This window comes from Zea mays, chromosome 4, assembly GCF_902167145.1.
Source record: "Zea mays cultivar B73 chromosome 4, Zm-B73-REFERENCE-NAM-5.0, whole genome shotgun sequence".
Lineage (NCBI taxonomy): Eukaryota > Viridiplantae > Streptophyta > Magnoliopsida > Poales > Poaceae > Zea > Zea mays.
This window is the reverse complement of record NC_050099.1, coordinates 127,206,299-127,278,387: the sequence shown is the minus strand read 5'-3', so window position 1 is coordinate 127,278,387 and position 72,089 is coordinate 127,206,299. Positions and strand designations below refer to the sequence as shown.

The following is a 72,089-nucleotide window of genomic DNA, read 5'->3' as shown; positions in this document are numbered from 1 at the left end:
TGTTGATTATGTGACCCAAGAACAGGACTTCATTGATCCAAAACTCACACTTGCTCAACTTTGCATACAGCTGGTGCTCTCGCAATCTCTGCAACACCATCCTCAAATGTTCTGCGTGCTCTTCTTCGCTTTGAGAATAAACCAGAATGTCATCAATGAATACCACCACAAACTTATCGAGATAATCCATGAATACACTGTTCATCAAGTTCATGAAGAATGCTGGCGCATTGGTCAAACCAAAAGACATCACTGTGAACTCATACAAACCATACATGGAAATGAATGCCGTCTTCGGAATGTTCGAAGGTCGAATCCTGAGTTGATGATAACCTGACCTCAGATCAATCTTGGAGAACACACTGGCTCCTCTCAACTGGTCGAACAGATCTTCTATTCTGGGCAAAGGATACTTGTTCTTGATCGTGACCTCATTCAAAGCTCGATAATCGATACACATCCTCTTGGTGCCATCTTTCTTCTCCACAAATAGGACAGGGGCGGCCCAAGGCGAGGTGCTTGGCCGAATGTAACCTTTCTCTGACAGCTCATCAATCTGCTTCTTAAGCTCAACCAACTCTGGTCCAGATATTTTGTAAGCTCTCTTGAAGATAGGGGCGGTTGCAGGAAGAAGCTCTATAGCAAACTCAACTTTCCGCTCTGGTGGCATACCCGGTAAGTCCTTTGGAAACACATCTGGGAACTCGGACACAACCTTGATACTCTCGATTGGGTCTGCTTTACTGCTATCGACAGCTATCTGATAACAACTTCCTTTCTTTGGCTCAGGCGGGACTAACTCGGTCACCACTTCCTCTCCTAGTGGGGACATCAACTTGATGGTCCTTTTATCACAACTGATAACTGCCTGATACTTATCTAGCCAATTCATCCCTAGGATGACATCTATTCCCTGAGTACCCATTACTATAAGGTTGGCGGGAAACGCTATCCCCCTTATTTTCACACTTATATTCAAACAAATGCTATCGGCACGAATTCTACCACCGGCTGAGTCGATTTGAATGGGGGTTGACATGGTAGTAATTGGAAGATTATGTGCTTCTACCCATGATGCAGTAATGAAAGAATGTGTTGCTCCAGTATCAAATAACACTTCTGCAATATGGGAGTCGACTGGGAACATACCTACTATCATGCCGGGGGTCTCCTGAACTGCTTCAGCTTCCAAGTGGTTCAATCTTCCATGATTATAGCGCGGCTGAGAGCGGTTGCCTGCTCCAGGCTGAGACACATTCTGCTTTGCTGGGGCATTGGGGCCTGACTGCTGCTGGGCTGCCTTCTTCGGACATTGCATCACCCAATGACCTTGCTCTCCACAGTGGAAACATGCTCTGTTTCCAACCTGAGCTGGTGCTGCCTGACTGTTCTGCTGATTTGCTGGGGCAGGAAGACGAGGTGCCTGCTGATTCTGCCTCGGAAACTGACCTCCTGACTGATTGCTCTGACGGTTCTGGTACTGATTCTGAGGGTACTGCCTTTGAAACTGCTGATGCTGCTGACGCTGCTGAGGTGGACGCTGGTTCTGCCTGAACTGCTGAGGTTGATTGCCTGAAAAACGAGGGCGGCTGCTGCTTCCAGGCTGGGGTCCACTGATCTTGCGCTTACGATCTTCCATCTCCTTACGCTTCCTTTCTGTCATGATCGCTCTATCAATCAGGTGCTGGAATGTCGGGAAGGTGTGATTCATCAGTTGATACTGCAGGGGGTCGACCAAGCCTCTCAGAAAACGGTATTGTCGCTTGGCGTCAGTGTTGACATCCTCAGGAGCATAGCGAGACAATTGCAGAAACCTGTCTCGATACTCACTGACAGATGATGACCCTTGCTTAAGGGCCAGGAACTCCTCCTTCTTCACTGTCATCAGACCTGCAGGCACGTGGTACTGACGAAAGCTACCTCTGAATTCTTCCCAGGTGATGGTGTCGGGGTTGGCATGGGTGGCGAGGTAAGACTCCCACCATGATTGGGTTGCTCCTCTCAACAGACGGGGACCATACAGAACTTTCTCCCTGTCATCGCACTGAGCGGTATGCAACTCCCGCTCCACGGTGCGCAGCCAGTCTTCAGCATCCATAGGGTCAGAAGAATGAGCGAACGTTGGTGGATGACCTCTCATGAATTCAGCACGCTTGTCTCTGGGCATCTGAGGCATCTAAGGCTGAGGTGGGGCCTGCTGCTGCTGCTGCTGCTGAATGGCGGCCAAAGTCTGACCGATGGCCTGAATTGCCTGAGTCTGCATCAGAAACATCTGCTCGATGGACATCGGGGGCGGGGGCGGCAGGTGCTGCTGCTGAGGCACCTCCTCCTGTTGAGCGGCTCGCTCCTGCTGAGCACGCCTTCCTCCTCTGCGCCTGTTCTCTGACATCTGCAGAATGCAACCACACATCAGAACTGATCTGGCAAATCTTGCAGCATAAGGAAAGAGAATAGAATTCTTCAACAGCACTGAACAGATGAGCATCTTCACTGATCTCCAACACAGACCACACAGCTTCTCAGATCAAGAGGAGAGTGGAATAAAAGGTTTCCCAACTATATAACTAACTCCATTAACATAATAGATAAACCAAAATGCAGGGGATACCCACACTCTGGTGACAGCCATTACAAAGATCCAAATCAAACATAGTTCATCATGACAAACATAGATGCACAGGATATAGCAAACTACCCTGTCTAACTAAGACTAACTAAGACCGAGATTAACGCTAAGACTGAAGCTTCTATGCATATATTTCGTATTAATTACAAGATCCAACTCTAGCGATCTATGGTTCTAGATTTATCTTGGTCTTGCAGTCGGGATTGCCATAAGGCTGGTGTCCACGCTGAGGTGAGCGGTACGGGTGCTGAGTCCCGACGGGAGCGGGGGAACCACCATCCAGATGACGACGTTTCGCGCGCTCAGCCCGCAGCAGGGCGATCTCAGCACGAGCCCTACTCAGCTCATCTAATGCATGGTCCAGCTCCGTGTTTAGCACGGCGGCTAGGTTGACTGTGCTGCTCAACCTAGGATTGCCCTCACCGACAGGTGAGACAATCACGCCTCCTGTGCTGCCAGATGGACGGCGGGGGTAATACTTCAGGTCAAGACCGTCAGCTGCCCCACCGAAAACCGAGCAGTAGTGCGAAAGCGCACGCCGTGCAGCATCCTGCATGGCTGCCTCAGCTGAGTCCCGCTCAGAAATAGAATAGTGCTCTGAGCAGGCCTCTGTACCCTGGAGACTGTCCTCCGGGCAGCGCACCAAGCAAGTCGCCTCCCAGCGGTCCGGGTAGACCCCGCGACTATGCTGGTAGACCACACAGCGATACTCGACGGACCAAGTATGCCGGTCAAATGCCCGACGTAGCAGGGTGTCGAGCGCATCGTGGAAGTGACACCCGCGAGCAGCGTCGCGAGTGATGGGTCGAGCAACCCATCCTTCCGGCTCAGGGTTAGCAGAGAAGTCGGTGTCGTGGCTCGAGCTGTCGTCGCCATCTCCGTCGTCTGGGTCTCCTCCAGCAGCTACTCCAGAAGCTGGGGCGCCCAGTGGTGGTGCAGGGGGCGGCTCCAGAGGAAGCACAGGAGAGCAGCTCCTCACAGACTCTATCTCCTGGTGGAGCGAGAAAGAAGAGCCCTGCTGTTCCTGTCGTCGACGTTCCTGCTCCTCACGCAGGCGGTGGTGTAGTCTCTCCAAGTGGCTGGACTGTCCGGCCACGGGACGGCGAAGCGGACGCTCAGCAAGGCGGGAGGGTAAGAAGGGGATGACGGACTTTCGTGCAGTGTGTCTAAGTCGAGCCATCTACAAAAGACATCGCAAGCAAAAGGGTGAGAACAGAATTAATATGACCAGCAAATAATGAATCATAAGTAAATGAAGGATTAGAATAAAACATGATTTTCAGCAAGGTATAATATATAGTAGAACATAGGTTTGGTCGGTATGACCAACTTTTGAAGGGATATCAAAGTCAAGGCAGAGACAGAGGTCTATAGTCCTTAGAACGACCATTCTACTCTAGGTTAGCGGTCCTACATTCAGCACGGCTTTGATACCACTTATGTCACACCCGGTTTTAGGAGGCAAACCGAATGCGAACCATGTACGTGCCAGGATCAGTTATTCACGTACACAGCAGTTACATAATATGGACATCATCACACAGTGCTCAAATAGTATTAAGAAGGGAAATAGTCGATTACATCATACGTCTGAGACGTCCATATAGTTCTTACAATAAATCAAAGTGCGGAAAAGAAACGTAGATAACCGCGGCCTTCACAGGCAGCCGACTGGGGGTTGCCGCTAACCCACACCTAGAACTCGTCGTAATCTTGGAACTCCTGGAAGTCTCCTTCCACAGCTTCATCTTCGCCTGAGCAGTGGTTGCAATGCTGACAACCTGGGGATGGGGGGGGGTTTGGTGTGTAGAGCAAGGGTGAGTACACATCAACATACTCAGCAAGTATCCTGTTTGGCTGTAGTGGACTAGCTGTATGTGGGGATAAGTCAAGCAGTTGCTTTTAGTTGGTCAGATTATTACTTACTAGTAGAAAGCCAAGTTTTAGCATTAACCCAAGTTATTAACCCGATGTACCCTTTCCAAACGGAAAGAATACCACTTACCAGCACCATAGTCATAACCAGAATCATCGATCTCATAACCACCTGTACCAAAGTATCTCTGATCAAGTACCACTAATCATTGGAGCTCCCTTGGCCGCTCATAACCGTGAGCACGGCTGATATATCAGTTTTTCAAACACTCTGCAGAGGTTGTGCACTTTACCCACAAGCCGTGATTCCCATTCTGCCCGGAGAGAGCTACTCCCCATTGACCACTACCTAGGTGGCCTAGCAGGGCATCACTACGTAGCCTTTACAAAGATTCCCCGGGGCTGTAGCCACCCGTTAGGTTTCCTAAATGCACCGCACTCCTCCCCAAGGGGCGAACCCAAACTTGGCAGAGCGAGCCGCATACACCGAGCCCCATTGACGGCACGACGGCTAAGTGAACTACACCCCGGATCCTCTAATTATTCAGCTAAGGGCACCCCATTCTACCCTCATGGTTGCACTGTTTTCCCGGGCGGTCATCCATAGAACAGGTCCTTACGGAGAGGCACTCGAGAAATCGCTCGAGCCCCCTTGATGACCACAAGTACAACATCATAATAAGAGAAGGGAAAACAGCGTATCATAGATAATCTCATCATGTTCATTGATTAGAGTTAAGCAATAGCATAAAGCTAAACAGTAATAATCCGACCCAAATAGGTAAACAAGGACATGGATAACAAAAAGCTAGTCAATCCTTAGGTATAAATGTGTGATGCGGGAGGTGAATTAAAGAATGATTAGGACAGAGATAGGTCAAAGGACACTTGCCTCCACCAACCGACTGCTGCTCAGGGGCTTCTCCTGCGAATTCCTCGGGCTCTTCGACCGGATCGTTCTCTATGCGAGCGCAAACATACATACATCCATCCACATATTTAATACAAAAGAGCAGTACACCATACAAGGGAACAAATAAGGCGAATATGCATCAAGTATGACATTTGACATTGCATTTGTTATGGTTAGAAAGAAACGAGAAAAGGGTCTCGCAGGGGGGTTAAAGTTTATGCACTAATGATTAGTTAAATTATGCACTCTAGTTTCAATAGGTTCCTAACAAAAGAATTCTGTTATATGCACTAGTGGGAACCTAATCATTTTAAGTTGATTAACATTGCACGGGATAAACAATTAATCACATGAATCAATTAGCGTAACGGAATTCTAAATTAAGCTTCATATTTCAATAACATTAACAATGATTAGCCTACCTAAAATAAAATAACTATGATCACAGAAAGTAAATAAAATAAAATAAAAAAAATAAAAAAAAACAGGGGGGGCGGTTGAACCGGCCCTAGGGCGGTTGAACCGGCCCTAGGCAGGGCGGCCGAGCAGGGGCGCGGGCGCGGGCGGCTGAGCTGGGCGGCCGGGGCGGTTGAACCGGCCCGGGTGGGGCGGTTGAACCGGCCCTGCGCAGGGGGACGCGGCCAGGGGCCAGGGCGGCCGGGGGCGGCCAGGCGGGCGGCCGGGGCTGGCCAGGCGGGGGCTGGGGCGCGCGGCCAGGGGCGGCCGTGGCCGGCTGGGGCCAGGGCGGCGCGGCAGCGGCCGGCTGGGGGGCGCGGCCAAGGCGGCCAGGCCAGGGCGGCCAGGCGACCGGGCTGCCGAGGAGAGAGGAGGGGGAGGGGAGAGGGAGGGAGGAGGGAGAGAGGGAGGAGGGGGGGCTCACCGGCGAGGGGCGGCCGACGGCGAGGGCGGCGGCCGGCGCTAGGGCAGGGGGGTAGGGGCGGCGGCGGCTTAGGGTGGGGGAGAGAAAATGAGAGAAAATGAGAGGGAGGGAGAGAGAATTGGGGAAAAAGGGGAGGTGGGGGGCGGCTGGGCCTGCCAAGGCCCAAGAGGGGGCGCCAGGGGCGGCTGGGCTGGCCGGGGTCGGCCCACGGCGCGGGAGAGAGAGAAAAAGAGGAGAGAGAAAGAGAGAGAAAAAGAAAGAAAAGATCTTCTCCTCATTTTCGAAATCCGATCTTTCTACATGAATGCATTTGCACTTTCAAAGCAATCAAAAGAAATGCAAGGTTCGGCATGGTGCATCAAACAACATAAAGTATTTAGGGTTTTTCTTACACGGGAAATCCAAACCGAATCCCGCTAGAACTTTGGAAAAGGTCAAGGTTTAGCGAGGGAAAAAAGAAAAAGAAAAGGTAACGCCCGAATTTTGGCGAGTAAAGAAAAGAAAAAATTCAACTGCAAAATTCGGGGCGTTACAGATGGGTCGAGCAACCCATCCCTACGGCTCCTGCTCCTCTGAAAGGTCGGTGCTGTGGCTCGAGCTGTTGTCGTCATCTCTGTTGTCGGGGTCTCCTCCAGCAGCTACTCCAACGGTCGGGACGCCTAGTGGTGGTGCAGGGGGCGCCTCCAGTGGGGGCACAGGGGAGCAGCTCCTCACAGACTCTACCTCCTGCTAAAGCGAGGCAGAAGAGCCCTGCTGCTCCAACTCCTATCGCTGACGCTCCTGCTCCTCGTGCAGGCGGTGGTGCAGCCTCTCCAAATGGCTAGACTGACCAGCCACCGAACGGCGAAGCGGACGCTCCACGAGACGAGAAGGCAAGAAAGGAATGACTGACTTCCGTGCAGTGTGTCTAAGATGAGCCATCTACAAAAGACACTGTAAGCATAAGAGTGAGAACATAGCTAATATGACCAGCAAGTAAACCATAAAAATTAGGAATTAGAATAAAACAAAATTTTTTAGCAAGGTATAATATACATTATAACATAGATTTGGTCGATATGACCAACTTTTGAAGGGATACCAAAGTCAAGGTGGTAATAGGGGTCTATAATCCTTAGAACGATCATTCTACTCTAGGTTAGTGGTCCTACAGTCAGCACGGCTTTGATACCACCTATGTCACACCCGGTTTTAGAAGGCAAACCGAATGCGAACCATGTACGTGTCAGGATCATCAATTCACGTACACAACAGTTACATAAATGGACATCATCACACAGTGCTCAAATAATAGCATAAAAGAAGGTATAATAGTCGATTACATCATGATGTCCGAGACATCCACATAGTCTTTAACAATTATCAAAGTGCGGAAAAGAAACGTAGATACACACGGCCTTCACAGGTAGACAACTGGGGGTTTGCCGCTAACCCACGCCTAGAACTCATCGCACTCTTGGAACTCCTGAAAGTCCTCCTCCACGACTTCATCTTCTCCTGAGCAGTGGTTGCAACGCGGACAACCTGGGGGGTTTGGTGTGTAAAGCAAGGGTGAGTACACATCAACATACTCAGCAATATGTCTCGTTTGGCTGTACTGGACTAGCTTTATGTGGGGTTAAGTCAAGCAGTTGCTTTTAGTTGGTCAGGTTATTATTTACTAGTAGAGAGCTAGGTTTTAACATTAACCCAAGTTGTTAACCCAAAGTACCCTTTCCAAACAGAAAGAATACCACTTACCATTACCATAAGCATAATCATAACCATCATCCTCATCACCACTTGTAAACAAAACATCTCTGATCAAAGTATCTCTAATCAATGGAGCTCCCTTGGCCGCTCATAACTGCGAGCACGTCTGATATATCAGTTTCATAACACTCTGCAGAGGTTTTGTACTTTACCCACAAGCCGTGATTCTCTCTTGCCTCGGGCCGATCAAACCCTTAAACACTACCAAGGTGAACAGGCAGGGTTTCACTATGTAGCCTTTACAAAGATTCCCTGAGGCTGTAACCGCCCGTTAGGTTTCCTAAATGTATCGCACTCCTCCCCAAGGGGCAAACAACCCTTGGCAGAGCGAGCCGCATACACCGAGCCCCATTGACAGCACGACGGTGAAGCGAACTACACCTCAGTTCCTCTAATTATTCAGCTAAGGGTGTCCCATTCCACCATCATGGTTGCACTGTTTTCTCGAGCGGTCATCCAACGAACCAGTACTTACGAAGAGGCACTCGAGAAACAGCTCGAGTCCCCTTAAATGCCACAAGTATATCATCATAATCAAAAGGGAAAACAGCGTATCATAGATAATCTCATCATGTTCATTGATTAATATGAAGCACTAGCATATGGCTAAACCAAAATAACCCAACCACAATAGGTAACAAGGACAAGATAAACAAAAGCTAGTCAATCCTTAGGTATAAACTGTGTAAATACGGGGAGTGAATTATAAGAATGAGTAGGACATAGATGGGTCAAGGGACACTTGCCTTCACCAACCAGTTGCTGCTCAGGGTCTTCACCTGCAACTCCATCAGACTCCACCAACTGACCGTTATCTATACGAGTTCAAACATACATTCCACAAATTTAATACAAAAGAACAGTACACCATACAATAAAATATTATAAATAAATAGACGCTCGGCGCAGGGCTCACACCTACGACTAAGCGAGAAAGAGAGAGTAACGGTCGAGGCTACGGTTGAAGAGCGATCACGTTACGCGATTATAAATCAGAGTACTCGTCTAAACCAAATAGTATTAATTTGGCCATCGCGTTATGCATAGGATAAAGTCATGTTCCGTATTTAATCATCATAAGCAGATCAAAGTAAAATTAAAAGGATTGTCGCGCGGCGAAACGCGCGACACAGCACTTAAATTGAATTAAGAAATAAACGACTCGTCACGCGACTGAGCGCGCAACGAGACAATTGCATTAATTATAAAAATAACGTCAAGCGTCGTGCGACGAAACGCACAACAGCATACGTCATCTAAACTGAATTTAAAATGAAACGTCGCGTGACTGGACGCGCGACGCCACACATTAAATAATCTGAAATTAAGACGGATCGTCACGCGACGAGGCGCGCAACGCAACACATTAATAGAATATGAAATTAAACTAATTCGCCGCGTGATAGCATATTAATAGGATATGAAATTAAATAAATCGTCGTGCGACGAAGCGCGCGACGAAGCGCGTGACGCAGCACGCTAAATAACCAAAATTAACCCAACTCGTCGTGCGACGAAGCGCGCGACGCACCACACTAATAAATCTAAAATTAAACTCATTCGTCGCGCGACGAAGCACGCGCCGCAGCACGTTCATTAAACTAAATTTAAACTAATCAAATTAATTAAACGTTGTTTACTAGAGCTACCCGCGCGGCCGAGGGCGTGGCAGCCAGGGGTGTGGCAGGGGGGCGCGACCAGGGGGCGCACGGCCAGGGCACGGCGGCCATGGCGCGCGGCTAGGGGGCACGACGGCCAGGAGGGCATGGCCAGGGGGCACGGCGGTCGGGGACGTGGACAGGGGGCGTGGCCGGGGAGGCACGGCGGCTAGGGAGGGTGGCGCGAGGGCGCGCCAGGGAGGCGGCGCGGGCGCGGCCGGGGAGGCGCGCAAGGCGCGACCGAGGAGGGCGAGGGGGCGCGGCCAGGGGAGGCGCGCGAGGGTGCGGCCAGGGGAGGCGGCGCGGAGCACAACCGGGGGAGGGCGCAGGGCGCGGCCAGGGGATGCAGCGCGGGGCGGCCAGGGGAGGGCACACAGGTAGGGGAGAGGAGGAAGAAGAGGAAGGGGAGAGAGAGAGGGGGAGGGGAGCTCACCACACGGATCCAAATCCGGCGATCACCGTCTCCAAAACCTAGGGCACCACGGGGAAGAGAGAGAGAGGTGGAGGAGAGGAAGTTGTTGCGCGGGAAAAATTGAATGAGGAGAAAGGGAGAGAAGGGAGGGGCACGCACACATGGGGAGGGCAGGGGTGCCAGGGGTGCGCGGGCCAGGGTCGGGCCGAGCTAGGCCAGGCCGGGCCGGGCTGGGTCGCATCGCGGGTCAAAATCCCACGACACGCACAACCACAGATCGGAGACCAAACGCGAAACGAAATCCGCAACGAGACAAGACGAACGCGCGATTAAACACGACATCAGACAAAAGAAATATGCTTCGGCATGATGCAACACCCATGACAACTTAGGTTTTTGTTCACACACGATACGGACACCAGCCGCTATACTGCTTTGAAATTGGGAAGAAGGAGCGAAACGAAAGAGAAAATAGAGTAACGCCTGAATTTGGTGAGTATAAAGAAGAAAAAATTCTACTCCCAAATTCAGGGCGTTACAGGTGGTTGAGGGGTATTTATAGCCCTCAACCACCAAACAATCGTTGGGGTTGGGCTGCTGTCGATGGGCGCACCGGACTATCCGGTGGGCCAGCCACGTCACCCAACCGTTAGGGTTTGGGCGCAGTCGACCGTTGGAGCTTTGTCTTCTTGTGGCACCGGCTAGTCCGGTGCCGCACCGGACAGGTACTGTTCACTGTCCGGTGCGCCTCTGACGACTGCTCTGCTCTACCGCGCACTATTTGCGCGTTGTTCATCTGATTCTTCAGCTTTTGCAGTCGACCGTTGCGCGAACGAGTCGTTGCTCCGCTGGTGCACTAGACAGTCCGGTGAATTATAGCAGAGCACGCCCAGAGAAACCCGAGGGTGGCGAGTTTGGAGTTGTACGGTCCTAGTGCACCGGACACTATCCGGTGGCACACCGGACAGTCCGGTGCGCCAGACCAGAGCACCCTTGGTTCTTTTGCTCCTTTGATTTTGAACCCTAACTTTGTTCTTTTATTGGTTTGTGTTGAACCTTTGTGCACCTGTAGAATATATATAATCTAGAGCAAACTAGTTAGTCCAATATTTGTGTTGGGCATTCAACCACCAAAATTATTTATAGGAAAACGTTAAACCCTATTTCCCTTTCAATCTTCCCCTTTTTGGTGATTGATGCCAACACAAACCAAAGCAAATATATAAGTGCAGAATTGAACTAGTTTGCATAAGGTAAGTGCATAGGTTGCTTGGAATTAAACCAATTTATAAATTCACTAGATATGCATGGATTGCTTTCTTTCTTTTAACATTTTGGACCACGCTTGCACCACTTGTTTTGTTTTTGCAAATCCTTTTGGAAAATCTTTTTCAAATTCTTTTGCAAATAGTCAAAGGTATATGAATAAGATTGCACGAAGCATTTTCGAGATTTGAAATTTCTCCCCCTGTTACAAATGCTTTTCCTTTGACTAAACAAAACTCCCCCCTGAATAAAATTCTCTTCTTAGCTTTCAAGAGGGTTTTAATAAATACCAATTGGAACTTATACTTAGATACTAGTTTTTAAATTCCATCTTTAAATATACAAATTGAAAATATCATATTAATTGAAGAAATTTCTATCATAAGATACCAATTGAAAAGACAAACATAAATCATTATTTCGAAAACTTTTGAAGTTTGGTGGTGTTGGGGACTTGTTCTCAAATGCTATGAATCAAGAACAAGGCAACATAGAATGTTAAATGTTAATGCCCTTCGCCCGCTGAAGCATTATTTCCTCAAGGATTTAATGAGCTTCGAACGAAGGTTAAAAACGGTACAATTACGAAGGTTGAATCTTCGTAATTGGACTAACAGAGATTATATAAAACAATGCGAGATATAAATCATTAAAAACAAGTAAATTATAAGTAAAAGACATCATTTACATATTATATAAACATGATGTATTCAAATATTAGACACATTTATACCTCTGCCTTGGCAAAGAATAATTTCCGAGTGATGCGATTGCAATTACAGGAATGCGTGAACAGTAAAGGAATACTGTTCACTATTTATAGGCACAGGACGCAGCCTGTGAGGAATTACAATCATGCCCCTCATAAAAGTTTACAACATTGACTCAGACCTTTATGGACTAAAAGGTCATTCTATCTTTAAGTCGGTTCGACCCTTCATCTTCGGATATGTTGTAATACCGAAGCTTCATGAATGGTACCTTCGGCGTCACGTACGAGCAGCTTCAGCCGAAGCTGTCTCTTTCTGCAGGACCTTCGGCGACGAAGCATGGTCCCAACAGTAGCCCCTTCGCGGTGCTAGATCGTTTTTCGTAACGAGCTTGATCCGTGAAAAAAGTCTCTTAGGCTTCAGGAAGCCGAAGGTCCGAAAAACACCTTCCCTGAGCTCGTTGTCGAGAAACGATACAGTTTCCAAGCGCGTAGCGGTCCCACCCTGCAGGTTTACTATTTGGTCTCTGCGGCCCACCGCGCAGCGGGTGTGAGCAGCTGTTTGCCTGGTGTAAAAATCCTGATGATTCACCTTCTTACCTGCAGTACTATATAAACAGACGGGTAGGTGTGAAGTTACCACAGCATTCATTGCTATTGTACTGTTTTGCTGCCAAAATTTTTAACCATAGCCGAAGCTTGACTCTCGCAATCAGACGAAGCTCCAGTTTAGAGCCTACTTCGTCAGAAGAAAAGCTTCGGGAGAAGAAGTTATTTAGTTCCCAAGAAATCTTTCAAGAAATTCAGAATTAAATGGCCAGAGTGCGCTCTACCGCTAGAGTTGAGCGTGAGGGAGGCGAAGCCGAAGGAGCGGAGACTGTTCCTATCTCCGAAGCAATGCGACGATCCGGATTGGTGACCTCGGAAGGAATCCCCACTGCCGAGATAGAACAGACTGTTGCCGATACAGAACAAGTTGCTGCCGAAGCGGAGGAAGGAGATATTGAGGAAGCTGATTCCGATGATGATTACCATATCGCCGTACCGAGCAAGCCCAGCCATTTGGACTTCGGAAAGTCGACTGTCTCCAAGGCTGATTTCTCCAAAATGGTGAAGTCGGGTTATTTCAGTGAAAATGAGAAGAAGCTGCTTCGCTTCGGGGGGGAGGAAACTACCCCGAAGCCAGAAAAGGATGAAATAGTTATTTTCAAGAGTTTTCTGAAAGCTGGGTTGAGATTTCCTTTGAATAGAATGATTTCTGATGTGCTGCAAAGGTTTGGGATCTATTTTCATCAGCTGACTCCTAACGCCATTGTCAGGCTTAGCGTTTATATCTGGGCTCTCCGAAGCTAGGCGGTGGAGCCGTTTGCCGACAGCTTCTGTCGAGTTCATGAGCTGCATTACCAGACTAAGGCCAGAAAAGATGGATTGCATGAAAATTTTGGTTGCTATAATTTTGCCTATCGGAAAACCACAAAGTTTCCTGTGATCAGCTACCGAAGCAAATGGCCGGCAGGCTGGAAGTCAGAATGGTTTTATGTCAAAGTTGACGAAGACAAAGAGAAGCTGGTATAGAGCCCTCTTGAACTGATCTTCGGAGAAACAAGACCCCGATGCAAAATGGCAGTAGAAGGTCCAACTTGGGCTGCACTGGCTGAATTCAAAATTATTGCAGAACATATTGGCGCTAGAGATTTAGTGCAGGAATTTCTGGCCTTCAGGGTATTTCCAACTATGAAAGAGTGGATTATGCCGAAGCTTAAAGGGGAAAAGAAAGAGGGGGAACTTGTCCGACTACCCTATTATTATAAGTTTAAGAAATATTTTAAAGCACCCTGCCAAGAATGGCTCGATACAATTGAAATAATGAGTAATGAAATTCTTGGAAATTACTCCAAAAAAGAGGACCAGCTGATGACAGCAGCCTTCGGCACTCGGCCGAAGCGAAGGCTGAACAGGGTGCTTGACGCTATAGGATTTGAATATGCTGATTATGGTCGACTGGGCGGGGATGCTGGAGGCCCGAAGCGAAAAAGAATTGCCAGCGCTACTGACGAAGAGGTCGCCAAGGTAGCCAAAAAGAAAAAGAAAGATTCTGAAAAACTTAGCCCTGAAGAGTTAAACCCTGAGCCGAAGGTGGCCACTACAAGAAAGAGAAAAAGTGCATCTCCAGAGCCGGAAACGCTGGTTCAAGAAGAAGATACTCCTGCTACTCCTTCTGCTGTTGACGTAGAAGAGATTATGAAGGTAATGATTGAACCCTTGCCTATCAGGCTAAGTCCGCTGGCACTGAAACTAACGAAGTTTTTTCAGAAGGACAAGGCAGCTTCGGCAGACGAAGGCCCTACACTGCCGAAAAAACGAAGGATTATTCAAATAGCAGATGTAATTCATGGGACACCGTCTCCAACACCGACATCAAAAATTGCCATTGATCAAACTGCCGAAACTGCCGAAGCTAAAGGCGCCGCAGCCGAAGCCACCAGAGCGGAAATTTTCGAAGCTGATACTGGCGCAGCCGAAGCTGCCGAGGCTGAAATTGGGGCCACAGAAGATCCGAACCTAGAAGAGACACTTGAAGTTATCGATAACATACTCCTAAAAATGACTGAGGAAGAATCTGTTGTGGCTGCGGCAAGCACAGCTACTGAAAAGGGGAAAGAACAAGCTGAGGACATTTTGGAGGAAGAAGATTTTGAATTTCAAGATTTACTTGGGCAAGGACTGACAGACGCTGAAAAAGCAGAGCTTAAAAAATGTGCTATAGCTTGCGGATATAAGCCAGGGGCTACACTGTTCGGCGGTATTAACGAAGGAAAACTGAGGTGCCTTCGAAACCGCAGCGAAGCTAAAATTGTTAGAACTCTCTGCAAAAACATTGGCTTGTCGAAGCTAGAAGCGGACCTGTGCCGTTACCAACGACACCATATCGCCGGAAGCTTGCTTTATGCTAACTTCAAGGTAACAAATATTTTTGTTATTTTATTACTATTATTATTATCTTTTAGGTCGTGTTCTAACGAAGATCATTTCGACAGAGCATATTATTAAGCAAGGTTCTAAAAATGCAACAAGATCTGGAAGAAGAGAAAAACAAAGCCGTCATTCAAGATTTGGCTGAAAAAATTGAAAATTACGAAGCTAATCTGAAAAAGAAAGACTTCACAATCCAGGACCTTGAAATCATGGTCAAAGAGCACGAAGGTGCATTAGAAAAGAAAGATTTTGTTATTCAGACCATGGAGGGTTCTTTGGCTGAAGTCCAAACTGAGAATAACAAGTTAAAGAATGAATTGCTCCGATAGTCAGAAAAATTCGAGCAAGAAAAGAAATATCTTGAAGCAAGCCTGAAAACTGAAGTGGATAAAAATTCAAATTTGCAGAAATCCTTTAAAGAACTTCAGGAGAAATGCTTAAGCTTCGGCAGCCGATGCGTGCAGCGGCTGAAGGATGTGTTTCACTCTGTTGGAGCTAGCTCTGCGAAATTTACACCTTCAGCTGAAAATCTGCCCAGAACATTAGAATATATTGAAGGCGAAGTTGATGCCCTTGACGAAGTTATTGGTGGGCACGCCGACTTCTGCGCCCTGGTAGCTTCTCGGGGCACAGCTACTGCTTTTTTGAAGGCTGGCTGCACGCATGGAAACATTGTGAACAGACCAAACTTCAGCTTGTCAGCATCAGATCTGATAGATATCCCAAGCCTAGCCCGAAGCATTGGAAATAGATTCATGACCCAGATCTGGGTAAGTGGCGGGCGAAAAATGGCAGGTGACGAAGCTCGAAGCCATCTTAAGCCGGTAAAAAACTTATGTTTGTTACTTTTACCTTCTCCTTTGAAATTTGCACCTTTCTTATTCTGCTGTTTGGTATACACACGATGACGAAGCTGAAGAATGACGAAGCTGAAGTTTGACGAAGCTGAAGACGAAACCTAGGCTGAAGCTTAAAGTTGCTTACAATATGCTTTCCTGCAAAAATTCTAGAGAAACTCTTGTAATATAGCTATGGAACAACTCATGTAAATTTGTACATACCTTGTAATATATTCTGTCTCCCTTATCCGCATACAGTCTGCTTTGCTGTGGACGAAACTTCTCTTTTGAGTCGAAGGAAAAAACACCTTCCCTTCTTTTCGTACACAACGAAGCATAAGAAATTTTTCCTTCGAAGTTTTTCCTCATTTCTGAAGCACCTGTCTTCTTTGTGTAGCATGATGATGATTCTATATATGTCTAAATGAATGTTTATGAATGCAAATGACATGATGACATGTACTGTGCAAATGAATATTGGGACACATGTTCAAAAACCATAAGCACAGCCCTTCATCCCCTCAAGAATGATACAAATCTTTTTGTCGTTTACTTTTCGGCTTCACCGTTTACTTTTCGGTGTATCAGCGTTGACTTTTCGCTGTAAGCCTCCCTTGGGAGCTTCTTCGCCTTTTACTTTCAGCGGAATCAACATTTATTTTTCGCTGTAAGCCTCCCTTAGGAGCTTCTTCGCCTTTTACTTTCAGCGGAATCAGCGTTTATTTTTCGCTGTAGGCTCTGCATTCCCTTAGGAACGACTTTTGAGCTTCTCCCTGTTTCCTTTTCTTTTTTCCTTTGCGTTTACATTTAAATTTTTGGGGGATGTCATTCTCATAGAATTGAAATAAGGAAAATTACATGTTGTGGCCCCATTAAAAACCTTTCTCCCCCTTTGGAAAGGAAAAGGGTGCCACAAAAAAGAATATAAAAAATTACATCAAACTAAACATAATATCGCCGAAGCTCATCCGCATTCCACGATTTAGGAATGTCGTTGCCGTCCATATCCTTCAATCTGTAGGAACCGGGTCTTGACGAAGATACTACTAAAAAGGGGCCTTCCCACTTCAGCTGTAGTTTGCCTACTGTCTCAGGATTGGCTACTCTTCGAAGTACCAAGTGTCCTGGTTCAATGTTCTTCAGCTTAACCTTTCTGTCACGCCATTTTATTGTTTCAGCTTGATATTTATTGATGTTTTCCACAGCTTGAAGTCTGATCCCTTCAATAGCATCTTTTTCTACAAAGCAATCAGCTTCGTTTTCGCCTTCTGCCGAAGCTACTGTCCTTATTGATCCTGTTTTGGCCTCTTCTGGGGTTATTGCTTCGTCACCGAACAATAGTTTAAAGGGTGTAAAGCCTGTTGATCTTGACATGGTTGTGTTATGACTCCACACCACTTTGATTAACTCGTCTGGATACTTTCCCCTGGGCTGATTGAAGATTGACTTCATTATTCCTGTCATTATGATCCCATTGGCTCTTTCGACAAGTCCATTTGACTCTGGGTGTCGGACTGATGCAAAATGGATCTTCGTGCCGATTTGATCACAAAATTCTCTGAAGGCTTCAGAATCAAATTGTGTCCCATTATCCACAGTAATAGCCTTCGGCACTCCGAAGCGACAAACAATGTTTTGCCAGAAAAACTTTTGAATAGTAAATGAAGTTATTGTGGCTAAGGGCTTTGCCTCAATCCATTTGGAAAAATATTCCACTGCCACCACCACATATCTTAAGTTCCCCTATGCTGGTGGTAATGGACCTAGCAAATCAAGACCCCACCTTTGCAACGGCCAAGTGGGTTGTATTAATTGAGTTAAAGACGAAGGTTGTTTTTATCTCTTGCACATTTCTGACAACCTTCGCACTTTTGAACTAAATCCGCTGCATCCGAAGCTGCCTTTGGCCAATAAAATCCTTGGCGAAAAACTTTCCCAAGCAAGGGCCTAGATCCAATGTGAGATCCACACAGACCTGCATGTATGTCCTTCATTAATTCTATACCTTCGGATCTGGATAAACACTTGAGCAATGGGGAACAGACCCCACGCTTGTATAACTCCCCTTCTATTATGACATATGGTCGAGCTCTTGCTTCTATTCTCCTGTTATAAGCTTCGTTGTCTGAAAGAAAATTACCCTGAAGGAAAGAGATGATCTCAGTTCTCCAATCTTCACTATAAACAGGGGATATGTTAAGGATTGCTCTTTCAAGAAGCTTGACCGAAGGTGCTTTTATTGTTTCAAAAAATACTTCCGAAGGTATAGGCAGCCCCTGGGCTGCTGACTTAGCCAATAGATCAGCGTATTCATTTTCTCCACGAGGAATATTTTTGACAGAGAAACCTTCGAAGGAGGCCTCAATCCTTCGAACTGTATCTAGATACTTTTCAAGCTTCGGGTCTCTTGCTTTGTAGCTCTTGTCAATATGACCAGAGATAACTTGAGAATCAGTTTTAAGAATGGCCCTTCTGATTCCCATTGCCTTTAATTTCCAAAGACCCAAGAGCAGAGCTTCATACTCAGCGATGTTATTTGTGCAACTAAAATCAAGTCTTGCCGCATAACAAGTTTTAAGTTTGGAAGGTGAAACCAACACAGCAGTCGCTCCTGCTCCGAAGCTTCCCCAAGACCCATCGCAAAACATTGTCCATGTTTCGGCATCTTTATTTGTTTCTTCCTCCTGAGCCCCTGGCGTCCAGTCAGCAATGAAGTCTGCTAACGCCTGGGACTGAATCGAAGATCTATGAACATAATCAATACAAAATTCATTGAGCTCTGCAACCCATTTTCCAATCCTTCCAGTAGCTTCTCGGTTTCTCATAATATCCTTCAGAGGTTGTGAAGAAGGAACAATTATGTTGTAAGCTTGAAAATAGTGCCGAAGCTTCCTGGAGGCCATCAAAACAGCATACAGTACCTTCTCCAATTCTGTATAATTTTTCTTTGATAAACTAAGAACCTCGGATACGAAATATATTGGGGCCTGCCTCTTAACTTGACCTTCAAGCTTCTCCTGGACAAGTGCTGCACTTACCGCTGAGTGCGAGGCTGCCACATATAATAACAAAGAAGCCCCTGGTGTAGGTGGAGTTAATGTTGTTAGATCTATCAAATACTGCTTCAGCTCTTCGAAGGCTTTCTGCTGGATTGGTCCCCATTGAAAGACTTCGGCTGACTTCAGCACTTCGAAGAATGGTAAGTTTCTCTCTGCTGATCTGGATATGAATCTATTGAGAGATGACAGCCTTCCTATCAATCTTTGAGCCCCCTTTTTTGTACTTGGTGGTTCCATTCGAAGTATAGCTTCGATTTTACTTGGGTTGGCCTCAATTCCCTTTGTTGAAACTAGGCAACCAAGAAATTTCCCCTTCTTTACTCCGAAGACACATTTTTCTGGATTCAGCTTTAGACCAGCCTGTCTAAAATTAGCGAAGGTCTCCTGTAAATCAGCAATGTGGTTATCTTGCTTCGTGCTTTTTACAATGATATCATCAACATAAGTTACTACATTCCTGCCTATCTGAGAATGGAGAACCTTTGTTGTCATTCTGCTGAAGCTTCCTCCAGCATTTTTAAGCCCCTCGGGCATCCAAAGGTAGCAATATGTCCCACTAGGGGTTATGAAGCTGGTTTTCGGTTCATCCTCCTTCTTCATCCAGATTTGATGATAGCCTGAATAGCAATCCAGCAAACTCATAAGCTCTGATGAAGTTGCTGCATCGACTAAAGAATCTATCCTTGGCAATGGAAACTCGTCCTTCGGACAGGCCTTATTGAGGTCAGTAAAATCGATACACATTCTCCATTTACCATTGGCCTTCTTCACCATAACAGTGTTAGCCAACCATTCTGGGTATTTTACCTCTCTAATAACTCCGGCACTGAGGAGTCTTTTCACTTCATTTCGAGCACATTCGGCCTTGTCATCAGACATCTTCCGAAGCCTCTGCTTCCTAGGTCTGAAGGATGGATCAACATTGAGCGAGTGCTCAATAACATACCTGTTAACTCCACAAAGATCATTAGCTGACCAAGCAAAAACATCTTTATTGTTGAACAAAAACCTTATCAAGGTTTTCTCCTGTTCTTCGGACAATTGAGATCCCAATAGCACCTTCTTCTCTGCTATATCCTCACATAAGAGCATGGGTTTCGGCTGGTCAGCCGAAGCAACTTTTTCCCTTCTGAACTTGTATTGCTCACAAGCTTCAGTTCCATCTATATTATGGATTGCTTTTGAGTCTGTCCAATTTCCTTCGGCCCTTCTAGCAGCTTCTTGACTTCCATGAATAGCAATGGGCCCTTGGTCCGAAGGTATCTTCATGCAAAGATAAGCTAGATGCAGAATTGCTTCGAAGGCATTAAGAGTACCACGACCAATGATTGCATTGTAAGGGTATTCCATGTCAACAATATCAAACATAACTTGTTCAGTCCTTGTGTTGTTGATAAATCCAAATGCCACTGACATTGAGATTTTGCCGAGTGCTACAATCTGCCTTCCTCCGAAGCCGCAAAGGGGATGTGTGGCATCAAGAATTTTATCTTCGAGCTCTTGCATCTGTCTGAAGGCTTTAGCAAATATGATATCAGCTGCACTTCCTGTATCAACCAAAACATTGTGGACCAGAAATCCTTTGATAACACAAGAGATAACCATAGCATCGTTGTGTGGGTAATCCTTGAGTTGAAGGTCCTCTTGGGAGAAGGTAATAGGAATGTGAGACCATCTTGACTTGATGAAGGGTCCTTGCACCCCGACATGCTGTACCCTTCTCTGTGCCTCCTTCTTCTGCTTCTTGTTGGCTGGCTCTGAACATGAACCGCCTGTTATCGGGAGTACCAGCTTCGGAGCTGAAGCAACTCCAACTTGAATGTTGAATGAAGCCATCAGCTCAGAAAAGTGGAAGTGAGTTCACCGGAGGTGGGCGCCAATGTTGGGGACTTGTTCTCAAATGCTATGAATCAAGAACAAGGCAACATAGAATGTTAAATGTTAATGCCCTTTGCCCGCTGAAGCATTATTTCCTCAAGGATTTAATGAGCTTCGGACGAAGGTTAAAAACGATACAATTACGAAGGTTGAATCTTCGTAATTGGACTATCAGAGATTATATAAAACAATGTGAGATATAAATCATTAAAAACAAGTAAATTATAAGCAAAAGACATCATTTACATATTATATAAACATGATGTATTCAAATATTAGACACATTTATACCTCTGCCTTGGCAAAGAATAATTTCCGAGTGATGCGATTGCAATTACAGGAATGCGTGAACAGTAAAGGAATATTGTTCACTATTTATAGGCACAGGACGCAGCCTGTGAGGAATTACAATCATGCCCCTCATAAAAGTTTACAACATTGACTCAGACCTTTATGGACTAAAAGGTCATTCTATCTTTAAGTTGGTTCGACCCTTCATCTTCGGATATGTTGTAATACCGAAGCTTCATGAATGGTACCTTCGGCGTCACGTACGAGCAGCTTCAGCTGAAGCTGTCTCTTTCTACAGAACCTTCGGCGACGAAGCATGGTCCCAACAGGTGGTGTGGTCCTTTTGCTTTGGGCTAGATATTTCTCCCCCTTTGGCATTAATCGCAAAAAAGGGGACATTGAGAGCCCTTTATTTTCTCCCCATTGGTATAAGTAAATGTGAGTGAGAGATTAACCAATTTGAAGAGTGATGTGGAGTGACGGCGAAGGGTAAATGATACCGTTAGAGTGGAGTGGAAGCCTTGTCTTCGCCGAAGACTCTATTTCCCTTTCAATCTACGACTTAGCATAGAAATACACTTGAAAAACACATTAGTCGTAGTCGTGAAAGAGATACGATCAAAGGTATATAAATGAGCTATGTGTGCAATGTTTCAATCAAAATTTCGAGAATCAAGTATATTAAGCTCATTCCTAAGTTTGCTAAAGGTTTTCTTATCTAATGGTTTGGTAAAGATATCGGCTAATTTTTCTTTGGTGCTAACATAAGCTATCTCGATATCCCCCCATTGTTGGTGATCCCTCAAAAAGTGATACCGAATGTCTATGTGCTTAGTGCGGCTGTGTTCAACGGGATTATCCGCCATGCGGATAGCACTCTCATTGTCACATAGGAGAGGGACTTTGTTCAATTTATAGCCATAGTCCCTGAGGGTTTGCCTCATCCAAAGTAATTGCGCACAACAATGACCTGCGGCAATATACTCGGCTTCGGTGGTAGAAAGAGCTACTGAGTTTTGTTTCTTTGAAGCCCAAGACACCAGGGACCTCCCCAGAAACTAACAAGTCCCTGATGTGCTCTTCCTATCAATCTTACACCCTGCCCAATCAGCATTTGGATATCCTATTAAATCAAAAGTGGATCCCTTGGGGTACCAAAGACCAAACTTAGGTGTGTAAACTAAATATCTCATGATTCTTTTCACGACCCTAAGGTGAACTTCCTTAGGATCGGCTTAGAACCTTGCACACATGCATACGGAAAGCATAATATCCGGTCGAGATGCACATAAATAGAGTAAAGATCCTATCATCGACCGATATACCTTTTGATCTACGGATTTACCTCCTGTGTCGAGGTCGAGATGCCCATTTGTTCCCATGGGTGTCTTGATGGGCTTGGCATCCTTCATTCCAAACTTGTTAAGTATGTCTTGAATGTACTTTGTTTGGCTGATGAAGGTGCCATCTTGGAGTTGCTTGACTTGAAATCCTAGGAAATACTTCAACTCCCCCATCATAGACATCTCGAATTTCTGTATCATGATCCTACTAAACTCTTCACAAGTAGATTTGTTAGTAGACCCAAATATGATATCATCAACATAAATTTGGCATACAAACAAATCTTTTGCAATAGTTTTGGTAAAGAGTGTAGGATCGGCTTTACCGACTTTGAAGCCATTAGTGATAAGGAAATCTCGCAGGCATTCATACCATGCTCTTGGGGCCTGCTTGAGCCCATAAAGCACCTTTGAGAGTTTGTAAACATGGTTAAGGTACTCACTATCTTCAAAGCCGGGAGGTTGCTCAACATAGACCTCTTCCTTGATTGGTCCATTGAGGAACACACTTTTCACGTCCATTTGATAAAGTTTGAAGCCATGGTAAGTAGCATAGGCAAGTAATATACGAATTGACTCAAGCCTAGCTATGGGTGCATAAGTTTCACCGAAGTCCAAACCTTCAACTTGTGAATAACCTTTGGCCTCGGGCTTTGTTCCTTGTCACCACACCATGCTCATCTTGCTTGTTGCGGAATACCCACTTGGTTCCTACAACATTTTGGTTAGGACGTGGAACTAAATGCCATACCTCATTCCTCGTGAAGTTGTTGAGCTCCTCTTGCATTGCCAACACCCAATATTAATCTCTTAGTGCATCCTCCACCCTGTATGGCTCAATAGAGGAGACAAAAGAGTAATGTTCACAAAAATGAGCGACTCGAGATCGAGTTGTTACCCCCTTATGTATATCACCAAGAATGGAGTTGACGGAGTGATCTCTTCGAATCGCTTGGTGGAATCTTGGGTGTGGCGGTCTTTGACCCTAAATCTCTTGATCATCTTCCTTGTCCTTATTGACTTGATCTCCCCCTTGATCATTGTCCTCCTCTTGAGGTGGCTCATCCTCTTGATCTTCATCATCATCTTGAGCCTGTTCCTCATCTTGAGTTGGTGGAGATCCTTGCATGGAAGATGATGGTTGATCTTGTGCTTGTGGAGGCTCTTCGGATTCCTTAGGACACACATCCTCAATGTACATGTTCTTTAGCGTGATGCACAGAGCCTCATCATCATCTAATTCATCAAGATCAACTTCCTCCACTTGGGAGCCATTAGTCTCATCAAACACAATGTCACAAGAAACCTCAACTAATCCAGTGGATTTGTTGAAGACTCTATATGCCCTTGTGTTTGAGTCATAACCAAGCAAAAAACCTTCTACATCCTTAGGAGCAAATTTAGATTTTCTACCAAAGACTCTAAAATATGAAACATTGGGCTTTTTACCAGTGAGGAGTTCATATGATGTCTTCTTGAGGATTCGGTGAAGGTAGAGCTGGTTGATGGAGTAGCAGGCGGTGTTAATCGCCTCAGCCCAAAACCGGTCCGGAGTCTTGTACTCATCAAGCATGGTCCTTGCCATGTCCAGTAGAGTTCTATTCTTCCTCTCCACTACACCATTTTGTTGAGGTGTGTAGGGAGAAGAGAACTCATGCTTGATTCCCTCGTCCTCAAGAAAGCCTTCAATTTGAGAGTTCTTGAACTCCGTCCCATTGTCGCTTCTTATCTTTTTATCCTTAATCCAAACTCATTTTGAGCCCGTCTCAAGAATCCTTTTAAGGTCTCTTGGGTCTATGATTTTTCCTGCAAAAAGAATACCCAAGTGAAGCGAGAATAATCATCCACAATTACAAGACAATACTTACTCCCGCCGATGCTTATGTAAGCGATCAGGCCGAATAAATCCATGTGGAGTAGCTCAAGCGGCATGTCGGTTGTCATGATGTTCTTGTGTGGATGGTGGGCGCCAACTTGCTTTCCTGCTTGACATGCGCTACAAATCCTGTCTTTCTCAAAATGAACATTTGTTAGTCCTAAAATGTGTTCTCCCTTTAGAAGCTTGTGAAGATTCTTCATCCCAACATGGGCTAGTCGGCGATGCCAGAGCCAACCCATATTAGTCTTAGTAATTAATTAAGTATCGAGTTTAGCTTTGTTAAAATCAACCAAGTATAGCTGACCATCTAATACTCCCTTAAATGCTATTGAATCATCACTTCTTCTAAAGACACTAACACATATATCCGTAAAAAGGCAGTTGTAACCCATTTGCATAATTGAGAAATGGAAAGCAAATTGTAATCTAAAGAATCTACAAGAAAAACATTGGAAATAGAATGGTCAGGTGATATAGCAATTTTACCAAGTCCTTTAACCAAACCTTGATTTCCATCCCCGAATGTGATAGTTCTTTCGGGATCTTCATTTTTCTCGTAGGAGGAGAACATCCTTTTCTCCCCTGTCATGTGGTTTGTGCATCCGCTATCAATTATCCAACTTGAGCCCCCGAATGCATAAACCTACAAAACAATTTAGGCCTTGTTCTTAGGCACCCAAACAGTCTTGGGTCCTTTCACATTAGAAACAAGCACCTTGGGTACCCAAACACAAGTCTTGGAGCCCTTGTGTTTGCCCCCAACATATTTGGCAACTACTTTGCCTGATTTGTTAGTAAGCACATAAGAAGCATCAAAAGTCTTAAATGAAATGTTAGGCTCATTTGATGCAGTAGGAGTTTTCTTTTTAGGCATTTTAACATTGGTAGAATGCCTAGAGCTAGATGCCTCATTCTTATACATAAAAGCATGGTGAGAAACAGAATGAGACTTCTTAGCATGAATTCTCCTAATTTTATGTTCGGGATAATTAGCAGGATATAAAATATTGCCCTCATTATCCTGAACCATGGGAGCCTTGCCCTTAACAAAATTAGACAATCTTTTAGGGGCATTAAGCTTGGCATTGCTTCCCTTTTGGAAACCAATGTCATCCTTAATGCCAGGGCGTCTCCCATTATAGAGCATGCTTCTAGCAAATTTAAACTTTTCATTTTCAATTTGATGCTCATTAATTTTAGCAGTTAATTGAGCTATATGATCATTTTGTTGTTTAATTAAAGCAAGGTGATCATGAATAGCATCAATATTAACATCTCTACATCTAGTACAAATAGTAACATGATCAACACTAGATGTAGAGGGTTTGCAAGCATTTAATTCTTCTATCTTAGCATGTAATATGACATTCTCATCTCTAAGACAGCAAATAGAATCATTGCAAACATTTAACTCTTTAGCCTTGGAAATTAAACTAGCATTTTCAGTTTTAAGGCTAGAAATTGATTCATTCAATTTATCAATCTTAGTAATTAAACTAGCATTTTCATTTCTAAGATTGGTAATTGAATCATGGCACATGCTAAGCTCCTTAGTCAAGTTTTCATTTTTATCTACTTCCTGAGCATAAGCATTCTTTACCTTAACATGCTTTTTATTTTCCTTAATAAGGAATTCCTCTTGGCTATCCAAAAGTTCATCCTTCTCATGAATGGCACCTATCAATTCATTTAACTTTTCCTTTTGTTGCATGTTAAGGTTGGCAAAAAGTGTAAGCAAATCATCTTCATCATCACTAGAACTACCCTCATCACTAGATGTAGTATACTTGGGGGCGGTTCTAGTTTGTGCCTTCTTCTTTTTGCCGTCTTTTGCCATGAAGCACTTGTGGACGACGTTGGGGAAGAGGAGGCCCTTGTTGACGGCGATGTTGGCAGCATCCTCGTCGGAGCAGGCGTCGGTGGAGCTGTCGTCGGAGTCCCATTCCCGACATACATGGGCATCGCCGCCCTTCTTCTTGTAGTATCACTTCTTCTCCTTCTTCCCCCTCTTGTCGTTGTCCCTATCACTATCACTAGACATAGGGCATTTAGCGATAAAATGACTGGGCTTACCACATTTGTAGCACACCCTTTAGGAGCGGGGTTTGTAGTCCTTCCCCTCCTTTGCTTGAGGATTTGGCGAAAGCTCTTGATGATGAGTGCCATCTCCTCGTTGTCGAGCTTGGAGGCGTCGATGGGGAGCCTACTTGATGTAGACTCTTCCTTCTTCTCTTCCGTCGCTTTGAATGCGATGGGTTGCACCTTGGGTGTGGAGGTGCCGCCTTGCTCCAAGTCAACGATGTGTTTGGAGCCTTGGATCATCAACTCAAAGCTCACAAACTTTCCAATTACCTCCTCGGGAGACATTAGCTTATATCTAGGATCACCACGTATTAATTGAACTTGAGTAGGATTACAAAATACGAGGGATCCAAGAATAACCTTGACAATCTCGTGGTCATCCTATTTTGTGCTCCTGAGGTTGCACACTTGATTCACCAAGGTTTTGAGCCGGTTGTACATTGCTTGTGGCTCCTCTCCTTGGTGAAGGATGAATCGACTGAGCTCCCCCTCGATCGTCTCTCGCTTGGTGATATTAGTCACCTTATCTCCTTTGTGCGCGGTCTTTAGGACGTCCCAAATCTCTTTGGCACTCTTTAACCCTTGCACCTTATTACACTCCTCTCGACATAGAGAGGCAAGGAGTATAGTAGTGGCTTGGGAGTTAAAGTGCCGGATTTGGGCGACCTCGTCCGAGTCGTAGCCCTCGTCCCCTACGGTAGGTACCTGCGCTCCAAACTCAACAATGTCCCATATACTTGCGTGGAGTGAGGTTAGGTGATGCCTCATTTTATCACTCCACATACAATAATCCTCACCATCAAAATATGGTGGTTTGCCTAATGGAACGGAAAGTAAAGGAGCACATTTTGAAATGCGGGGATAGCGTAGGGGAATCTTACTAAACTTTTTGCGCTCATGGCGCCTAGAAGTGACGGACGCGGCGTCGGAGCCGGATGTGGAGGACGACGAAGAATCAGTCTCGTAGTAGACCACTTTCTTCATCTTCTTCTTCTTCTTATCGCCACTCCGATGCGACTTAACGTGGGGAGGTGATTCCTCCCTTCCTTTGGCACCGGACTCCCTTGATGGAGCCTTCCCGTGGCTTGTGGCCTTCTCGCCGGTTTCTATTTCCCTCTTGGCGGATCCTCCTGACATTACTTCGAGTGGTTAGACTCTAAATGAAGTACCGGGCTCTGATACCAATTGAAAGTCGTCTAGAGGGGGTGGATAGGCGGAATCTGAAATTCACAACTTTAAGCACACACTACAAGCCGGGGTTAGCGTTAGAATGAATATTATGTCCGGGAGAGAGGGGAAAACAAATCAACCAAGAAATAAAGTGGATGAACACGGTGGTTTGTTTTACCGAGCTTCGGTTCTAAAGAACCTGGTCCCCGTTGAGGTGGTCATAAAGACCAGATCTCTTTCAACCCTTCCCTCTCTCAAACGGTCACTTAAATCGAGTGAGCTTTCTTCCTTGATTTCTTGGGTCACTTAGACCCCGCAAGGACCACCACACGATTGATGTCTATTGCTTCGCTTACAAGTCTTTGAGAATAAGAATGAGAGAAAGAAGAAAGCCAACCAAGCAACAAGAGCAACAAAGAAACACAAGAACGATCCTCTCACAAGTCCTAAAGCACTAGAATTGAATTGGGGACTTTGATTGGATCGGTGGCTTTGATTTGTGTCTTGGAGTGTTGCACTTTGCTCTTGTATTGAATGAAGTGTGATGAATGCTTGGATGGTTGGAGTGGAGGTGGTTGAGGGGTATTTATAGCCCTCAACCACCAAACAACCGTTGGGGTTGGGCTGCTGTCGATGGGCGCACCGGACAGTCCGGTGCGCCAGCCACGTCACCCAACCGTTAGGGTTTGGGCGCAGTCGACCGTTGGAGCTTTGTCTTCTTGTGGCACCGAACAGGTACTGTTCACTGTCTAGTGCGCCTCTGACGACTGCTCTGCTCTGCCGCGCACTGTTTGTGCACTGTTCATCTGATTCTTTAGCTTTTGCAGTCGACCGTTGCGCGAAGGAGCCATTGCTCCGCTGGTGCACCGGGCAGTCCGGTGAATTATAGCAGAGCACGCCCAGAGAAACCCGAGGGTGGCGAGTTTGGAGCTGTACAGTCCTGGTGCACCAGACACTGTCCGGTGCGCCAGACCAGGGAACCCTTAGTTCTTTTGCTCCTTTGATTTTGAACCCTAACTTTGTTCTTTTATTGGTTTGTGTTGAACCTTTGTGCACCTGTAGAATATATATAATCTAGAGCAAACTAGTTAGTCCAATATTTGTGTTGGACATTCAACCACCAAAATTATTTATAGGAAAATGTTAAACCCTATTTCCCTTTTAGTGGGTCACTAAAAATGTTCCTGCGCAACACCCCCAACTTCTCCTCCGCCGATTCAATTTACAAACTACCTGTTTTCATTAAATTGAATCCATATTCTTCATAATGAGCTTCAGGAAGGTGTTTTTCAGATCTTTGGCACAAGGCCTCCAAATTGGTAAGACTTGTGGCCTTCCTTGTGGCATAGCCTACAAATCACAGTTTCTCCCTCCATAGGCTTGTTCACTCCCGCAGTGGTGTTATTCTAAGAAGGTTAGATTTGTTTGGCTTTGCCTTTCTTGTCATACAGGGCCTTGCCAAGGCGAGCCACCTCTTGCTTTAATTGCTCATTCTCCATTGCAATATCATCCGAACATGTTTCTATAACAACATTCTTAATAAGAACTTGATTGCAGGGGTTAGAATCATCAATTAAATCAAAACAAGAAGTAGAAGCATCTTTCTTAATAATTTCAGGTATTTCAACCAAAGATACTCCTGGGGTGCTAACAATGCCTTCTAGCTTAGTAGTTAGCTCATTATTGTGTATGCTAAGAATTTCCATTTTCCCTAGCAAATTTTCAATGGCTTCTTGGGAGCTAGCTAACTTAGCCTTAAGTTTTTCATTCTTTTTAATAAGGCTATCATCGGTAGCTGAGGATGGAGCACTAGACTCTAATTGCTCAATTTTAGTTGATAGCTCACAATTCAAATTTGCAAATGTTTCAAAATTTTCTAGTAAACATTTATAATCATTTTGAGAGCTAATCAACTTATTTTTTAAAGTTTTAAGTTGAGCCTTTTGTTTAGTGCATACATCCTGAAAAAATTTTATGACTTCCGCAAGCTCATCTATGGAGGGCTTTCCCTCACCTTCATCATCACTAGAGGATGGAATACTCATTTTACCTCTTGCCATAAGGCACTTGCGTGATGACCGTGATGAGGATCGGTGGCTGCACGTCCTTGGAGGTTCATCTTCGCTTGAAGAGTCATCCCAAATTTTGACACTTGTAAGCGCCTTGCATTTGCTCCTCCCCTTCGTGGGTTATTTGGACAATTGTCCCTGGAGTGGCTCTTCTCCCCGCATGCGAAGCATCCTCTCTTTGTTTGCTTTTTCCTGTCAATGTTAAAGAGAAGATCCTCGACCTGCAAGGGCACACCCATTAGATTAATCTTGCGAATCATCCCCATTACCTTTCCAACGCGCCGGATTGTTTCTTCGTCCTCGAAGGTTGATGTTGATGGTTGATTATCATCATCATCATCACTTTCTTCTTCTTCCTCTTCATCACTTGTGAAACTTGGAGCAGGAGCCTTCTTCTTTCCTTTACTCTTTTCATCACATGCAAAAGCATATGGCCTTGAAGAAGTTGGCTCCTCTTGTCAACCCATTTTTCATGACATCTCAAATTCCGCAATTTTCCCAATCACAATGGCCGGGATCATTTGACTAAAGTCCTCCATGTTGTGAAGAATGGTGATGATGCTCCCATATCTTTGTTGTGGTAGTAGGGAGATAATCTTCCTCACAATGTCCGCATCACCTAGCTTATTAATGCTAATAGAATTGAGCTCATTGATGATTAGATTCAAACGAGAATACATATCTCTAATAAGCTCATTATCCTTCATAGCAAAAGAATTGTACTCATTTAAGACTAGACAATGTTTTTGCTCATGGACATAGAATGTGTCATCATGAAGCTCATGCAATTTTGGCCAAATCTCATTAGTAGTTTTTATTGTAAAAACTTGATTAAAAATATCCATGCTAAGAGATTCATACAAGCAATTTTTGGCTCTAGCATTTAAATGAATTTCTTTTTCCTCACTCGTGGTGGGGTTCTCGAGATTCTTGGGAGGTTTCATCCCGTCACGAGTGACTCTCCAAACACCTAGATCAACGGCCTCTAGGTAACAAGCCATTATAGCACTATAATATGGGAAGTTAGTGCCATCGAAGTGTGGTGGCCTACGGGTATCCATCCACTTTCTCTAAAAAGTGTTGACTCTTTTAGCGGTGAAGCTAAAGTGTTTCAAATGAGCCAAACCAGGCTTTGATACCAATTGAAGGAAACAGTGATGCCTAAGAGGGAGGGGAGTGAATTAGGACTTTTAAAACTTTCTCTAAACTAGGCCATAAATAAAACCTAGAGCAAAACCTATGCAAATAATCAAACCAGAATGTGCAAACTAGGTTTTGTCTAAGTGTTGCTATCTCTACCGCAAAGGCTAAGTTTCAATCTAAACAATCTACCAAAAAGACAAGATTGAAACTTAAATACTTAATGTAAATGCGGAAGGTAAAGAGCAAGGTAGAGATGCAAATTCTCGTGGATGATGCCGATATTTTTACTGAGGTATCTCGAACCACGCAAGGTTCCGACTAATCCTCGTTGATACCCCTACGCAAAGGGTAGCCCACGCGAGGGCCAAGCACCACGGTCGAGTAACTCCGTAGAGAGTCACGGGCCTTCTCCACGTGCAAGTGGTGCTCTGCTTCTGGCTCCTCTCGGACGCTGTCCGCCGTCTCCACTATCGAGCTTTCGGCTGAAACACCACGGGCCTCGTTCCCTCTGGTACACGGTGGCGGCCGTAACACAAACACAGTTGTCACGGTCTCGCAAGAGTCTCGCCCCACTCGGTACAATTACAACGACTCACGTAAGAGCCGAGGGGTTGTGTGGTTTTTCTAAACTCACTCAACTGACTAGGATTCACCTAGAGCAAGCGCATAAGCGGTCTAACTAACCTAAACACTTCACAAAGCATCTACGCTAATCACTGAGTGATTCTATTAAGCACTTTGGTGTTTGAGCACTTGGAAATGTCTACAATATGCCTTGATATGTTGCTTGGGCTCCCACACCTTGAAATGGCCGGTTGGGGGTATTTATAGCCTTCCCCCACAATTATAGCCGTTGGACAGAAGCAACAGTTTTCTGTCGATGGGCACACCGGACAGTCCGATGCACACCGGACAAGCACTGTTCACTGTCCGGTGCCCTGCCACGTCAGCCGACCCTTGGGGTCTGTAGCAGTCGATCGTTGGATCTGACTGTTACCCAGACTGTCCGGTGCTACAGACTGCCCGGTGTCCCACCGAACAGTCCGTTGTGGGCCTCTCTGCGCAGACTGCCCGTTGTCCCACCAGACAGTCTAGTGTACATCGGACATGTTACTGTTCAACTGTCCGATGCACCACTAGTGCGCTGGCTGACTGCCCACTTCATGGATTTCTTCGCTGTTTCTTTTGGGCTTCTTTTCTTCTTGAGACTTGGGCTTCTACACATCTTTTATGTCTTCTTTTAAGGTGTTGCATCCTTAGTGTCTTAGTTCAATCCTCTTCGCATCCTATAAACATAAGCATTAGCAAACATATTAGTCCACATGTTATGTTGATCATCAAACATGAAAACCTTTTGAGCCAAACGGCCCGAGTCCATTTTCCTTACACAAACAAAGAGCACAACTGTATCATCAAGATGAGGCCTCTAGGTGCACATAGGACAACATCATTGACCATTTCATGTAAAAATTCCAAGCTAACCACATGAAAAACAAACTCGCAACAACTATACCTAGCATAACAAAGTAGATAGGACATCCTCAAATCAACCAAAATAGGCTAGAACAAATCAAGAACAATATGTATTGAAGGAAACCCTAACAGAATCAGGGACCAGGAAAAATAGAAGATTGCGGGTGAATTTCACCTTGGGTTCGAGGTCGTTGCAATAGAGAGGAATCAGATCTGAAAGTAGAGGAAGCCGATCGGCATGGTGGGGGAGCAGATGGGGACGAAGAGGAGAGGAAGAAGTCCAACAGCTCGGAGTCCTTGCAGTCGCTGGAGCAGCGTCACGCCGACGAGTCTCGAAGTTGGGCGAACAGAGTCGAAGGCCACCGATGGAGGTCGCCGGCACCACACACCACTGCTCAGCACCACCGGTATCTCACGAGAGAGGAATGAGGGCAACGAGCTCAAAGAGTAAGGAAGGACACACAACGAAATCAGCTTAAGTACGAGAGGATTCGTCGATACTGAGCGCGTGCGGAGGTTTCACCTTCCCGCGCGAGCCACCAGCCACAAAGGAAAATAGCTCGTCTTGTGCTGCGCACAGCCAAGCTTTGAGAAAACGAACTGCTAACTGTTTCCCCACAACCATGCAAAAACTTAGACTTTGCACGCGTATGACTTAGGGTATGCTTGGTTTGCAGTCTGAAAATTTGCCTAGGCCAAACAATACTTTCCAGGCGTAGAATTTTCATCGGCTGGGCTCAAATTGTTGCCTAGATGAAAAGGTGCCTTGCATACAGTAACCAAACACACACTTAACTACTTAAACCACACGAGAAAATTTGTAGCTCGAGAGCACAGTGGAGTCTCAAACAGTCAAACATGCCCTTTGTAACTGGAGGCTGGAGCCCTTCAAAGAAAAAAAAAAACGGGGGCCCCTCATCGGCCTGCCTACCTTTGCCGAAATTGTGTAATGCGCGTGGCGGGCTGGATTTCCGCGTCCCGTACTCGTCCAAATTCTCCTCGTCTCGTCTCCCATGTGACCCATCCAACCGCCCTCTCCTCTCTTCCTCTTCCTCGCACCACCTCCACCACCACCCTCCTCTCTTCTCGCCTCCACCACCAAAAGGGGTGAGAGGCACGGGGACCGCCCGCCTCGCTCGCTGGCCTGCACACTGGATTCGGCGCCGCGGCGGTAGTTGCAGCGGCGGCCTGGCAGGGAGATGTCTTCACGCTCGGGGTCTACGAGCGGCGGGAGCACCGGTGGCGGCAGCAGCGCAGGGGGAGGCGCCGCGGTGCCGCTGGCCTTGCTGCTGAGGCGGGAGGTGGCCAGCGAGCGCACCGCATCGGAGCGACCGGAGCTGCACTCGGGCCTCTTCAGCCAGGCCAAGAAAGGCGAGGACTTCACATTCCTCAAGCTCGAATGCGAGCGCGTCCCCGGCGTCCCGTCCTCCTCCTTCTCCGCCTTCGGCGTAAGCGCAGCCCCCCGTTCTCTCTCTCTATCCCCTCCCATCGCGATCGCTGCCCCCGATCTGGCGTCACGTGGATCGCTGCCATGCCTGGAGGCATCTAGGTGGGGTGGCGATGAACGATCGGCTAGGGTGCGCCAAATATTATAGGTTTCAGGGTGAATTTCGTATTTGGGATATGTGGGTGTCGGCAATTAGGATTCGTCTCGTGCGGAACAGGAGCTCTGATTTTGCCATTTTGGGTCGCATTTCACTTATCCTTGGTATGGAACATCCATGACAACCCTTCACGGTCTACTCGCATCGATGTATAAAAGAAGGGTAACCCATAAAGGAATGCCTTCATGCGATGCTCCTTCTACGCCAACGTAGGTGGTTAAAAGTGTTTATATAGGAAAATGCATGCTTGAGCTTGGATCACCAAACAAGCCCTATTTCTAAGCGCTGTCTTCATGTTACAGCTGTTTGATGGGCACAATGGGAACGGGGCCGCAATTTACACCAAAGAGAATCTCTTGAACAACATCTTGAACGCGGTCCCTGCTGATCTCAACAGGGAAGACTGGCTTGCTGCACTCCCAAGAGCGCTGGTTGCTGCATTCGTTAAAACGGATAAAGATTTCCAGACTAAAGGTGTGTGATACAAAAACTAATGCACCATCGATTAATATCTATTTATTGTGTCGATGAACTTGTCTATCTGTCTAGGTTCTTTTCCTTGTCTGTTATCTTGTAGAGACAACATAAATAAGATTGAGATCTGATATCATAATTTCGGATGTTATTGTGTCTATCGCCACTGTCATACATACACAACATATTCGTGTAGCACATATCTAAAATCTATTTTTTAGAACAACGCAGGAGAACTGTGTGTCATTTCATTAAGGAAGAAAATAATTTGTTACAATGGGGGTTATAACACCCCCAACACACTTGAAACACACTACACAACAACTGAACACAACCACCCTAAGACCACTCTAGGCCACACCAGCCTAATGGGTAGGAGCCTCCCATAGGAGGAGCTTCATGGGGTTAGAAGCCCCAGCCAGGCACCACATATGGGAATCAGCGGTCACTTGAGCCTAAATCGTTTGAGTCCAAGGATGAGCACCATTGAACACGCAAGCGTTTTCTGTGCTTCCACAACTCGCAAGTGACCAAGATGGCCAAGGAATTGAACCCTTTTTTAAACTCTTTGGGGATAGCAGCTGCTGCCTTACTCCATCAGGACCAGAACCGGCTAGAGGCATCGGGGCGTGGAACCATGTTAAGGTTGAGTTTCCTCAAAATCCTTTCCCAAACTTCTCTGGACAGCACACAGGAGAATAGAATATGCTGAATGGTTTCCTCCGCCTAATCACAAAACCGGCATGCTGGCTGATGGGGCAGCCCTCGCTTAGCCAACCTATTTGAGGTCTAGCACCTATTGTTGATAGCCAACCAAGCAAAGAACTTGCAATTTGCTAGAGCCCAACTTTTCTAGATTTTTCTCCATGGAGAAAACTGAATGGTTCCTATAAACATCGCTTGATAGGCTGATTTACAAGAATAAGCTCTAGAAGAGGATGACTTCCAAATATGTCGGTCAGGAATTTCAGGCTGCAACACCATTCCATCCACCAAATCCAGATTGAAAGATAATCAACAAGGACTTGAGCTATGAGTGCTCCTTTGATATCAACCACCGAAGATCTGTTCACAAGTGTAAGCAACGAGACTCTTACTCTAATCGAGAGGATGACACTATGAGTTGGAGCAATTTTTCTTGTTTATTCCCCACACACTACACAATGCCATACCCTTCTAAGGGTTGGGGTTACATATTTATATCTCTAAGGGCTGCCGAGCATACACTAAGGTGCTCCTAGAGATGCTACACATACAGAGATGTTGTTTCTCTAAGACTACAAAGGTGCTGTCCATCAAAGGCTGGATTACACAGATGCTAAAGGTACTGTCCTAACAGCAAAGATGCTGTCCTTAGATGCTAAAGGTGCTGTCCTAACTGCAGATGCTGTCCTTAGATGCTAAAGGTGTTGTACTAACTGTAGTCTGTCCTAATTGTAGTCCTCCACAAAGGCTATAAGACTTATTTCATCATTCTACCCTTAAGTCTTGTGCGTTGTCTTGTGAGAAAGTTGAGCCATCCCAGACTTGGAGCAAAGCTCAAGGAACTTGATCCTCCTAAGGGGCTTGGTGAGTTGGTCCACAAGCTAATCCTTGGTACTGATGTAGCATGTCTTGATGCTCCCTTATGTCAAACAGTCTCGGATGAAGTAGTACCTCACCCGGATGTGTTTGCTCCGTTCATGGAACACGAGTTTCTTGGCCAAGGCCAGAGTGGACTGGCTATCCACCCTAAGTTCCATCGCTGCTCAAGCTGCCAAGGCACCAAGTAGTCGAGCAAGCCAGAGCGCCTGAGTTGAAGCGGTGGGGCCGCTATGTACTCGGCCTCGCAGCTGGACATGGCCACCACCTGCTGCTTGACCGACTGCTAGCTAATGAGGCATTTGCCGAGGAAGAAGAGAATTCTGCTCGTGCTCTTGCTAGTGTCGATGTTGCTGGCATGGTCACTGTCGCTGTACCCGACAAGCTGTGCCTCCCTAGGGCACCTCAGGTAGTGGAGATCGTGGTCGAGAGTCCCCGCAACATAGCGGATGATCCTCTTCACAGCTTGATCGTGCTCCGTCGTCAGTCGCTGAAGGAACCGACTAACGTAGCCGACGGAGTATGCCAAGTCCGGTCGTGTGTGGACGAGGTAGCGAAGACTCCCCACAAGACATTGGTACTGCGTAGCGTCCACCTCCTCCGTGTGCTGTCGTGGCTCAGCTTCAGCCTCTCCTCCATCGGAGTGAGAGCTGAGTTGCAGCCGATGAGCCCAGCCAGCTCAACGACGCACTTGGCGTAGGCGGTCTGACGAAGTGTGATCCCGGAGTCACCCTGGTGCACCTCGAATCCTCGATCCCATTCCCCAGGTAGAAGGAGAGATGCTCCAGGTCACTCATCTGGGAGGTGGCCTTCATCTCTTCCTTAAACGCTGTCACCTCTGCATCCTTAGTGCCAGTGATCACCAGGTCGTCGGCGTAGACACCCACCAACAGGGCATTTCTAACATTGCCCTGCCGGTAGGTGGCCGCCTCGTGCGGGCTTGTCTTGAAGCCCATCCCCTTTAGTGTGGAATCCAACTTAGCATCTTAGTAACCAGGTTCCCGGATCGATGGGATCGAGGAACGGGAACGCGGTACGCTACTAAAACTAGGATTTAACACTACTGGATCGAGATTGTTCCCACGTTCCCGGAACGGAACGAATGTTCCCGGAACGAGGAATGTGGCCAAGTTCCTTGTTCCCGGTTACTAAGCTTGGCATTCTACGCCCTCGGTGCCTGTCGCAAGCCATAGAGGGCGTCCTTGCCAGAGGTTGCAAATCCTGGTGGCTGTTGGACGTAGACCTCCTTTAAGTCGTTAAGAAACACCGACTTGACATCCATGTGATGAACAGGCCAGCCCTCCTGGGCTGGCAGCGCGAGGAGGTGCACGGATTCCATCCATGCCACGGGAGTGAAGGCATCGTCGAAGTTGATCCCCTCCTGCTGCAAGAAACCGCGTGCCACCAAGCGAGCCTTGTGCTTGATGATGGCATCGGCTTCATCTCTCTTCAATTTGAACACCCACTTAAGGGTGATCATGCGGTGACCACGAGGGAGGTCAGTGAGCTCCTAGGTGCGGTTTATCTCAACCACACCCATGTCCGACTTCATCGCGACATGCCATGCCGCGTGTCTCTCGGCCTTCGCTAAAGACCGAGGCTCGCCGTCGTCGCACGCATGATGTAACTCCGCCGCCATATCACGAGACGTCAGGCCCGACATCGACGGGTCGATGAGAAGGTCTTGCACCGTATGATACCGCAACGGCTCGCCGTCATGGTACGCGTTGTGCGCTCCTCGTCGTGGGAGAGTGGGGTAACGAGCTCCATCGGGTTGTGATCCACACGACCTGGTGTCAGAGTGGACGGGCTCGAAGGTATTACCGTCGGTGCTGGAGTGCGTGGTGGTGAAGAGTTCGTTGTAGTCAGAGTCGTGGCTGGAGAGCATGGCGTGGGAGTTGGAGACTTGGGGACTAGGGTAGATCTGCTCGATGAAGAAGAGTTGCCTACTCCCCCAACTCCCTCGAAGTGGGCGTACTTGATGGTGAAGTCGTCGTACGTTAGAGTCGTGCCGTCATCCATCGCCTTGTCCCATGCCCATCCTCACCCTTCGTCGAACACTACGTCGCACGCTGTGCGCGCACGCTGTGTTCTTGGGTCAAGAATGCAGTAGGCCTTTGAGCCCTCCGCGTAGCCAATGAACACCCCCGGGGTGCTCCTGTCGTTGAGCTTGACGATGTGGCGAAGCTCCTTGGTGAATGCGAGGCAGCCGAAGACCCGTAGTTGAGAGACCGCTGGCTTGCATCCATGCCAAGCCTCGTACGACGTCATCCCGTTGAGTGCCTTGGTAGGTGAGCGGTTGAGGATGTAGACATCTGTCACCACCGCCTCTCTCTAGAGACAGCCGACATTCCCTCTACTTGAGGAGAGCCCGAGTCATTCCCACAACCGTTTGGTTACGTCGCTCGACGGCGCCGTTCTGTTGCGGGCTGTACGACGCAGAGTAGTGGCGTTGAACGTCCTCATCCGCGCAGTACGACGCAAACTCAACCGCCATGAATTCGTCGTCGTTGTCGGTGTGCATCATGCGCAGCTTGCGGCCGCACTCTGCCTCTGCAGTGACCTACACACACCTGATGGCATTCGTAGCCTCTCCCTTGCTGCCAAGGACCATCACCCACATGTAGTGAGAGACGTCGTCGACGAGCAACAAGAAGTAGCATTGTCCTACTGGTGTGTGGCTATTGTCATCGGGCCACACAAGTTTCCGTGCATGAGTTCGAGCTTCTCCTTGGCTCGGAAGCTCGACTGCTAGGGAAAGGGGAGCCGCCTCTGCTTTTGTCATCACGCAGACGTCGCAGAACTGTTCCACGTGGTCAAGACACGCAGGCCTCGTACTATCTCCTTGACACTGAGCCGCTTCAGGGCCTCAAAGTTAAGGTGCTCGAAGCGCTCGTGTCATTACCATGCCTCGTTGTCTCGACGAGCAGCAAGGCAGAAGGGTTGTGCCACCTTCACGTTGAGGATGTAGAGTCGATTGGGACTCCTTTGTACATTGGCAAGAAGGCGACGAGAGGGGTCCTAGATCCTCATGATTCCGTGCTCGACCTCCACGCGCGAACCATTCTCATCTAGCTGTCTCAACGATGATAGAGTTTCTCAACGCGGGGATGTAGTAGATTCAAGTGAGCAGCCTGTGCTCACCAGAAGCAACAGTGAAGATGACTGAGCCGACACCGTTGATCTCTACGCCAGAGGCGTCCCCAAACTTGATGGAGCCTCGGATGCTAGAGTGAAGCTCGGTGAAGAACTGTCGACCGGTCATGTGATGCGTGGCGCCGATGTCGAGGCACCATACTTCAATCATGTCTTTGCTAGAGCCGCCGTCGAGGAAGGCACATGCTTTTGACTCATCAAGGTGGAGAGCCGATGTGGACGGTGCCGCTGGAGGTAGTTCAATGCTTTCATGAATGAGGAGCAAGGCCTCTTCCTTCGCCTGCGCGACGTGGGCTTGGTCGCGTCGTAGCTTGCCGCAGTTGTGGCAGGTGTCATCTCGTACCGGCTTCTGGTTTCTGGCGGCGCTGCCTTGGGCGCCTCTACGGGCACCACCCTCAGCACGTTGTCGCGCCCCGGCCTTGGCGCCTCCTCGTGCCTTGCGCAGCTTGCCACGTTTGCGACCGCCCATCGTGGAAGAGGACTCCCCCTTCTTCCTATCAACTTGGCAGGTCTCCCACTGCTCTCGAGTGAGGTGTAGCTTCCCACCAATGGTGATAGGTCTAGAGAGAGCCTATGGTTCGTCGTCGTCGACGACCTTGAGGCGACCTATCGTCTCTTCGATCATCATTGTGGAGAGGTCTAGCAGAGACTCGATCGAGCGAGCTATCTGCTTGTACTTCTCGGAGATGCAACGGAAGAGCTTCTCGACGACTCTTTCCTCATTGTAGGTGTCGTCGCCGAACTGCACCATCTTCTGCAACAGAGTGTTGAGGCGGAGAGCAAAGTCATCAACATCCTCACTTGGCTTGAAAGCCAGGTTCTCCCATGCCTACGGTGTGGTCTTGCAGGCACGGTTGTTGCCGATGCGGGTCACAACGATGGCGTCCCGGGCTTCCTTGGCAGTTCACTTCTGGGAAAGCGAAAACTGCATCTCAGGCGGGACTGCAGCAATGAGGGCATCCAGCGCTCGTCAATCCTTGTATTAGTCGACGTCGTCGTACTGAACTGCTTCCCACATATGTCGAGCTCTGTTGCCGCCGCACGTGCAGCCTTCGCCGCCTCCGCTGCTTCTACTTCCGCCCCCACTGCTGTCAGTTCCGCCGCCGCTCGCCATGCTGCCCTCGCTGCAGTCGCTGCTGCTACTCGCTTGCGTTCCTGTGCCGCGGAGACCTCGGCCTCCTGCCGGAGCCGTGCACTCGAAGCGACCGAGCGCTGGGACTGTTCTTTGGACATGACGCGCTAGTGAGGTGCTGTTATGTTGGGAAGAGGCTCTTTTAGATGAAAGGCTGCTCGTCTGAGCAGGAGAGGAAGGATGAGTATAAACAGTTGGAGCTCTTGCTTCAGACTGAGTACCGGGAGAGGCACGAGAAGGAGATGAGTAAGAGATGTTTAGGCTACAAGATAACTTGGATCCGATACCAATTGTAACCAACAGGACTTACTCTCATCAAGAGGATGGCACTACAAGTTGGGGCAATTTTTCTTGTTTATTCCTCACACGCTACAAGTCGGATCAGTATCCATAGGGTTAAACAAGCCAAAATTGCGAGGACGAAGTGGTGAAAACTCAAAGGGGAGACATCCGAAGTTTTTAGGTAAAGTTTTTGTGGAGGGCGCTTGGTCCGAAGAAGATGCAAACATCATGTGGGTGAAGATGACAACTTGTAAGGATGCTGTTTTGTACTGGCCTTCTTTGGCCACCCCCTTTTCTTCTTATTAATATATTATTCAAGGTTCAAGAAAGCGCTAAGCACTGAGCGCGCGCTAGGGTGGTGAAAAAGCTTAAGCGCGATTAATCGTGCTTAAGTGTGCTTAAGCGTTTTTGTTAAAAAGAGAAAAAAGACATGATATTGGGCCACCCTGCAGCAGCCCTTAACCCCCTCCTCCTCTCTTCATGGGTCTGCAGCCCACTAAGCCCATATGCCAGGAGTCCCAACACAAAACCCCTCTCCCGTGATGACCTAGTAGGCTAGTAATCTGCTGCCTCCTTCCACGCCCCGCGTCGCCACCCTGTGCTCTCCACCTCCCTCTCCCGAAGCCTATCCTCCCCTGTGTCGTACGCTCTCCGGCTCCCTCTCCCGAAGCCTCTCCTCCCTCGTGCGATCTTCACCGCGAAGCCGCTCCGCCTCTCTCTCTCACCAATCTGCTGCCTGCAGCCATCGTCGCTCCGTCCGCTCTCTCTCTCTACCTCTCTCTTGAAGTCTCTCATCTTCTCTCTCGTCGATCTGTCGATTTGCTGCCTGTTGGATTGACACTGGAGGTGTTCCTCATCTTCTCTCCCTCCTCTTCTCCCTTAAACATGCCGGATTGGCACGATTAAGCAGGGCCAGTGCTTAATTGCCCGCTTAGTAGGTAACCGATGCGTTGACCCTCTACGCAGCGCTTAACCGCGCCTAATCGCACGCCTAATCGCGCTTTCTTGAACCTTGATATTATTATGGGGCGTAGTTCTCCTGCGCTTTCGAGAAAAAAAGAAGATGACAAATTGTATTAGGAAGGTGGCGTCAGAGGTGTTTGGAGTGACCAAAGGGAGCAACGGTGAATCTAAGGATACTTGGTGGTGGACCGAGGATGTTCAAAAGGCAATAAAGGAGAAGAAAGATTGTTATAGGAGCTTGTTCCATGATAGGAGCGCGGTCACCATAGAGAGGTATAAGGTGGCAAAGAAGACCGCAAAGCGAGTTGTGAGTGAGGCAAAGGGTCGAGCCTATGATGATCTTTACCGAAGACTAAGTACAGAGGAAGGGGAGAAAGATGTCTATAAGATAGCTAGGATCCGGGAATGGAAGACGAGGGACCTCAACCAAGTTAAATGCATTAAGGATGAGATGGATCAACTCTCGGTGAAAGGACAAGACATCAAACAGAGGTGGTAGAGGTATTTTGACAATCTTTTCAATGGTGAGAATGAGACTATGGAGATCCATTGGATGACTCCTTCAATGATTTAAATATATGCTTTGTATGCAGGATCCAAGAATCAGAGGTCAAAGAAGCTTTAAAGAGGATGAAAGGGGGCAAGGCGATGGGCCCGGATGGTATCCCAATAGAGGTGTGGAAATGCCTTGGGGATATTGCTATTGTTTGGCTAACCAAACTGTTCAACCATATTTTTCGATCAAAAAGTATGCTCGATGAGTGGAGGAGTACATTAGGACCAATCTTCAAGAACAAGGGAGATATTCAAAGTTGTACCAAACTACCAACTATCGAGGGATTAAGCTCATGAGCCACACTAAATCTATGGGAGAGAGTTATTGAGCATCGCCTGAGAGGAATGACGCATATCACCATGAACCAATTTGGATTCATGCTTGGAAGATCAAACATGGAAGCAATTTTCTTAATAAGGCAGGTCATGGAGCGATATAAGGAGCAGAAAAAGGACTTGCACATGGTTTTTATCGACTTGGAAAAGTCCTATGATAAAATACCTAGGAATCTCATGTGGTGGGCATTGGATAAGCATAAAGTCCCAACAAAGTATGTTACGCTCATCAAGGACATGTATGACAAGGTTGTGACTAGCGTCCGAACAATTGATGGTGATACAAATGTTTTCCCGATTAACATATGACTACGTCAAGGTTCAGTTTAGAGCCCTTATCTATTTGCCTTAGTGATAGATGAGGTCATGAGGGATATACAAGGCGATATCCCTTGGTGTATGCTTTTTGCTGATGATGTAGTTCTAGTAGATGAAAGTCGGGAAGGAGTAAATAGAAAGCTAGAGTTATGACGTCAGACCCTAGAGTCAAAAGGATTTAGAATTAGGAGGACCAAAACCGAGTATATGATATGTGACTTTGGTACTACAAAATTAGTGAGGATGGATATGTAAGTTTGGGAGGCCAGATAGTACCAAAGAAGGACACTTTCCGTTATTTGGGATCGATGGTACAGAGAGATGATGATATTGATGAAGATGTTAGCCATAGAATCAAAGCAGGGTGGATGAAATGGCGTCAAGCATTGGGAGTCCTATGTGACAAAAGAGTGCCACAGAAGTTGAAAGGCAAGTTCTACAAGACAGCGATTAGGCCTGCTATGTTATATGGGGCTGAGTGTTGGCCTATTAAGAGACGACATATCCAACAACTAAGTGTCGTAGAGATGCATATGTTGCGCTGGATATGTGGGCACACAAGATTGGACCGAGTGAGAAACGATGACATACGCGATCGGCTAGGAGTAGCGCCAATTGAAGAAAAGCTTATTCAACATCGGTTGAGATGGTTTAGACATGTCCACCGGAGACCCCCAGAGGCACCTGTGCATAGAGGCATCATAAGACGTGACAATAATGTGAAGAGTGGTAGAGGTCGACCAAACTTGACATGGGAGGAGGCAATCAATCAAAAGTGACTTGAAGGAATGGAATATCCCAATAGAGTTGTGTTTGGATATAAGTGCTTGGAAAGAAGCTATCTACGTGCCCGAACCGTGATTTAGGCCTTTTTCCTTTTAGTGCTCTCAAAAGCTTTCCCCCTCCCCTTTCTCTCTCTTTCTCCTTTTGGTGACATCTTGTTGGGTTTCAACTCTAGCCTACCCCAACTTGCTTGGGACTAAAAGGCTATGTTGATGATTGATGATGTTGATGACACTACACAATGTCATATCCTTTTAAGGGTTGGGGTTACATATTTATAGCCCAAAGGGCTGCCAAGCATACACTAAGGTGCTCCTAGACATGTTACACATGCAGAGATGATGTTTCCCTAGGACTACAGAGGTGTTGTCCGTCAAAGGTTGGACTACGCAGATGTTAAAGGTGCTGTCGTAACTGCAAAGATGTTGTCCTTAGATGCTAAAGGTGTTGTCCTAACTGTAGATGTTGTCCTTAAAAGCTAAAGGTGTCCTAACTGCAGTCCTCCACAAAGGCCACAATACTTATTCCATTAACAAGTGCCTGGCTCAGTGTATGTCGCTGCACAATTTTTTAGGTACCGAGTTAAAAAGGTTAGGAGCCAATTCTACAACAATCTTACCCTGTAGCCACCTGTTTGCCTAGAATTTTGTAGTTTCCCCATTACCGACCAAGGTGGTTACCGCCACATGAAAGAGAGCACGAGCCTTCTTTGGGCCTGTTTGGTTCAGCTTTTTTCTTGTCAGCTTTTCTGAGAATCTGGCTGTGGGAAGAATCAGAGTATAGCGGGGATTACGTGCGGAGGAAGATGAAGTGGTTCAAAGGATTCAGGATCTAGAAAACGACGGATTCCTACTATCGTGGCGACTCGACCGATTCTGTGTTCATGTTAATTTTGGATGGTTTTTACCAAATCGATTCTTATAGAAGCGGGCTGAAAAGCTAGGGCGTTTGGCAGTCCGCAGGAGCTTTTGGTGACCAGAAGCTGAAAAAGCCCAAACAAACAGGGCCTTTGGCACGTGGATGAGTAGCCTCACCCAAGGCCTTGAGTAGTCCGTTTTTTGCAACCACAGCCACCGAATACATACTAACATCAAAAGGAACTAGATTTTCTGCTACTGGATTATACTGCCATATGTTTTACCATGGATTTTCTATGACCAGAGCCATCTTTACTCATTACTATATTATATCTATTTGGTTGTCTGTTACAGCACGTTCTTCAGGGACAACCGTGACATTTGTCATAATAGATGGATTGTTCATCACTGTTGCATCAGTTGGCGATTCCCGTTGTGTACTACAAGCTGAAGGTTCAATTTACCATTTATCCTCTGATCATCGATTTGATGCAAGTAAAGAGGAGTAAGATTCTTTTCTCCTGATGCACATCATTTCCCCTTTCTCATGGCAATCTCTTTGCTCCTTTAACTTAATTTTGATGTGTAGGGTTGATCGTGTAACAAAATGTGGAGGTGATGTTGGAAGGCTAAATGTTGTTGGTGGCGCTGAGGTTTGAACTTTGCCCATTTTTTTCGTGTTAGATAATGCTGGGGATTGATCATGTTGCTCATAAGCTTAAAGTCATTTCATGAATATATCAATATGCCATGCAAGTTCTAATCATGTCACTTAATAGTTGCTGTGATATTACATCGACAATTAGTTTAGGTGGCGTTCTAGTTGCATATGCATGTTTTATGCAATTATGCTTGCCTTTTGTTTTCATATATTAGATCTTTGAATTCAGCCCTTCATTTTATGTTAAATCAAGGAATAGCTTTTGGACCTGGTCTAAAGTGTTCTACCAATGGTCATTTTTGTAGTAAGGAGAGATTGCATATAATGTGTTGGATGTATTGCATTGAGACTCTATGGAGAATATATAGGAGTACATGACTTGGAGGACAAAAAGGCTATCGTAGAGATAAGGAAGGTTATCCTAGATACAAGGAAGGTTATCCCGAGATTACAATCAATTCTAAACCAACCATATCAGGAGTTGCCTAATATACTCTAACATGCCTAATATACTCTAACACCCCCCCGCAGTCGTAGCGTTAGCAACACGAACAGACAGACTGAAGAACAATGGAGATATCCCCCCAATAGTCGGAACACAGGTGCGAATGCTGCAACTGGAGTAGCCCATGCAAATGATAGCCCTTTGTGCAAATAATGTCGAGGTGATCGAGTGCAAGGGTGCTGAGCCGTTATCGAGGTGCCGTGTGTCGGGTAGCTGTGGTAGATGTAGCTATCGAGGACGCCGAAGAAGACAAGCCGCACAAGTTGCGGGTGCAGCACGCGGGAAGGCCTACGACGCGCCAGGAGGCGCCAGGGTGACGACAGCGCAGAATGAGGGCGCCATAGACGAAGACAACAACATAGTTGAGGCAGCCGTAGAGGAAGTAGTCGATGCTGAGGACGATGTTGTTAAACCGTCGTGAACGAGGCGTGCTCTAGGTTTGCCACGCCTGGAAACACGTCGTAGATGAATGCACGTGCTAGTGTTGCTAATACCGCACGTACTAGGTAGAAGGCCCCAACCTAGTGTCAGCATCTGAAGGGACTAGCAGAGAAGACCTCCACGACGGTACTGGTGCGGTATGGCGGAGTGCCGTCGCAACTCACAGTTGTCAGAGCGGAGTAGACGAAGTAGTCGAGGATGAGAAGAAGACGCTGGCAACAAGGTTGTGCTGGAAGAAGACGAAGAGGTAGGCGTGACGACTCATCGAGGATCCTGAAGTTGCCGCGGCGGGAGAGCCACGACACATAGGAAGGTCCTCGAGAGAGCCACTGCAATGCGACAACGGTGCTTCAATTCAGCGAAGAACTCAAAGACGAACGTGGTGCAGACCAGTGACGGGTGTGCCGACGCAGCTTGTAGGTGTGGAACATCTCATAAACCGTGCGCAGGAGACGCGCACCGACGAAGTCGACGGGGTCGATGACGAACAACGACACTGCTGCCCGAAGAGGCGACATAGTGACAAGGACGGCAACAAGCCGCGCTGCTGCCGAGGAGGCGCTGCAGCGGCAGTCGACGACAGGCCACACTACTGCTCGAGGAGACGATGCAGTGGTAACCCTCGTGCTCGGCGAAGAACCTCGTGGCCAACGACATGCGTCACTGAAGGGTGAGGTCGCGCGCGCGATCGATTGGCCAGATCGACGGCGTGCGAGGCGATGATGACGATGGTGATGTCGATGGCAGAACCTCCCGATCAGTAGTGGTGATAATGAACCAGCGGAGATCGATGTGTCGGTGAAGAGGCGCAGAAACAACATGCAGGGGGATCCCCTGGCACGCCGCTAGCCACTCCATGCGGCACAGTCGGAGAATATGAAGGAGCATGTGTTGTCGAAGCCGATGCCAATGACGCGTGAGCCGACGGGTGATGGAGACGCAAACCCGATCTCTGATCGGGAAAAAACGAAAAGACGCAACAACAACATATCTGGTACATCACCGGGGTACCCTAGTGGAGAGGTGGCCACCAGCGCGGGGAGAAGATGAAGGGCGCGACACCAAGGCCACCAGAAACGGAGGGCAGCGCGGAACCAGGGCGGAGTGAGACTCGACCCATCCTCCCCATGACGTGCTGGTCCCGAGTGTTAGCAACGGGACTCTTACTCTCATTGAGAGGATGACACTATGAGTTGGGGCAATTTTCTATTTATTTTCTCAAACACTACACAATGCCATACCCATCTAAGGGTTGGGGACACATATTTATAGCCGTAGGGGCTGCACTACACACTGCACTACACACTACTCTGTAGCACTACATATGTTGTTGTCCTTGCTGTCCTCTAGATGCTAAAGGAGGACAGTGAAAAGCTTCTGCTGTCCTCTAGATACTAAAGGAGATGCTGATGTCCTTCATACTAAACCTGCTGTCCTTAAAGCAGTCAAAATTGCAGTAAGGATTCCTGCTGTCCTTAAAGCAGTCAAAACTGCAGTAAGGAATCATGTTGTCCTCTACCCACAGACTTATTCCAACAATTCTCCCCCTAAGTCTTGTGCGTCGTCTTGTTGGACAGTTGGGCCATCCCAGACCTGGAGCAAAGCTCAAGAAACTTGATCCTCCCAAGGGGCTTGGTGAGCAGGTCCGCAAGCTGATCCTTGGTGTTGATGTAGCGCGCCTTGATGCTCCCTTCTGCCAAACAGTCACAGATGAAGTGGTACCTCACTCGGATGTGTTTGCTTCGTTCATGGAACACGGGGTTGTTGGCCAGCCAGGGCGGACTGGCTGTCCACCTGGAGTTCCACTGCTCCAACGTCTCTACCGAGGAGATCATCGAGCAGGCGAGCCAGCCAGAGCGCTTGAGTTGAAGCGGTGGAGGCCGCTATGTACTCGGCCTCGTAGCTGGACATGGCCACCACCTGCTGCTTGATCGACTGCCAGCTGATGGGGCACTTGCCGAGGAAGTGTTGGGAATAGTCCCACATTGTGTGGTGAGGGTGTGATAGCATGGTTTATATGGTTGAGGGTGCAACCCCCTGATAGGCTAGCTTTTTGGGGGGAGTGTTGGCCCAAGAGACCTAAAGCCCGCTGCTATACGTGCGGGCGCGTGTGTCGCGACCTGACAGCCTGGGTGGGCGCGCCGTGTGTGCGGGCGGCCCCGACGGACACGCCGTGTGTCGGCGGTCCGGTTCCAACAATTGGTATCAGAGCCAGGTTGACCCAGTGCATTCTCAGACAAATCTCGGCTCACAATGTGTGAGGGGGAGATTGTTGGGAATAGTCCCACATTGTGTGGTGAGGGTGTGATAGCATGGTTTATATGGTTGAGGGTGCAACCCCCTGATAGGCTAGCTTTTTGGGGGGAGTGTTGGCCCAAGAGACCTAAAGCCCGCTGCTATACGTGCGGGCGCGTGTGTCGCGGCCCGACAGCCTGGGTGGGCGCGCCGTGTGTGCGGGCGGCCCCGACGGACACGCCGTGTGTCGGCGGTCCGGTTCCAACAGGAAGAAGAGAATCCCACTTGTGCTGTTGCTGGTGTCGATGTCCCCGGCGTGGTCGCTGTCGCTGTACCCGACAAGGTGTGCCTCCCCAGGGCACCTCAGGTAGTAGAGACCGTGGTCAAGAGTCCCCGCAACATAGCGGACTATCCTCTTCACATCCTGCTCGTGCTCCGTCGTCGGTCGCTGCAGGAACCGACTAACGTAGCCGGAGGAGTATGCCAGATCCGGTCGTGTGTGGACGATGTAGCAAAGGCTCTCCACAAGACGCCAGTACTGAGTAGCGTCCACTTCCTCCGTTGTGCTGTCACGGCTCAGCTTCAGCCTCTCCTCCATCAGAGTGAGAGCTGAGTTGCAATTAGTGAGCCTAGCCAGCTCAACAATACGCTTCAGCCTCTCCTCCATAGGCGGTCTGGCGAAGTGTGATCCCAGAGTCACTCTGGTGCACCTCAATCCCTAGGTAGGAGAGATGCCCCAGGTCACTCATCTGGAAGGTGGCCTTCATCTCTTTCTTAAATGCCGCCACCTCTACATCCTTGGCGCCGGTGATCATCAAATCGTCGACGTAGACACCCACCAGCAGGGCATTTTCTCCATTGCCCCGCCGATAGATGGCCGCCTCATGCGGGCTTGGCATGAAGCCCATCCTCTTGAGCGTGGAATTAGTTTGGCATTCCACGCCCTCGGTGCCTGTCGCAAGCCGTAGAGGGCCTTGCGCAGGCGCAGCACCTTGCCCTCCTTGCTAGGGATCGCAAAACCTGGCAGCTGGTGTACGTAGACCTCCTTTAAATCGCCGTTAAGAAACACCGACTTGACGTCCATGTGATGAACGTGCCAGCCCTCCTGGGCTGACAGCGCAAGGAGGAGTCGCACGGATTCCATCCGTGCCATGGGAGCGAAAGCATCGTCGAAGTCGATCCCCTCATGCTGTAAGAAACCGCGTGCCACCAAGCGAGTCTTATGCTTGATGATGGCGCCGGCTTCATCCCTCTTCAGTTTGAACACCCACTTAAGGGTGATCGCGCGATGACCATGAGGGAGATCAGCGAGCTCCCAGGTGCGGTTTGTCTCAACCGCGTCCATCTCCGACTGCATCGCGGCATGCCAAGCTGCGTGTTTCTCGGCCTCCGCGAAAGACCGAGGCTCGCCATCGTCGCATGCAAGATGCAACTCTTCCGCTAGAATGCAAGACGCCGGGCCCGGCACCGACGGGTCGATGAGAAGGCCGTCCACCTTTCGATACTACAACGGCTCGCCGTCGTAGCACGCGTCGACGCGCTCCTCGTCGTGGGAGAGCGGGGTCACGAGCTCCACTGGGTCGTGCTTGACACGAGCTGGTGTCGGAGAGGACGTTCCCGGAGAGGGTACCGTCGGTGCTGGAGTACGTGGTGACGGAGAGCTCGCTGGAGCCGGAGTACGTGGTGACGGAGAGCTCGCTGGAGCCGGTGTCATGGCTGGATTGCGTGGTGGCGAAGTGCTCGTTGTAGCCGGAGCTGGAGAGCGTGGCGCTGGAGTTGGTGGAGACTTGGGGGCTGGGGTAGGCCTACTCGGAGAAGGGTCGCCTACTCCTCCGACTCCCTCAAAGTGGACGTACTCGATGGTGAAATCGTCGTACGTCGGAGTCGTGTCGTCGTCCACCGCTGTCCCAGGCCCATCTTCGCCCTTCGTCGAACACTACGTCGCGCGCCGTGCGCACACGCTGTGTTCCTGGGTCAAGGATGCGGTAGGCCTTTGAGCCCTCCACGTAGCCAATGAACACCCATGGGGTGCTCCTGTCGTCGAGCTTGCCGATGTGGCCAAGCTCCTTGGTGAACGTGAGGCAGCCGAAGACCCGTAGGTGAGAGAACGACTGCTTGTGCTCATGCCAAGCCTCATACGGTGTCATCCCGTTGAGTGCCTTGGTGGGCGAGCGGTTGAGGATGTAGACCGTTGTCACCACCGCCTCTCCCCAGAAGACAGCCGACATTCCCCTCTGCTTGAGGAGAGCTCGAGCCATCCCCACAATCGTCTGGTTGCGCCGCTCGACGACGCCGTTCTGTTGCGGGTTGTACGACGCGAAGTAGTGGCGTTGAACGCCCTCATCCGCGCTATACGATGCGAACTCAGCCGCTGTGAATTCACCGCCGTTGTCGGTGCGCAGCACGTGCAGCTTGCGGCTGCACTCCACCTCCGCTGCGACCTGCACACGCTTGATGGCGTTCGCAGCCTCTCCCTTGCTGCCAAGGACCATCACCCACATGTAGCGGGAGAGGTCGTTGACGAGTAGCAAGAAGTAGCGTCGTCCTCCTGGTGTGGCTGGTGTCACCGGGCCGCACAAGTCCCCATGCACGAGCTCGAGCCTCTCCTTGGCTCGGAAGCTTGACTGCTGGGGAAAGGGGAGTCATCTCTGCTTTGTCAACACACAGACATCGTAGAATTGCTCACATGGTCAAGTTATGGCAGGCCTCGTACCATCTCCTTGGCACTGAGCCGCTTCAGGGCCTCGAAGTTAAGATGCTCGAAGCGCTCGTGCCACTGCCATGCCCTGTCGTCCCAACGAGCAGCAAGGCTGTGCCACCTTCACGTTGAGGATGTAAAGCCGATTTGGACTCCTGCGTACCTTGGCAAGAAGGCGACAAAAGGGGTCTCAGATCCTCATGACTCCTTGCTCGACCTCCACGCGCGAATCGTTCTCATCCAGCTGTCCCAAGTTGATGATAGAGTTCCTCAACGTAGGGATGTAGTAGACTCCGGTGAGCAGCCTGTGCTCACCAGACGCGGCGGTGAATACGACTGAGCCGGTGCCCTTGATCTCTACGCCGGAGGCATCCCCAAACTTGACGGAGCCTCGGACGCTAGAGTCGAGCTCGGTGAAGAACTCTCGTCGGCCGGTCATGTGATGTCGTGATGAGTGGCACCGGTGTCGAGGCACCATCCTTCGATCATGTCATTGCTGGAGCCGTCGCAGAGGAAAGCACGTGCTTTCGACTCATCAAGCTGGAGGAGTGCCGCGGCAGCCGGTGCCGCTGGAGGTAGCTCGATGCTTGCGTGTGCTAGGAGCAGAGCTTCCTCCTTCGCCTCCGCCTGTGCGACGTTGGCCTGGCCGCGTCGTGGCTGTCGACATTTCCTGGCCCAATGGCCAAGCTTGCCACAGTTGTGACAGCCATCATTTTGTGTTGGCTTCTTGTTGCCGACGCCGCCGCCTTGGGCGTCTCCGCGGGCACCACCCTCAGCTTGTCCCCGCGCCCCGGCTTGGGCGCCTCCGCGCGCCTTGCGCGGCTTGCTGCGTTTGTGGCCCCGTGTCGAGGAGGACTCCCCCTTCTTCTTGTCACCCTAGTAGGCCTCCCACTGCTCTCGAGTGAGATGTAGCTTCCCGCCGATGGTGATAGGCCCAGAGAGGGCCTGTGGTTCGTCGCCGTCGACGACCTTGAGACGACCAATCGCTTTTTCGATCGTCATCGTGGAGAAGTCTAGCAGAGACTCGATTGAGCGAGCGATCTGCCTGTACTTCTCGGGGATGCAACGAAAGAGCTTCTCGACGACTCTCTCCTCATCGTAGGTGTCGTCGCTGAACTGCACCATCTTCTGCAACAGAGTGTTGAGGCGAAGAGCAAAGTCATCAACATCCTCACCTGGCTTGAAGGTCAGGTTCTCCCACTCCTTGCGAAGTGCCTGCAGTGTGGTCTTGCGGGCACGGTCGCTGTCGATGCGGGTCGCAGCGATGGCGTCCTAGGCTTCCTTGGCAGTCCGCTTCTGGGAAAACGAAAACTACATCTCGGGCGGGACTGCAGCAATGAGGCCATCTAGCGCCCATCGATCCTCGTAGTAGTCGACGTCGCCGTACCGAACTGCTTCCCACATGCGGCGAACCTGGAGCCGTACCCTCATCATCACGGCCCACTCGACGTAGTTGGTCTTGGTGAGGGTAGGCCACCCATCGCCGGGACCGCTGTCCTTGACAACGACCTGGACCCCACGATGACCATGGTACCGATCCGGGGAGGGAGAGCCGCGCCGCCTGTAGAGGCCGCGATCTCCGTCGACCCGGCCGCCGTCACCGGGAGCACCGTCGGCGCTTCCTCGCCCATCTGGGCTGCCACCGCGTGCGTTCTCGCCCGGAGCGCCATCGGCGCGTCTGTGCCTATCTAGGCTGCCCCCGCGCGCGCCCCCATGGGGGGCGCGACTGCCCCATTGACCCGCCTGCTCTTGCGTTGCCTCCCTTGCCAGCCTGAGCTCGTCGTTGGTGCTGCTGTTGCCGGAAACAGAGCTGCCGACGCTACTGACGCTCAGAGCCTCGAGCTCTGCCGTCGCCGCACGGGCAGCATCCGTCGCCTTCGCTGCTTCTACTTCCGCTCTCGCTGCTGCTAGTTCCGCAGCCTCTAGTCGTGCTGTCCTCGCCATTGTTGCTGCAGCAGCCGCTGCTGCTCGCTCGCGTTCTTGTGCTGCGGCGACCTCGGCCTCCTGCTGGTGCTGCGCACTCGAAGTGATCGAGCGAAGATACATGGTGTGCTGGCGAGGGGTCGTTGTGTGTAGAAGAGGCTCTCCCAGATGAAAGGCTGCTCGTCCGAGCAGGAGAGGAAGGAACAATTAGAGTTCTTGCTGCTGATTGAGTATAGTGAAAGGCACGAGAAGGAGATGAGCAAGAGATGTTTAGGCTAAAAGACAACCTCGCTCCGATACCAATTGTTAGCAACGGGACTCTTACTCTCATCGAGAGGATGACACTATGAGTTGTGCCAATTTTCTGTTTATTTTCTCAAACACTACACAATGCCATACCCATCTAAGGGTTGGGGACACATATTTATAGCCCTAGGGGCTGCACTACACACTACTTTGTAGCACTACAGATGTTGCTGTCCTTGCCGTCCTCTAGATGCTAAAGAAGGACAGTCAAAAGCTCCTGTTGTCCTCTAGATAATAAAGGAGATGTTGTTGTCCTTCATACTAAACCTGCTGTCCTTAAAGCAGTCAAAACTGCAGTAAGGATTCCCGCTGTCCTTAAAGCAGTCAAAACTGCAGTAAGGATTCCTGCTGTCCTTAAAGCAGTCAAAACTGCAGTAAGGAATCCTGCTGTCCTCTACTCACAGACCACGAGACTTATTCCAACACCGAGGAAGGGCAGAGACGAAGGGCAGCCAAAGTCGCATTCGCCTCCATGGCGACGGGCAATGTTGCTGGCGGTGGGGATACAACCCCATCACACCCGCCACGACGACGACTTGCAATGGGGCAGATCCGGTTGGGAAGGTGGACAGAGGCCGCTGACGGGGCCTTGATGGCGAGTTCCGATCTGGTGCTGTGTGTGATGACACGACGACGAACGCAGCGGATCAGATGGATCCGCGACACATCCTACGACGACGTTGCCCCGGTGGAGAGCGATCTCCCTAGGGGTGACGCAGCGACGACAGGAAGACGAAGACTAAGGGTTTGAACCTAGACCCGTGATATCATGTAGGAAGAAGAGATTGCGTATAATGTGTTGGATGTATTGCGTTGAGCCTCTAGGGAGGAGGATATATAGGATTACATGACTTGGAGGACAAGAAGGCTATCCTAGAGATAAGGAAGGTGTTGGGAACTTGTTCTCAAATGCTATGAATTAAGAACAAGGCAACACAAAATGTTAAGTATTAATGCCCTTCGTCCGCTGAAGCATTATCTCCCCAAGGATTTAATGAGCTTCGGACGAAGGCCATGAGCAAAATATCACGAAGGTCATATCTTCGTGATCAGATTTATAAAACAATATGAAATAAAATGTAAAACATGAAACATTATAGAAAGATATACTAAAAATAGATAACATTATTCACACATTTTATTATATGAACTCAAATATTAAAACATAATATTTAGGTACATTTATACCTTCGTCTTGGCAGAAAGCAATAATTCCATTGTAATGTGCCAGCAGATACAGGATTGCGTGAACATTACAGGGGTACTGTTCATCCATTTATAGGCACAGGGCACAACCTGTGTAAAATTACATTTATGCCCCTTACAATCGACTATAATAATGACACAAAACTTAAGTCGGTTCACCTCTTCGTCTTGAGATCTGTCACTGTGCCGAAGCTTTATAGGTGATAGCTTCGGCGCTGCTTCTGATAGGATCTGCCGAAGGTGTTCTCTTTCTTTAGGATCTTCGGCTACGAAACATACCCCCAACAGAAGGTTCTCTTAGATACAAGGTTATCCCCGGATTACAATCAATTCTAAACCAACCATATCAGGAGTTGCCTAATATACTCTAACATGCCTAATATATTCTTAACAATTTTGATGAAAAACTTGATTATTATATTTTACAGTGCTCACTGTTTTATATATTTGCAAGACATGCTATACGTCTATAAGGAGCATTGCATCCATCATTGATTGTAGGATTTGTAGGGAGGCGAGTGCATGTGCAATGTGGGTGGAGGGAAGGGATGGTGGGCAAGGGTATATAGTGGAAAGAAGGAAAGGTGGTAGAGTGGGCCCTTTCAGATGGTAGGATAGGAGGGTAACACACCATGAGCAGGCTATGATTTTGGATTTTTTGGTTAAATGCTCTTTGTAGTTTTTTCTTTCCACCTGTTTGACCTATATGTAATTCTTCTTACCTCCAGATTGGTCCTCTTAGGTGTTGGCCTGGAGGTTTGTGCCTATCTAGGTCAATAGGAGATCAAGATGTTGGTGAATTTATTGTTCCAGTTCCTCTTGTGAAGCAAGTAAAGGTATGCACTGAACACTTTCTAATTCTTTACATCAGCTTCACAGGACTGTACTTAGGGGGTGTCTAGCATGGCTCCCAAGCAAAAACATCAAGGGAGAGCTAGCCAGAGCCAGTCAAACATCGTAACTCTAGAGTTAAAAACTCCATAGAGTTTTGGCAGGTGCAGTACATTTTTTTGAAGTACCACCTTTGCTGCTCCTTAGAGTTTTAGAGCAGATCCATGCCAAACTCCCCCTTAGTTTGCTTTGAAATCCTATGTCTTACCCTTTCGCTGTAAATTCTATTGATTGTACATTTGTACTAATAAAGTTATAGTTTCTCGAAGTTTCTTGCCTTAGTGTCATATTTTGCATTTGTTAAAACTTATATTTTCTTATGGTACCTACCTCTTCTCACATGATCTCAATTTTCTCTAGTAGTGTTCAATGTGAAGAATATATTTGTCAGGGCCCCTCAGGTAGGTTAGATAAAGATAAGACTAGTTTGGGATAAGATTATAATTAGAGATAAGATTAGATCTAGTGCTTAGAGGTCAAATAACCCTCTCTATATAAGGAGAAGGATTGTATCAATTAAAGGTAAGCAAGGGATTAGAAAGAAATCCCTTCTCTCTTGCCGGCCGTGGGCAAAGCCCTGTGGCTGGCCTCCCCAGCACCCCTAACCCTAGCCGTCGCCCTCTAACCTTATCCATCGCCTTCTAACCCTTGCAGCCCCATCCAACGAACAGTACTCACGATCCTAGGAACCACATAACATCAGCCCCAAACCTGACCATAACCACCAATGTTGGGTTATGTACCTTGTAGTTATGCTAAGCCACTTGCATACTGCCTGCTTTTCTACTTGTTCTTTTTGAGAGAATTGTAATTAGCTAGATGATTTTGTTTGAATTATTATTCAGCATTATGTCAATACCATTGGTGAAGGGTAGACTTAGTACAGTGGTGAGAGTTGTCTCATTGAGTCATCAGACCATAGGTTCAAAGCAGCCTCTCCGTATTTGTGGGGAAGGCCTGTTTTGGTGTATCTCCTTTTATCATATCCCACTCATGTGGGAGCCTCCAACACTGGATGTGTCCATTTTTTTATGTCTATACCATTGGCATTCAAATCTTAATCTATCTCCTAATATGAGCTATTCAGCATTTTGTCAATATCTTCAGCATTCAAACCGTAATCTGCCTACTAATATGTGTAGCTGTCTACTGCGGGAGGCCGACTTATTATTGCAAGTGATGGTGTTTGGGATGCATTATCTCCAGAAGTAGCTTTTAACTGTTCACGTGAACTTCCTCCAGTGCCTGCAGCTGAGCAAATCGTTAAAGTAACTTGCTTTTGATGTGCAGCCTAAATCCTGAATGATACAGTTATTTACATATCTGAAACCTTCTGCAGACTGCTGTGCAATCAAAAGGACTGAGGGATGATACCACCTGTATTGTTGTTGATATAATAGCAGAGAAAACCAACCCTTCCATGCCACTTCCTAGAAGGCAACCGGGAATTGGTGTCTTCAAAAATATGTTTGGCAAGAAAAAATCATCGGATTCATCATCACATTCCCATGCAGATAGAGAATATATGGATCCAGATATCTTGGAGGAAATATTTGAGGATGGGTGTGCGCTTCTTTCTAGACGGTTGGTTCCCCAATTCCATCTTGATAATTAAGTCTTGTACAATTAATCAATTAGATGGAACCTTGATTTTTTTTTAACACTCTGCACCATTGTAAATAACTAAATACGTTTTTTGCAAAAAAAATTCACTGTTGAATGCAGGCTGGATTCTGAATACCCTGTTCGAAATATGTTCAAACTCTTCATATGTGCCGTTTGTCAAATAGAGTTAAAGCCAAACCAAGGGATATCTGTACATGAAGATTCATCAGAACCTGGGAGCTTGCGTCGCTGGGATGGTCCATTCCTTTGCCAGAGCTGTCAGGAAAAGAAAGAAGCAATGGAGGGAAAGCGTCGTTCACGAGGTCCTATTTGGAGACCTGTTATTTATACCTGATTATTTATTATGAAGCATGAATATGCCTTTTCTTATACTACCTACCGCCACTAATATTCTGCAGGTTCATCAAGAAACAGTGGGTCAAGTGAATAGCTGCCGTGTGTAGAGTGATCAGGTAATTACTGATCAACAACACCCCAGCACCACCATTTTGCAGCATTTCTTCTGTTGTGACACTTTCTTGATCACATGTAATGTCTGGGAGTTCTGATCTAGAACTAGATTGAAGTATTGAAATTGCCATTGTAGAGGTGGCTGCTGCTTATAGCTCTCATCCCAAGCGAGGAGCATGTCTTGTCCTCAGCAAGGTTCTTGCTGAGGAATGTAGGCAGCTCTGCTCAGCCCTTGACCTTGATGGCACATACAGGTTTAAAGATTAACATGCCAAAATGATATGGCTTGTCTATTCTAAGGTCAACTGTTGCAACACAAATTACTCTTGGTATAGACTTCTGACAAATAGCTTGGCACTGTTTCTGAATTAGGCCTAGGTGCTTACATCAATTTTCTCTTGTTGAATCCGGCTTTAATTCATGACTAGAGACTTTAGAGTATTATCAGTCCTTGTTGAGGTTCAGCCTTTGCTGACACCAATGTAATTAACATCTAAAAATATTCTTTGAATCAGCTTGTGATTCATCAGCAAGACGTTAGTTGTCATGTACAATGTACAAAATCTTGCTAACAGGACAGGTCTGTTTCCTCCTCTACGTTTTGTCATTACATGGATGAAAATTAATTGGTGTGCCAATTGGAGGAAAGAATTTGTTCTAGTAAATGTTGATGGTAGACGTGACTTTCACTCACTGCAGGTGTACTGATCCTTTTTGTATATCTTATTTTATTTTTTCTTAGTAATGTATAGTAGTCCTGAGTATGAAATTTGTTTCTGCATGGGAGATTCCCCAGCCAAAAGTATGCTGTAATATGTTGTCCGTAGTTCAGTCGAAAAAATACTCCATATGCAGAATGATGCCAAGATGTCTGTTCCTTGCGTTTGAAGAATAATGGCCAAAATGAAAACTGGAGTTACAGAATGTGTCTATCTATCGTAATATAATGCTAAATTATAGGTCGTTTTATTTTTTTAAGAGTCAAAGCATCTCAAGTTTTATTAAATTTACATAATAAACTAACAATATTTATGAATTGATTTTTTATTAATTTTTTACTAATTACTATTGAAACTGCATGTCCGCACGTGATAAAATATATTACATACCTGATAATATTTATAGATATCTATATAGTACAGAATCTATTGATATATTGACCTACCAACATAATTATGATAGTTGGTGTTTCGTATCTCGCTTTGACAAGTAAATTTATTGTGCGTGTTCCGGGCTCGGGAGTGTGTGCGCAGAGGGCGTAAGATTTATACCGGTTTGAACAGAACGTCCCTATATTCAGTCATTGGTGGCTTATGTTATCGGTACCATTGATGATCAAACTTGTAGTAGGAGTTACAAGCAATCGAGAGAGGGAGGAGAGGCTCCTAGATCTTTTATTGGGGTGGAAGCGGAGCTTAGAAGTTGAGAGGTGGAGTCCTAGCTAAGTCTACTTGATTGGGCGCTGGCCTCCTAGTCCTCGTCGGCGCTCCTCCTATTCGTTCTTGTGGGCTTATCTCCGTCTGAAGGTGTCTGGTCGTCCCTCAATCCGTTCTTCTGCCCCTTGATCCATCCATCCCTTTGCCCTAAGGCGGCTATCCCTTTTATAGGTCGAGAGAGGGGTCGGCCAGCGGTGGCTTCTCTAGGTAGGAGTCGGAAGGCAGGGGTAAAACCAGCGTTTTATCTTGTGTGAGGCCACGAGTACTTGTGGGTTGCATGGCTGTCGTGTATTTATCGTGGTGGATGATGTGGGGGCGGCGATAGTCCCAGGTGCCATCATTTGGGTTAAGCCGACCCTTGGCTTTTGTAGCCTAGGGCTCGACGCATCTCGTCGTGTAGTGCCGCGCGGGATGTGTGCGTACTCAGGCCTAGTCCGATAGGCCATAAGCGCGTCGCAAACCGAGGGGCGCGTGGGTTATTAATGCGTCGCAGTCTGGGGGCTCGTAGGTCATGAGTGCTATGCGACTCGAGGGGTCCGTAGATCATGAGTAGGAAGCGGATCGGCAACCACGCTGTGGCTCAGTGCCAGGCGTGGTTAATGCGGTCTAGCACGGGGCTAAGGCCCACCATATGGAGTCATGACCAGGTCGCTCGCCTCCTGGGATGGGTCGCTGTCTCCATCAAGCCCCATAAAGGGAGGACCTAACAACTTCAGCTATAGGTCTGTGATCCTACACATAGGACCCGAACCTCCTTGTGACCCAACGGATCCCTAGACAAAGGGATCCGGAGGGAACATAAAGCCTCAGAGGAAAAGGCGCTCTCTGTTTACAACACCAAGTCTTCTGAACGGCTCCGGGCATGAAAGACACCATCCGGACCTTAGGCCAGGTGAGGTCCGGAGTCGCCATGTGTCCAGGCAAGGGTGGTAGGAGCTTGGACCCCCTTAGGTGCGGGTCGGGCCAACAATCAGGAAAGATTTGGGAAAATAGTGCACCACTTATCCTCAGGTCTGCCCCTCGCCTAGGTAGGGGTGCGGTGCTAACATGTGGCAAACACCCCTAACATAAGCCCGCACCCCTAACATAAGCCACCAGACGATGCTTGAGGAAAGCCTCTGACATAGGGCCCGCCAGCATTGAATACAGATGGGACACATACTTACCCACGCTAGCAGTGGGTAACGGATCCCTCACATTAAATGTGTGCATCACGCCAGGATTGTAGCGTGCAACTTTTACTGTTACCCGCACGTTACCGAGGTGAGGGGCATTGACCCAGGGTGCTGTTTGGGCGTCTTTTGTAAGGAAAATGGACCTCGACCCAATTTCCTAAAGGATTTTGATGTTTGATGACCAACATAACCTGTGGACTAATGTGTTTGTTAGTGATTGTGTTTGTAGTTCATAGGTTGCGAAGAGGATTGGACTAAGGCACTGAGGATGCAATACTTCAAAAGAAGACTTAAAAGATGCGTAGAAGTCCAAGACTGTCACACCCGGTTTTGAAAGCCAAATTGAATGCGAATCATGTACGTGCCAGGATCAGAAACTCACGTACACATCGATTATGTAATTGGACATCATCACACATTGATCAAAGTAAATAGCGGAAAGGTACTTTATTACATCAAGATGTCCAAGACATCCACATAGTTTTTAACATAACTTAGTGAGTAACATTATCAAAGTGCGGAAAAGCGAACGTAGCAGATATGGCCTTCATAGGCAGCTGACTGGGGGTTTGCCACTAACATAACTAGAACTCGTCGTAGTCCTGGAACTCCTCAAAGTCCTCTATGTTGCCTGCATCTCTTCCTGAGCACTGAATACAGTGGGGACAACCTAGGGTGGGGATGGTTTTTAAAGCAAGGTTGAGTACACATCGACGTACTTAGCAAATGTCTCGTTTAGCTAAAGTGGACTAGCTGTATGTGGAGTCAAGGTTAAGCAGTTGCTTTTAGTTAGTCAAGTATTTATCAGTAATAGTATAGCCAAGTTTTAGTAATAAACTCATTTATTACCCAAAAGTACTCCCTCCATGAGGAAATACCAGAGGTCAGGATTATATTCATCATCATTAACCATCATCATAAAAGAGTATCGAAAGTTCTTCTAATTAAAGAGGATCCCAAGGCTGCTCTTAACTGTGAGCACCGCTGATATACCAGTTTCTAACACTCTGCAGAGGTTGCACACTTTACCCACGAGTCGTTATTCTCGTTCTGCTAGAAGATCATGACTCCCCATTGATCACTACCAAGGTGACCTAGCAGGGTCTCACTACATAGCCTTTACAAAGACTCCCCTAGTGCATAGCTGGTCGTTAGGTTTCGCCAGTCGTACAAACATAATATCCCTCTCTAAGGTGGGTGACTAACAAAACCAAATCGAATGAACCTCGACACCGACCCTTAGCAAAGCGAGCACTATGCCTCACCCCCATTGACGGCCCTCCGGCAAAGCCAACTACACCCCATCTAATTATTCAGCTAAGGGCGTCCCATTCTACCCTCATGGTTGCACTGTTATCCCGGGTGGTCTCTCAACGAATAGGTCCTTATGGAGAGGTACTTTGGAAATAGCCCGAGTCCCCTAAAGTAACACATGCTCATCATCGGGATAACATCATCGTATCATAAATAATCACATCATGTTCATTGATTAAGTTAAAGCAATAGCATAAAGCTAACCATAATAACCCCAAAAGGTAACAAGGGCAAGATGAATACATACTAGTCAATTCTTAGGTTTCAATAATGTAATGTGGGACAGTGAAGTATAAAGTAAGTAGGACATAATAGGTCAGAGGACACTTGCCTTCACCAGGTTGTTGCTCAGGAACTACGGGCTACTCATCTAAATAAAACGATCATGCATTCAATACATTTGGATTAAGACAAATGAACAATACACCAAACATGTACAAACAAGTGAGCACATCTCAAAAGAACAGTATAACCTCAAGAGGTAATTTGGGTTCTAGGGTGAACTAGCACACTTAGAAGTTTGTGATTCTTTAAGTGTTATCTATCTCCATAGATTACATAATTTAAACATCACTTATTCTAATGAGACACAAATTATACCAGGGATAGATTCATGCATTACATATTATTAATCTCACAAAGTTAAACATCTAATTACCATTGGGGTTTTCCTTTTTTATTTTCCCTATTTAATAAATAACCATTACCTAAACTAATATATAGTCTAGGCATAAAATTATAATATGCAGACAATGAATGATCATAATTTTAACAGATAGAGACTAATCCCATGAACATTTTGCAATTTAAATCACTCAATTTGGAGTTCATATGCAAAAGATATGAAATAAACAAGTTTTAAAATTTAAAACACTAAATTAGGTCTAATTCTGTGATTAAATAAAAGCCTAGGGTTCTTTCTGCAATATTACCGGGGCCTGCGCGCGAAAACCAGGGACAGCGGGTTGATTTTCAGAAAACCAGGGGTCTCTTTAACAAAACTACATGCAAAGGGGTATCGGGCCATCTTGACCACACGATCGTGAACGAACGGCTGAGATCAGATCCCGCGGGTGAGCGCGCGCGGACGGGCGAGCGCGACTAACAAATGGGATAGGGAGGACAGCGACCTGGGGTCACGGGGCTGACAGGCCAGGCCCAGCTGCAGAGCGTGAGCGAGGGCGCGCACCCGAGCAACCGGATCCGAAACAGACGATTGAGATTAGATCTAGTCTAATTAAACCTAGGCTGCCCGATCTCGGATGGACGCCCGAGATCCAACGGCAAGCGCGGCCAGGGTTCCATGAGGAGGTAGAACAGGTAGTCTAGGAGGAGGCCTACAATGAAGAGTACGAGCTTATCTAGGTGGCGTCTCTCAGTTAGCTTTATGACGACAAGGAATAATACTTAGTTCACTTTATTATTCTCATTCATTTTTGTAAGACTTCCGTTATGTAATAATGATATTTGTGACATTTATCTCTATTCACTTTGTTATTATATGTGATGTTCTTCTTTGGCGCACATATGAGACGCACCCGGCTTTACCTCTTAAATCCGGGTGTGACACAAAGTTATCCACATTGATTGAGCAACTCATTGCAAGAAAAACTATCTTCCGCACTCCATATTCATTATTATTTATTTCTAATCCTAACCCCGGGTGAAGTTCGTGTTCAAAGTTTATAACTTATAGGTTTCGCCTATTCACCTCCCCCTCTAGGCGACTTTCACCGGGCCCACCACCAGCGAGGTAGAAAGGAACTAGAGGCTGACGGAGTGGCCCCCAGACGTCGGTGCCAACGGCTTGAGTGGAGAGGGGAACGCGCGTCGCGCCACTGACGGGTGGGCCCTACCAGTTAGTGGGACTCAACCCAGTCTGGGCCGACGGCTGACAGGCAGTGTGATGGAAATGGGCCACCTAGCCAATTCGGCCCAAGTGCTAGCTTCCCCCTGTTTTCTCTTTTCCATTTTTTCTTTGCTATTTTCAAATTTCAAATATTTAAACTAAATTTAAACTCTTGTTTAGAACTCCAAATTTCAAATATCACACAAAAATCTAATATAAATAATACTTCTACTGCTTGCAATAACATTATTTGTTATTATTATTCCACTCTTTTGCTCCTATATTTTTTAGCGCTCAAATTTGAATTTGAAGCTAGGTTGCCTTAATTATAAGTTTGAGTTTGATGTACAAATAAAATTATTCCAGCATGATGCATAATTTCATGTGTTTATTTGGGAGTTATTCAACAGAAATATGCCTCATGAATATATCACATAATCAAAAGAGCTCCTTTATTATTTCTAATGACCAAAGTCATGGATACTATATACTAGGGTTTACAATCGTATCTCTTTCGAACGAAAGACGTCTAACTGGTTTACATGATCTACGACCATAATACGGAAATAGAGGCTATACCTAGGGTGGCGGTGGAGTAGAGCTAGCGGGGCTGTGCGAGTTAGTGCAGTGGTGACACGACGCGGTGCAGGTTCTCGCGTAGCAGTAAGGAAGACCTCTGCAAAAAATTAACTCAAGCTTGTCAACAAAAAATCGGCAGCACCTCCCCTGCACGGAAAGGTTTCCAGAATATGCAAATAAAAGTAGCAGCACGATGACTGACATCCACACACATTTCATGCTATAAGAGGATACTGTTGGTGACTTGCTCTCAAATGCTTCGGCTTAAGAGCAAGGCAACATAAAGAATGTTAAACGTTAAAGTCCTTCGTCCTTCAGAGCATTATTTCCCTTAGAATATAATGACTTTCGAACGAAGGTTACAAAGAGCATACCTTCGTAAATTCGACATATAAAAATGAAAAAGGAATCATACGAAACATGAACAATACAAACCATCAAATATGTTATTATTATTGTATTATTTTTATTTTATTACTATGAATAAGTAAAGATAACAATTCATTACAAGTGTACCTTCGGCTTGAAGGAAGATAAAGAATACAAGCGTGACGCAAAAGCAAATGCCAAGGCACGGGTCGCAGCCCATGCAAAATTACATCCATGCCCTTTGCATTTGATAATAACTCTATAGTAATTTATCGGGGCTAGATAGCCTTTTCCTCTTTAAGTCGGTTTCCTTTTTCCTGCCAACATGCCGAAGCTCCCTTGCACACAGCTTCGGCTCTGTTCCATCCTTCGTTCTCCTTGTGTTTCTTCATACAGTGATTTTGACTCAAGTCTGAAGGGTCCATGTCCGAAGGTACCTGCTCATGTATTACACTCCAGAAACATTGTCAAATCACGTTTTTGAGGACCTTCGGAAGCCGAAGGCCCCCAACAGTAGCCCCTCGCAATATTAATTTGTTAGGATAATAAATTCAGATTGCGATATGGACGAAGGCCCTAAGCCGAAGGCCTGAAAAAACACCTTCCTTTTGCTAGAATAGCAACAGTCAATGGCAAGCGGGACCCTCCCACTTGCAATGCCCTGGGCGTATAAATATGTTACGACCGCAGGCTCATTTGGCATGCCTTCTTGCTATCTGCTTTGCCTGCTCAAACAGCTCTTTGCCTACAAAGGCTTGACCAGCTTTCTAGATTTTTTAGCTTCGGCCCTAAGAGTACGTTTTCAGCATTTTCGAAGAGATGTCTCAGGAAAAGAAAGCTGTTGCCGAAATGAAACTGAGCCTTTCTGAGGAGAAGAATCTGGGCTTCATTGAATCTATAGCGAAAACAAATACAGAGAAGATTACTAGAGAAATTTTAGAAGGCTAATCTGAAGATACCGGTGAGAGTGATAGTTATGATGTAGAAAGTGGAGGTGAAGACTCCGAAGATCGACCGTGGCGACCAAGCCACACAGTCTTCGGAAAATCGAGTATTAAACAAAGTCATCTTGATAACATGAGGGGGAGATATTTTTGAGACATGTCTACTGTGAGAGCAGATGACGGAGAGAGGACTGTGCCAATTCCCGAAGAGAATGAAGTCGTGACCTTCCGAAGCTTTTTTAAAGCTAAGCTTCGGTTCTCCTTAAACAGATTTGTGGTTGAAGTTCTGAAGATATATCAGGTCTACCTTCATCAACTTACTCCCGAAGCAATAATAAGAATGGGAATCTTCGTATGGGCCGTGAAGAGCCAGGGTTTGGAGCCGAATGCAAAAAGTTTCTGCAATATACACGAGCTATTATATGAGACGAAACCCTGGGGTAAAGAGCAATATCATAACAATTTTGGCTGTTATAGCTTCGGTGCTCGCTCTGGGTCAAGCTGTCCCGTGCCGACTTTTCGAAAGAGATGGCCCGGAGACTGGATGAAGGAATGGTTCTATGTGAAAAACGATTTGAAGGGACGAGAAGATATTAAAGATATCATCATGCGCCCTATCTGGCAGCGCTTCGGCCTCCGGAAACCAAAGGTGTATATTGACGAGGCAGCCGAAGAATGCCAGAGGGCCTTCGGCGTAATTTGCTCTTTCATCGGAACAAGAGATTTAGTCCAGGAGCACATAGCCTTCAGAGTGTGGCCGCTTGTAGAGCAATGGGAAATGCCAAAAGAAACTATCACTAAATCTGACGAAGGCGGATTGGTTAGATTGAAATACACCTTCAGATACGAGGGTAAATTTATTGAGCCAGATGATGATTGGCTGAAATGTATCGAAGCTACGAGCGACGAACTTCTTGGACCATACTCAAAGGCGGAGGATAACGCGCTGTCTGCGACCTTCGGAGGCCGGAAGAAGAAGAGGTTGAACAGAGTTTTCGATGCTATTGGGTTCATCTATCCTGACTACTGTTACCCGCTACGGGGTCAGAAAAGAAAAGGTGCAGTTTCTGTGAAGGAAATTGCTTCAGCCACTTCTAGTGATCCTATGCCGAAGAGAAAAAAGGTGAAGGTTCTTACCTACTGGCCACGCTACATTGAGCCGGCCATAGTGCCTGATTTTGGTGGTGAGACCTCCTCGACCACTGAAGCCAGAGAACCTACACATCTGCAGAATATTGAAGAGCCGGCTGCAATGCCGGAAATGGAAAAAATTGAAGAACCGAGGGCTGAAGAGACAAGGACATTGGAAGTTTTAAGTCCTTCGGCAAGAGTTGAGGTGTCAATGCCGAAGGCACAAAAGGATCTTACAACAACTCCCAAGAGGAAGAGAATGGTCAACGTTTTAGATGTGCTAGAAACAATAAAATCTTCAAGCTCTACTCCAAAGAGAGCTGCCGAAGCTTCAAAAACACAAATTGAGGAGACCGAAACTGGGCCTTTAGAGCCCGCCAAGAAGGAATCCTTGGAAATTAGAAAAGAAACGGAAAAAGAATCTGTAGAAGAAATTTTATCTGAGAAAACTTCCATCCCTATTCCCGAAACATCTTCCGAAGCCCTTAACTATGTTTTACGTCATGCTTCGGGTTAAAAATTGAATGAAAAAGAAAAGCGAGAAGCTCAGTTCTATGCGCAAAAATTGAAATATCCAAAAGGGGCGCTGATATTCAACGACAGTGGAGAAGAATACTTCTTGTATTGTCTCCCCGACAGCAAGGAGATTTCTGTCTATCAGGAGATGAGCAAGAGCTTCGGATTCCCGACATTAGAAGACAGACTTTTGGTGCTGTCAAAAGATGAGTTGGCCGACAGCTTAGCATACAATAGTTTAAAGGTGATAAATTGAGATTTTTGTATTTAAAAACAAAATATTTCATTTGCTTAAACTTAATACCGCATTTTTTGCAGGGCCTTATTCTTAGCAATGCCCTCAGGGCACAAAAAGATGCCGAAGATGAAGGGTGTACCATAGCCTTGAACAACCTTCGTTTCGAAGTAATTGAACTAAGGAACGAAGGTCTTGAAAAAGATAAAATATTAAACTCATTGTTGAGTAAAATAAAAGAAGACGAAGCTGTTTCCAAAGCCCAAGCCGAAGCTCAGAAACAGGAAAACAAAGATCTTCGAAAACAGCTATTCGAAGCTAAAGAAAAATGTGCTGTTGCAGAAGCTAAACGAGAAATTAGCGATCAAAGGACAAAATGTTTAGAGAAAAACATTGAAGAACTTCATATATCCAAGGAAAAATGTTTTGAGAAATCTATGGATTGTGTGAGGAGAATAAAAACTAGCTTCGCCAACGTTGGCGCGTACTCAAGCGAGGAGAATTTCATAATGGGCGATCCCGAGGGCCCAATTGAATGGACCAGCCACGAAGCTGAAGCTTTTGAGGAAGTTTTGAGTGGTCGTGGGGACATATGCGCCTTCTCGGGTGCTAGGGGGATTGCCGCTATCTTGGAGAGGATAGGCTGCGAACATGTGAGATCCTTGGCGCAAACCGAGGTTGCCTTATCTATAGAAGATACAAAAGACCCCTCGGCCGAAGCAAGCTTGGTTGGTGGAAAATTTTTCACTGACATCTGGGAAAATGGCGGTCGGGAGATGGCTCAAAAAATTATAAGGAAAAGCGAAAAAGATACAAATGATGCTAGAGAAGCAGTAGAGGCCGCTGAGAAAACTGCGGATCTCGAGAGGCGAATAGGTATTAATTAATAGCTTTTGACTTTATGTTCTATTTTTATGACTTCGAACTTATTTACGCTTTGCATCACAGCCACACTATCTCGTCCCCCAGAGCCCGTCGAGCCATTGGCGGACCCCAAAGCAAAGGAGGATGATGAAATTATAAAAATGGCCGAAGCTATCATGGATAAAGTTGTTGATCAACTATTGAACGAAGCTGCAGAAGTAGTTTTAAAAGAAGATTAGCTGTTATTGTAAAGACATTTGGAATGTAATATTTGCTGGACAATGTGTGTAATATTTTATAATTTTGAATGTAATATATAAGTTGTTTATAATTCAATTCTTTACGATGCATGAAACTTTACGTACATACTGTTTTTGAGCCTTCGGCGAAAAAAGACCTTCCCTTCTTTTCATGCTTTGTAAGGAATATCCATATTTGTGAAAATATTATGCTTCGTAAGCAATAGATTTCCCCCGATACTACAGTTGGCGAAAGTGCACTTCTTCAAACTTTATTTTGTGCCTTGGCATAATTTCTTCGAAAACAATTTCCGAAGGTTATCATTGTATTCCCCTTCTTGTGCCATTGATGCAATATGATGTATGATGTCATGTTTATGCGAATGATGTGATGATGCTATGATATGCACTGATGACATTTGTTCCGAAGGTACAGACACATCCTCACAGTAGAATACAATCTCTTTGCCGTTTATTTTTCGGCTTCACCGTTTATTTTTCGGTGTATCAGCGTTGACTTTTCGCTGTAAGCCTCCCTTAGGAGCTTCTTCGCCTTTTATTTCGACGGTATCAGCGTTTATTTTTCGCTGTAAGCCTCCCTTAGAAGCTTCTACGCCTTTTATTTCGGCGGTATCAGCGTTTATTTTTCGCTGTAAGCTCTGCATTCCCTTTGGAACGACTTTTGAGCAGAAAACTTACGCTGCGTTCCCTTAAGAACGACTTTTGTTGCTTCGACAAAAACTTGCAATGCATTCCTTAAAACAACTTCTTGTTGCTTCGTCAAGACCTTTAGAACTTCGTCGATATTTGAAGAAGGTATATTACATTATGATAATGACGAAGCTATTACAATAAATTGAAAACAACAAAAGAACTAAGTTTTCAATGATTGCTCTTTATTGAAAAGGTAAATAATAACAAATGTAAAAGCTATTTCAGAGGTAGGATATATCTTAGTAGATGTGCTTCGATTCTGGCACAGTACTGTTGACTGTGCGAGCTTCGGACTGCTCCCTGAAGTCTCGCTGCTGGTGATTGTGCTGGCTCCCTTCTGGATGCTGGCCTTGGGGGTAAGCAGGTTGCATTGGTGGTGGAGGTGGGGGCTATTGCCAAGATGCCTGAGGTTGGCTTGCCGAAGCAACAGAAACTGCAGGATGGTTACCCACATACTCTGAAATGTATGGTGAGTGGTACGAAGCAGTATGCATAACCTGCTTCGGCTGGCTCTGTTGGGCTGCAGCTTCTGCTATCTCTTTTTGTTTCTGGATGGTGACGTGGCACATCCTGGTAGTGTGGCCCTTGTCCTCACCGTAGAATAGGCAATAAATTTTCCTAGGCTGATCACCAAACCTTCCTCCGAAGCCCCTAGCGCCTCTACCCCTTTGAGCTGGGGGCCGAGGACAGTTCTGTTGCTGCCCCGAAGCCTGGGAGGAATACTGCGACCTCTGTTGTTGACTTCCCCTGTCGTCATTCTGAGTAGAGTGGATAGATCTGACGTGTCTAGGGTGGATTCTCCCTCCGAAGCCCCTGGTCATTTCGGAAAACCTGTAAGCTTCCTCCCTTCTTTGTCGGAAGTCATTATCTGCTCGGATATATTCATCCATCTTCTGAAGCAGTTTCTCCAGGGTCTAAGAGGGTTTCCTGGCGAAGTATTGGGCTGTAGGTTCTAACCAAAGCCCCTTAATCATGGCTTCAAATACAATTTCATTAGGCACCGTTGGCGCCTGTGCCCTCAGTCGTAAGAATCTTCGGACATACGCCTGAAGGTATTCTTCATGATCCTGAGTGCACGGGAACAAAGCTTGAGCAGTGACCGGCTTCGTCTGAAACCCTTGGAAGCTGGTGATGAGCATGTCCTTCAACTTTTGCCACGATGTAATTGTTCCTGGCCGAAGAGAGGAGTACCAGGTTTGTGCAACATTTTTGACTGCCATGACGAAGGATTTCGCCATGACTGCAGTATTGCCACCGTATGAAGATATGGTTGCTTCATAGCTCATCAGAAATTGCTTCGGATCTGAGTGTCCGTCATACATTGGGAGCTGGGGTGGTTTGTAAGACGGGGGCCAAGGTGTAGCCTGCAGTTCTGCTGATAGAGGAGAAGCATCATCAAAAGCAAAATTTCCATGATGGAAATCCTCATACCAGTCATCCTCGTTGACGAAGCCTTCTTGGTGAAGCTCTTTGTACTGGGGCCTCCGGTTCTGCTCATCTTGCGTAAGATGACGAACTTCTTCAGAGGCTTCGTCTATCTGCCTTTGTAGGTCAGCTAGCCGGGCCATCTTTTCTTTCTTCCTTTGCACTTGTTGATGCAGCATCTCCATATTCCTGATTTCTTGGTCCAAGTCGTCCTCCTGAGGCATTGGACTAGTGGCCTTCCTCTTCTGGCTTTGGGCCTCCCGAAGAGAAAGGGTCTCCTGGTTCGGATCCAGCGGCTGCAGAGCAGCAGCCCCTGTTGCTGAAACTTTCTTTGGCAGCATGACGAAGGTCGATGCTTGCCGAAGGTGGTCAAAAAGGGTTCACCGGAGGTGGGCGCCAATGTTGGTGACTTGCTCTCAAATGCTTCGGCTTAAGAGCAAGGCAACATAAAGAATGTTAAACGTTAAAGTCCTTCGTCCTTCGGAGCATTATTTCCCTTAGGATATAATGACTTTCGGACGAAGGTTACAAAGAGCATACCTTCATAAATTCGACATATAAAAATGAAAAAGGAATCATACGAAACATGAACAATACGAACCATCAAATATGTTATTATTATTGTATTATTTTTATTTTATTACTATGAATAAGTAAAGATAACAATTCATTACAAGTGTACCTTCGGCTTGAAGGAAGATAAAGAATACAAGCGTGACGCAAAAGCAAATGCCAAGTCAGCGTGAACAGTACAGGAGTACTGTTCATCTATTTATAGGCACGGGTCGCAGCCCATGCAAAGTTACATCCAGGACCTTTGCATTTGATAATAACTCTATAGTAATTTATCGGGGTCTAGATAGCCTTTTCCTCTTTAAGTCGGTTTCCTTTTTCCTGCCAACATGCCGAAGCTCCCTTGCGCACAGCTTCGGCTCTGTTCCATCCTTCGTTCTCCTTGTGTTTCTTCATACAGTGATTTTGACTCAAGTCCGAAGGTACCTGCTCATGTATTACACTCCAGAAACATTGTCAAATCACGTTTTTGAGGACCTTCGGAAGCCGAAGGCCCCCAACAGATACAATCTACCGAAATATCAACCTTGTAAAGAAAAAAAACCCCACAATGTTACTAACATTGGCTTAAAATTAGTAGAACCCACTAGAAACTAAGCATGTCACACACTAAGCATTTGTCCCTCATAACAATACATTATTAGGTCCTATGTATTTCGAAAATCAAACCTAACTAGTAGAACACGCTAAGACCTAATCAAGTGTACTTGATCATCAACAATGTCACACACAAGTGATTCTATTTAAAAAAGAGAGAGATTTCCTTTAGCAAACGAGATTTACATGTGATTGGTGGCGTCGGGACGAAGGGCGGCGGAAGGAGGCGGGCGTCGATGAGTGGGCGGCGCGACGGCGTGCGGTGGTCGGTGCAGACCCGGGTGGGCGGGGGCAGAGGCGGTGGTGGATGGCCGGGGCGACGATTTTTGTGAGCGGCGGCAGTTTTGTGAGATTGAGTGGGAACAGCGAAGAGACCGCGGGCTCGCGGCTAAGTCGAAGCGCTTTGCCGAGTGCCCGTGATCTGTCACTCGGCAAAGATTTTTTTAATTTAAAAATATACTTTGTCGAGTGCCCTGAATCTAGCACTTGGCAAAGATTTCTTTATCGAGTGCCCGCTGACAAGCACTCGACAAAGAGTCTTTTAATTTTTAAAAATATTATGTGCCTAGTGTCGCTCACCCGACACTCGACAAACTATGCTTTGTTGAGTGTCTACCTTGGACACTTGGCAAAGTATATTTTTATTTTTTTATTTTCCCAACCAAACTTTTTGTGGTTTGTTGCTACACTATGTAAACTTACATGTTCCATTTTGGCACAATTATAAAAGTGTTTGCTATAACTATTAGATTTTGTTCGTTTAATTTAATTTTCTCGGATAATTCAGATTTGAACTGCAAGTCATTAGAAACATGAAAAACCGTGAATGTAAAAAATGATACTCATGTTATTT

The 72,089-nt window shown here is 47.0% G+C and overlaps 1 protein-coding gene across 5 annotated transcripts; it reads left to right on the top strand.

The window, feature by feature from the left end:
- Window positions 1–33,242: 33,242 nt before the first annotated feature.
- LOC100382524 (uncharacterized) lies at window positions 33,243–60,342 on the top strand. Of its 5 annotated transcripts, none has more exons than XM_008679342.4 (10): window positions 33,243–33,741; window positions 34,200–34,371; window positions 44,689–44,839; window positions 44,924–44,987; window positions 55,038–55,145; window positions 56,343–56,468; window positions 56,540–56,784; window positions 56,926–57,128; window positions 57,225–57,278; window positions 60,117–60,342. In XM_008679342.4, exons 1-9 carry the CDS (start codon window positions 33,493–33,495, stop codon window positions 57,254–57,256), a joined length of 1,350 nt encoding a protein of 449 aa, XP_008677564.1. In that variant the 5' UTR covers window positions 33,243–33,492; the 3' UTR covers window positions 57,257–57,278; window positions 60,117–60,342. The 5 variants fall into 5 exon arrangements, with proteins under 5 accessions (XP_008677564.1, XP_008677563.1, XP_008677562.1 ...); XM_008679341.2 differs by lacking the exon at window positions 60,117–60,342 and adding an exon at window positions 57,792–58,254; XM_008679340.2 differs by lacking the exon at window positions 60,117–60,342 and adding an exon at window positions 57,413–58,200.
- Window positions 60,343–72,089: the final 11,747 nt, after the last annotated feature.

Coding starts and splice junctions, on each gene's coding strand:
- LOC100382524 (XM_008679342.4), top strand. CDS start 33,493: ATGTCTTCACGCTCGGGGTCTACGAGCGGCGGGAGCACCGGTGGCGGC. Junction 34,372..44,688: donor TAAAGATTTCCAGACTAAAG/GTGTGTGATACA, acceptor TGTCTGTTACAG/CACGTTCTTCAGGGACAACC. Junction 56,785..56,925: donor TGTGCGCTTCTTTCTAGACG/GTTGGTTCCCCA, acceptor TGTTGAATGCAG/GCTGGATTCTGAATACCCTG.